The sequence below is a fragment of the Cibotium barometz genome, chromosome 49 (assembly GCF_041138505.1).
Source record: "Cibotium barometz isolate CiBa-2024 chromosome 49, ASM4113850v1, whole genome shotgun sequence".
Classification (NCBI taxonomy): Eukaryota; Viridiplantae; Streptophyta; class Polypodiopsida; order Cyatheales; family Cibotiaceae; genus Cibotium; species Cibotium barometz.
The window spans coordinates 46,162,376-46,234,464 of NC_141094.1; the positions used below are offsets into that span (position 1 = coordinate 46,162,376).

General features: G+C 39.5%; 1 protein-coding gene and 1 pseudogene across 1 annotated transcript; both read left to right on the forward strand.

The window, feature by feature from the left end:
* The first annotated feature begins 14,436 nt into the window (after positions 1–14,436).
* LOC147610650 (histone H4-like) lies at positions 14,437–14,856 on the forward strand. The gene has a single exon (XM_086786179.1). The coding sequence runs from the start codon at positions 14,520–14,522 to the stop codon at positions 14,808–14,810; it is 291 nt and encodes a 96-aa protein (XP_086642305.1). The 5' UTR covers positions 14,437–14,519; the 3' UTR covers positions 14,811–14,856.
* Positions 14,857–14,980: 124 nt separating this feature from the next.
* LOC147610651 (polyadenylate-binding protein 2 pseudogene) lies at positions 14,981–15,703 on the forward strand (annotated as a pseudogene).
* The last annotated feature ends 56,386 nt before the right edge of the window (positions 15,704–72,089 follow it).

The following is a 72,089-nucleotide window of genomic DNA, read 5'->3' on the forward strand; positions in this document are numbered from 1 at the left end:
ATGTTGTGTGTATGTGGGAAAGCACCCTAGAGGTGCAAGATATTGTGTGGCAAGATAAGAATGCCACATGTAATATTGTATGGTGTGTGAGTGTTGACCAAAAGGAGTGGAAAAGGGAGTGCCACATGGATGATGACATGTAAAGTGGGATAAGGCTAGAGGGCCTATATCATTGTATGGTTCATTTGTGAAATGTAATAGAATTGAGTGTTAAGTGTGCAATCTCTCTCTCTCTCTCTCTCTCTCTCTCTCTCTCTTATATGGAGTTCTTAGTGTGGTTTAATCCACCCTAATTATGTTGCTTAATCTATGTCTATCACCATGATCAATCCCATTTTAGGATTGTTTAACATGATAAAATATGTGTGGGAAAGTGCCCTTATCTTGATTACGGTTTTGACCAATTTTTGAATCCAATAATGAAGTTCTTTCGTGCATACTTACTTTCTTTCTTTCGTGCATACTTTCTTTCTTTATGAAATTGCAATGTGCAAAGCAACCCTTAGAGTTATTAAGGGTCATTTGTTACTATTTTTTTAAAAGAAGAAAAAAATCAAATCTTTCTCTGCTACATAACAGACGTGTATCTTTCTGCACTGCGCATCCTCCTTGCACGCAGTGCCATACATTGTATACCATGACGTGTATATTGCCAGCTTTTTTTTAGCGCTAAATGTGCTACTAGAGAGGGTCCTAGTAAGTGCTCCAATCTTATGAACACCACAATGGAACATTGTATTTCATGTTCACATAGATGCATCATCATTTGTCCACGAGCTCTTCTTCATCATCGTACATGTTGCACTTCAAGGCTTCTATCTTAAGGTGCAGATAGGGCATTGGATTAAGCCATTCTCATTGTGCAATCAGGGCATCTAACCACCTCATTAATCTCTGGGTTGACAACTTTTATGCTGCCATTGCATTCAAGGCATGGCATGAAGCAGGCTCCTTCGCACCTATCACAGGGCTTATTGGAGCCATGGTATTTAGGGAGACAGCTTCCAAGAGAGGCGCAAGTTGCTGTTCCTCGTGGAGCTGCAGTACCTCTTCCGCATCCCCTACATACCTGCCTTTGATAAACAGCCTCGGAACAGGCATTGGCTTGTTGCTCATCATCTCCCTTAGCTCATTTCTAAAGCCTTGATGCATGGCCATGTCCCTCTCATCAACGCTAATGCCAAAACTCTGCAGCACACCCCTTAGAGACTGTTGCAATCCTCAAAGGTTTTCCTTATCCCTGTCAAGATTTTTGTGTAACGCACCACACTCTTCTCACCACCAGGTTGAGGTTTCGAAGTGTGGCCATAAATATGGCTATTGTGAGGTCCTCGAGCTCCAAATTTCATGTCTTTTGCCATAGCATGCTTCACGAATGCATCGTTCTTGATGCACAAATCTTTACCTCTTCAACCTCTTTGACAAGCAAGCTTTCCATGCGGCTTCTCTCACAAGGAAACCACTCCAAGGGTGCCTTCAACTAGATTTCTCACAAGAAATCTCTAGGTGCCAAACATGTGAAAGCTATTAAGTGCTTCCACAATTGTTGCCCATCTTCCATGAGCAACTCTGTGAGCCATGCCCTTTCAACATGCTCCGACGTGAGCTATAAATCAGCCCATTATAGCTTGCCACCAAGTTGACCAGCTTGCACCTTCAAACTTGCTTTTTGCCACATGTAAAAGTTGTAGGAATCAAAGTCCTACCACACATAGCAACCCTTCACAAATACGAGCATTCTTCCATGCTCAAACATCAAATTAGAGGCAAAATAATCAAAATACCTTCACAAATATCCTTGGCAGCTTCTCCTTGATGACACCGAAGACTCCATAGCCTTTATACTTACAAAAATCTCTATTTTTAGCTTCTTTGATGATGAGCAGGCTCTCCATGTTGCACAACTCCCATTTGCAACTCTCTTGGTGGGCAGCTTTTATGCAACCTCATTGTTGCAAATCCAAATGATAATATGAGTGTGCATATTTTTTTTTTCATAATAACTGAAAATAATGCTTAATCAAAGAACTCATAACCAAGAAAAACTATACATAAATATTCACCATGACCAAGAGTCCACCCAAGCTCTGATACCATGTTAAACAATCCTAAAATGGGATTGATCATGGTGATAGACATAAAATGGGATTGATCATGGTGATAGACATAGATTAAGCAACATAATTAGGGTGGATTAAACTACACTAAGAACTCCATAAGAGAGAGAAAGAAAGAAAGAAAGAAAGCTGTATTAACGTCTACTAGAGGTCGAACTTGACCTATGAGACAAATCAATGTATAACTGTCAATGTCTTTTGGATGTCCAGAAAAAAAAGGACAAAATGAACATGAAATAAACTATGAAAGTACTGAGCTAGTGTGTGGGGGGGGTGATGGATGAAGCACTACTGCTAGAGGCTCACTATATACAACCTATATGCGTAGGGTATACAAGAATGCAATGCAGATCTGTCTAGCTCCAACCAGTACCATAATGAACACTTACCACTCAATTCTATTGCATATCACAAATGAACCATACAATGATATAGGCCCTCTAGCCTTATCCCACTTTACATGTCATCATCCATGTAGCACTCCATTTTTCACTTCTTTTGGTCAACACTCACACACCATACAATATTACATGTGGCATTCTTATCTTGCCACAATATCTTGCACCTCTAGGGTGCTTTCCCATATACACACAACATCGCGATTACATCTCTCAACATTTTTTAAAAAAGGTTGAATTTTCTTCTATCTTCTTCTTCTCTACTCAACCAACACATAACATAAAGATAAGAGTACACACTATATAGGTTAGTACTTAACTACTTGTTAAATTTGCAGCAATGTGATGAGCTATGGTGGATCAAATGCAAGAATCAACATAATTAGCAAGTGATTAGATGATGATTAAGATTAGATTAGTGAGAAATTAATCTAATAGCTTAATGATAATTAAGATGAGATTAGTGAGAAATTAATCTAATAGCTTAATGTAGGCATTGATACTCAAAAACTGACAATTTCTCATTAGGCCAATGCCTCAATTTATAGGTTGTACATCCACAAGATGCCAAACATCTAATCCCACTGACTTCTCCTTGATTTGTGCCACCTCCCCTAGGGGGTACCTTTTCCTAGAATCTTTCCACACCCCCTATATTCACTCATGTTACCCTTGATTCTCTCATCATCAGTAGATTCCTCTCACCTTTTCACTGCTACTACCCACTTAATTACAGACTCCCTTTTACAGTCTCTTTCTAAGGGCTTGTTCCCGTACACACCCATTCACTTGTATATTTCAACACCTCCCCTCAAGTGAATAACTGTAGCACACCTGGACCCTATACCAAGTTTTCCTCTTACTTGGTAGCCCGCGGCCAGTGCCTCAAGTCCCTAACTCATAGTCCTTGACACTCTCTCTCTATGTGTCCAAGGCTACTACACAAGTGCCCGTGACCTTGACTAAAGTGCTCACACATACATCTACCACATGACCTACATCATCGGTGGCTCAGAGGTGGTTTTACTCTATTGGGACAGGTTACATTGGGTTGTGGGGTTTCTCTCTCTTTCTTTCTCAAAAAAGATGTCCTAACTCCTCTTCTTTATTAGGAGTCTCCCCATGAAGTTTGCCGATGTCGATCCTTCTTCATTTGGTTTGCTGTAACAGTCTCTAGCCATGTGTCCTGGTTTCCTATAATTATGGCAAGTGAAGTTTCTTCCTCCTCCCCTACCTCTTCCTCATCCTCGTCCTCGTCCTTGTGCGAGCCCTCCTCAGGTGTAGAATGCTTTCTCCTCTCCAGTTGTTGGGTCCAACCCTTTGTTCTCTTTAACCTTGTTCTCTTTCTCTAGTAGAGCTCCTTCTATCTCATGCAGATTCAAATTTGGTACATTCTTAATTAATTTAAGGTTGCCACAATATTCTTATACTCTCCCTTGTGTCCACACTCTTTAGAAGCACTGCTAGTGCCTCGTCATCTTCTACCTTCTTACCAATGGCTGCCAGTTGTTGCTTAATACTTTTGCATTTGTTTGAATGTGTGGTTAGAGGTTCACTTTCCTTTATGTTAAGTTTGTAGAATTGCATTAGCAGATTTATCTTTGAACTTTTGCTTGAGTGCTAAATAATTTGTTAAGTTCATCCCATGCATCTTTAGCTCATTTTATCCCTACAATGTGGTGAATGATTTTATCATTTAAGCTAAGTGCAATGAGTTCTAATGCTTTCTCATTCCTGCTCTTCCATTCATTCTCCCCAATCTCCTCTGGACATTCATCTCTTCCCTCAACTAGCCCCCACAGATTCTTCCTCATGAGCAAATACATGGTCTTTGTTTGCCATGTATGAAACTGCTCCCTGTTAAATTTAGCTATTTCTTGTGCAGTTCTCATGATGATGTGAAGGGGGTCTTACTCGATCCAACTCAAGATTCAAGGGTAGTGTCTACCCTTTTACAACTCAAATCTGGTGTTAAATGATGATTACAACAGATTTACAAGCATGAATACACCAAAAATTGCATAAAACCAAGGGTAACTAATTTTTACTGAATGGTTGGGATATCAAATAATCTCTAAATTGCAATCTAAAGTAATAAAGATCTGTATCAGATACCCAATGGTAAATTTGAACCATCAATTGCACCAAAATGCAGTGATTAGTAATCACTAATTAATGAAATGATTCCCTATTTTGTGTGCAAAAAATAGAGTATACGGGGAGGCCAGATCTGGTGCCTTAGAGTTCAAATGAGCTCAAATCCTTTTAAGGGCATCAATAGCAGTTAGTCTCATAGAGGATCAAGCCAAGAAACAAAATATTTGACCAAACATTGAATGCTTAATCTCAATTTTACCAAAGTCATTTGTAGATTTGATGTAGAGCTTGATGCCACTTCTCCTTAAGGAATTGCTCAAATTTGAGATCACCAGCATGTTTAGAGCATCCAAAAATCCCTAGGGCTAAGAGGAATTAGATTGATTCACCTTGTGGGAGTGTAGGTCTCTAGGTTTTTCTTCTAGAAAAAGACACCTACAAATCGGCGATTCCCGGCTGCTCCTGGCGCGGTGATTTTACGAATTGAAGCAATGAGCTGAATCATGGGGAGTGTGCCTAGGTATGGCTAAGATCTTTTAGCCTAATGTTGAGGCTAGAGAGAGATCAAGCCCCTCCATTAGCTGGGGGTGCAGAAAGTTAGTTGAAAAGAGCTAAAAAAATGGATTAACTCTTAATTATGATTAGTAGAGTAATTATCAAGGTAATTAGGCTCAAAAATCAGATGAATCCTAAGCTTGGCTCTAATACCATGTTAAATTTGTAGCAATGTGATGAGCTATGGTGGTGGATCAAATGCAAGAATCAACATGATTAGAAAGTGATTAGATAATGATTAAGATGAGATTAGTGAGCAATTAATCTAATAGCTTAATGTAGGCATGGATACTCAAAAACCAGCAATTTCTCATCAGGCCAATGTCTCAATTTATAGGTTTTACATCCACAAGATGCCAAGCAGCTAATCCCACTAATTTCTCCTTGATTTGTGCCACCTCCCCTACATCTGGGGACACTTTTCCTAGAATCTTTCCACACCCCTATATTCACTCATGCTACCCTTGATTCTCTCATTAGTATATTCCTCTCACCTTTTCACGGCTACCCACTAAATTACAGACTCCCTTTTATAGTCTCTTGCTAAGGGCTTGTTCCTGCACACACCCATTCACTTGCATATTTCAACACTACTACAACATACAAGGGTCGGCGGTCCATAATGTGAACCTGAACAATCTCTAGTAATCCAAAATGGCTGTCACACAGCCTGTCATCCAACTGGCCACATATCACCCATAATCTCACCAACCATGCCAGTGGTGTAGATATGAAAGCTATCACCCAGGCGGGTCATCAATGTCCGTCGTAGCACTAGTTGAGCTCGATATCTCAACACTCCCCCTCGAGCTCAACTCCACACACTACCCTCTAAGTAAGCTCCTAAACCTGTGGATCTGCTTTGTGCCCAATGCCTTCGTGAAGATGTCAGCCACCTGATCCTTTGTGCTGACATATACCAGAGCTACATCTCCTGCTAGAACCTTCTCCCTCACAAAGTGATAATGCACCTCAATGTGCTTCGTTTTCTAGCATGATACATGGTTGCTGGCCAACTATATGCTGCTCATGTTGTCACATTATATGACAATTGCCCTATCCACGTGCTCTCCCATGTCACCAAGTAGCTTCTGAAACCAAGCTACCTCACAAGCTGCCATAGCAACACCCTTGTACTTTGCCTCTATACTCGACAAGGAAACTGTTGGCTGCATCTTACTGCTCCAACTCATAACAGCACTCCCAAATGAGAACATAAAACCACTGGTAGATCTCCTATCTGCAATACTACCAACCCAATCAGCATCTGTATATCCATGCAATTGTATCTTTGTACTAGCCTCATAGAAAAGTCCATAATCAACTGTGGACTTTTTGTACGTGAGGATCTATCTAGCCGCATCCAAGTGTGGCTTCCTAGGGGCCTGCATAAACTGACTCACAAGTCCAACAACATAGCTCAAGTCTGGCCTTGTAATGGTCATGTAGATGAAACTTGCGCCTGTATGTAGTGGGGTCCTCCAAAAGCTCACCTGTATTTGCAGAAAGCTTTGTGTCCTGCTCCAATGGCACTAAAATAGGCTTATAGCCTATCATACCATACTTGGACAACATGTCCAAGCCATATTGCCTCTGCAATAGCAAAATTCCATGAGGTTATCTCACCACCTCTATGTCGAAGAAATACCGTAGCTCACCCAAATCCTTCATCTCAAACTTCCGCTTCAAAAGCATCCTGACATCATGTATGTCTGTATCACTATCACCAGTGATAATCAAGTCATCCACATAGATGACTAATAGCATGATCCCTCTATGTGTCTTTTTCACATATAGTGAAAAATTTGCATTGGATATCTGAAATCCAATGGTAACAAGATACTCCTTGATCTTGTTTGACCATGCTTTGGGTGCCTGCTTCAAGCCATGTACAAGGCTTTGCGTAACCTGCACACAAAATCAGGATGTGCATCACTCTCATAACCTAGTGGCTGCATCATGTACACTTCTTCTTGCAAATCACCATGCAAGAAAGAATTCTTTTCATCCATTTGATGTAAAGACCAACCCTTCACTCTACAGCCATAGCAATGACAACTCTCACGGTTGCCATTCTTGCAACTGGGCTGAATGTCTCCTCATAGTCTATGCCATAAGTCTGCACATAGCCCTTGGTAACCAATCTTGCCTTGTACCTCACTGAACCATCAGCATTGTGCTTGACTTTATACACCCACTTACATCCAATTGCCTTCTTTTCCTTAGACAAAGGCACTAACTCTCCATGTTGCAAAATTCTCATTTTTAACTCTCTTGGGTAGCTTCTATGCAACCTCATTGTTGCAAATCCAAATGATAATATGAGTGTGCATAATCTTTTTCAATAATAACTAAAAAATAATGCTTAATCAAAGAACTCATAACCAAGAAAAACTATACATAAATATTCACCAGACTAAGAGCTCACCCAAGCTCTGATACCATGTTAAACAATCCTAAAATGGGATTGATCATGGTGATAGACATAGATTAAGCAACATAATTAGGGTAGATTAAACTACACTAAGAAATCCATAAGAGAGAGAAACAAATTGAACACTCAATTCTATTGCATATCACAAATGAACCATACAATGATATAGGCTCTCTAGCCTTATCCCACTTTACATGTCATCATCCATGTGGCAATCCCTTTTCCACTTTTTTTGGTCAACACTCACAAACCATACAATATTACATGTGGCATTCTTATCTTGCCACAATATCTTGCACCTCTAGGGTGCTTTTCTACATACACACAACACCGCGATTACATCTCTCAATATTTTTTTAAAAAAAGCTAAATTTTCTTCTATCTTCTTCTTCTCTACTCAACCAACATAATATAAAGATAGTACACACTATGTGGGTTAGTACTCAACTACTACAACATACAAGGGTCGGTTCATAATGTGAACCTGACTAAATGAGCTGACGCTATAACTATGCCAGTCTCTAGTAATCCAAAATGGCTGTCACACAGCCTGTTATCCCATTGGCCGCATATCACCCATAATATCCACCAACCATGCTAGTGGTGTAGATGCGGAAGTTATCCCCCAAGCGGGTCACATATTTTATCAGGGTTCACTGCCCGGCTTTGGCCAAATTGTTTTGTAATTGATTTTTCATCCAATGTATGATGATGGGTAACTGTACCCGAGCTTACGTGCTCAAAACACAAATATTTTGTAATCTCCCACATTGGTATGAGGGTTTCCCTTCCTGAGCTCACCATCGAGAAGCTCAAAATGGTTATCGTGATGTGTGCATGAGCGATGCACGTGTGAGGTGCATGCGTATGGGTTGGTTCCCACCCGCGAACTTCTATGTTCAAATCGGACTCAGTGGTTTCGCTGTGAGCGAGTCAACTCAAAATGGACTTGGTGTCTACGATGGTAGACATGTGCACACATGTTCATTTGATGGACACTCTAATGTATCATTGAGGGGGAGTGTTGAGAGGTAGCGACTGTGGTTGTGCAATGCTACATTAATATGGGTGATGGGTGAGTTGTGGAACACCTCGATTAAGAGGGGGTGTTGAGAGATGTAATAGCGGTGTTGTGTGTATGTGAGAAAGCACCCTAGATGTGCAAGATATTGTGGCAAGATAAGAATGCCACATGTAATATTGTATGGTGTGTGAGTGTTGACCAAAAGAAGTGGAAAAGGGAGTGCCACATGGATGATGACATGTAAAGTGGGATAAGGATAGAGGGCCTATATCATTGTATGGTTCATTTGTGATATGCAATAGAATTGAGTGTTGAGTGTGTAATCTCTCTCTCTCTCTCTCTCTCTCTCTCTCTTATGGAGTTCTTAGTGTGGTTTAATCCACTCTAATTATGTTGCTTAATCTATGTCTATCACTATGATCAATCCCATTTTAGGATTGTTTAACAATGACCAGCTAGACATGGCCATTTATTGTCTACACATGACTAATTCTAGTTGTCACACCGCACATGGCTACCGCCACCTGTCAACCATCACTAGACGAGCTTGCATTCTCAACACTCCTCCTCAAGCTCATCATGTCCATCTCATGAACTTCAAGTTTGTGTAAATGTCATGAACTCCAAGTCTGTGTAAATGTACTCATAATTATCTTTCCCAAGTGCTTTTGTAAAGATGTCGACCACTTGTTCATTCATCTTCACATATACCAAATCAATCTTACCATTCAAAATCTTTCTCTCAAAATGGTAATGCACCTCTATGTGTTTTGTTCGTGCATGATAAACCGGATTGCTTTGCAAATTGTATGCTGCTCATATTGTCACAATGTATGACAACTTTCCTATCACATTGCTATCCCAAATCTTCAAGTACCTTCTTTAACCATATCACTTCACATGTAGCCATTGCCGGATCCCTATACTTTGCTTCCATGCTAGACAAAGCAACTGTGGGTTACTTTTTGCTACTCCAACTTACCACTGCACTTCCTAATGTGAAAGCATACTAGTATATCTTTTTTTATAAGAACTACCTACCCAATCCGCGTTTGTATATCCATGAATATTCATAGCTTTTCCATAAACTACCTCACAAGCCCAACCGCATAGCATAACTCTGGTCTAGTGATAGTCATGTATATCAAACTACCAACCATCTTGTTAAACATTGTTACATCCTCCATCTCTTCACCATAATCAAACCTTAGCTTTACATTCTGATTGAACGGTGTGCTCATTGGTACAACCTGTCATGCCATATTTTGCTAGCATATTCAACGCATATTGTCTTTCAACAACCAAACCAATGCCTTAAAAAAAACCACTTCAATGCCAAGGAAGTATCTTAATTCTCCTAAGTCTTTCATGTCAAATTCACCACACAATGAAGCTTTCACATTAGCAATATCCTTACTTGAATCACCATTCTCATAACCAAGTCATCTACATAGATAGATGACAATCACCACAATACCATTTGCTGTCCTTTTTGCATATAGTAAAGAATCCGATGTTCCCACATGAAAACCAATGCTTATGAGATACCTGCTTATCTTTTCTGTCCAAGCACATGGTGCATGCTTCAACCCATACAAAGCCTTCTTCAACTTACATACATTTGTGGGATAATCGAGACACGCATAACCTTCTGGGCTGCTTCATAAACACATCTTTTTGGAATTCACCATTCAGAAATGCATTCTTTACATTCATTTGATGCATTTTTCAACCTTTTGATACATCAATGTAATCACAGATCTCACTGTTCCTATCTTAGCAACGGGACTAAATGTTTCATCTCATAATCCAAACCGTGTCTGTGCATATCCCTTTGTGACCAACCTTCCTGTATGCCTTTCTATTGATGCATTTGACTTACATTTCACTTTCTACACCCATTTACAGCTGCAAGATTCCTCCTCAGCCTGAATAGTGAAAAGCTTTTACCTCAATCTTGTGTAATCATTCCCTATTTCAAAATGCAAGAAAATATTTTTTTTCCTTGTTTTTGCTTAGAGAGAAGAAAAATTCTAGAGAGAGGTAATTCAATATTGAGATATTTTTAGATAATAAAATTCTCTTGTTAACCTATGACGGACATTGAGACGTACTACTTTTTATGTCATGTAATTAATGTAAGTATTCTGAGTCATGGGCAGGGCTTGTCGGCACCACATGTAAAGGATAAAGGGATTGGGTGATCGCCGATGAGAGGTGCACCTCGAATGTCATTAGGATAAGGGTTAGGATCGGTCGGCCATGTGTGAACGGCTAGGTCACCTATAAGAGTCAAATGTAACCCTAAAACCTCTGATTCTCAATGTGTTGAATACAAAGAGCGCTCTTGCCTTATCTTCTCGGTCCCCTTCTCCTGCGTGAGAGTGAGAGAGAGAGAGAGAGAGAGAGAGAGAGAGAGAGAGAGAGAGAGAGAGAGAGAGAGAGAGAGAGAGAGAGATCGAGCACTGTGTGGCGGCACGACGGTGGCGAGGCGGTAGAGCGATGACGGTGGCTCTTTCTTCACTACGACGTGAGAATCCTTCACGATGGTGGTCTGAGCGGTGAGTGACACACCTTTGCTCCCTGTTTGAGCTTGCTAGTTTCTGGTTGTATGCTTGTAGCCATTCGTGGCTCGCATACGGTGTTCGACGGCAAGTCCCCAGCTCCGACTCATGCGGTAAAAGTGCACATTTTTGGCGCTGCTGTGCCGGGGACATGCCCTGCACCAAGCTCCAGTTTGCAGCTCGGGCTTCTGCGTGAAGTGAAATTTAATACTGTAGGAAAGGCATAGAGAGGTGTGATGTGTGTATGGTGTTGACATTTTTTGTTTTCTGCAATTTGTTTTCTGTAGATCTGTTCTACCCAGTGTGTGTGTGTGTTTTATTTCCTGCGCTCTGTGTGTGTGTGTGTGTGTGTGTTTGTGCGCGAAAACGAAGCGCCTAACCTTAAAACATCCGCCCCAAAAACATAAAAAAAGAGAGAAATACAATAAAAAAATAAAAATAAAAAAAAAGGAAACTGAAACCCGCGTGGAGCGAAAAGAGGAGAAATTTTTTATTTGGAAAAAAATTTTGTGAAAAGAAAAAACCCCCAATTGACCCCGACTCCGGCCTCGGTCTCGGTCTTTTGATATATATATATAGGAGGTGAGCCTCCCAATTGACCCTGTGTGTGTGTGTTTTATTTCCTGCGCTGTGTGTGTGTGTGTGTGTATGTGTGCGCGAAAATGAAGCGCCTAACCCTAAAACATCCGCCCCAAAAACACAAACAAAAAAAAGGAAAATAAATTTTTTTTAAAAAAAAAGAAAACTGAAACCCGCGTGGAGCGGAAAGAGGAGAAATTTTTTATTTAGAAAAAATTTTTGAAAAGAAAAAACCCCCAATTGACCCCGACCCCGGTCTCGGTCTCGGTCTTTTGATATATATATATAGGAGGAGGTGAGCCTCCCAATTGACCCCGACCCCGGCCTCGGTCTCGGTCTTTTAATATATATATATAGGAGGTGAGCCTCCATAGCTTTCTTTCAAGTGAAAGCTTAAGGGAAGTGGAGCTCTATATGTAGTCCACCCCCCAAGGAGTGGAGTGAGCATGTGGGATAAAGCCTTCACCCTTCCCCCACAAGCAAATAGACTGTTCTGAGGACCACAGGAGCTCCGGATAGGCGAACACTGTTCAGAGCGTGTAGCTCTACTAAAGGTCTCTATTAGATGACTAAACATGCTAGATCCGGGTTGTGGAGCTAAAACTGGCATGTTTTGGCTTGCCTCCTCAGAGGGTTCTTGGTAGGGTGCCCTTCCATGGCTTCAGAGTCAGAGGACGAGTCACTAGCCGCTATTCGTGAATCTTGGGTTGCACTTCCTTGGGTTCCAACTGAAGGCCAAGATGCTAACGTGGAGGGATGGTGTGAGCATGCGTAAACTGAAATGCTTTCTAGTTGCTCAGACTCTAGCACCCGACCAGAGCATAGATCCATGTGACGTGGGTACCCTACGGGCGATGGTAACTACCCTTGAAGCCCACCCAAGTGGTTTCTTGGGTGTTTTGCACCCCCTTTTTACTTGTTTTTGTATTGTTTTCAACTTGTTTTTTACCCCCTTACTTATGGTCGAACCTGGACTAGGGCGTGTGATAGCTCGAGACGAGCATATTTGTTCAAGGGGTCCTAGCATGCTTTACAGCACAGTAAACAAAGGAGGAGGGGAAGTAGATTCGCCATTCACATCTCACGTAGACCCTGCCCTCCCAAAGAGTGTCCATGTGGATATTCTACCCACTTTGTTTAATGAAGGCCCTGCTGAGCTACCAAGCTTAACCTTGAGTGGGAAGGCTGGAGATTGGTATCGAACCTTAAGCGTTGAAGAGCATACTCACTATCTCACTCTCAAGAGATTGTTCTTGAAAGAATACATACGGGAGGGTGTGCTTTGGGGAGTAGCATCTCAATTCCAAAAAGCTGAACGCGAGGAAGGAGAGTCAGTGAGAGACTTTATTAGTCGATTAAAGCATCTAAATTCTCACTGTACTCCCGATGAGCACTTCAATAACAACCAACTGCTTGATAGATTCATCCGAGGATTGCGCCACGAGGACATATACAATGGCCTAGTCATTAGAGGTCTTACGACATGGGAAGCAGTCACTGCCAATGCAATCCAATTGGAAGACAAGTTGATGATTGCAGGTAAAAAGGTGTCTTCGGAGACAAAATCTGTTAGTTTGCAAGTATCTGGGCACGAGCCAATGACTGTAAAACCTATTACCAAGGAGCCCAAGATATCCGAAATGTCTATAAACTGACCTTACTAAGGCTTTCCAAGAATACTTTAGGGGTAATCGAGCTCCTCAAAATAGCCATATGTACCCAAGAAGAGAGCAACAATGGTGTTCGATTTGCTTAGGACCACATAGCACGAGTGAATGTCCCACATTCAGAGTCAAATTCAATGGGAATTGCAATGCATGTGGTAAGTATGGCCATCAATCTAAGGATTGTCTAGTACTTAAGCGTATGTTAGCAAATCAGGTACCACTAGCCTGGTCAAACACACCTCAAGTACCCGCACTCATGCCGGCACCACCTGTCGAGCAACCGTCACAACACATAGTTCCAAGGAACCCAAGTTTGGTCCAGTCTGTGCCGTTACCACCGCCAGTGTTAGGACTGCAACCTCCACATCCCAAGGATTACCCCTGTAAACTAGATGGGTTGTGAGTCACATATTGCGTGTGGAGATCATGAAGAGGATATAGACCCCACTGTTCCATATGGAATTGATACGTTTGAAATGACTCCCGCCAGTACTACATGGAGGATCATTTCGGGCAAGTCAAGCCTGTATATCATGCGGCTGCTTGATGACCCCTGGATCGGAGTCATTTTTAGCAATTTTTAGGGTTTAAATAGGGTCAATTATGGTCATTTTAGGTGCATTTTCATGGTATTTGAAAGCATATGTGTGTGGAATGTCATGGTATTTGCATGCATCATGATTGTCGATGTTGTCCATTGGTGGAAGCACATTGCATGGGAATGGTGACGATTAATATTGTTTTGTACATAAAGAGGAGGTTGTATGTAAGTGAGTAGAGAGAAGAGAGAGATCGAGGGGAAGAGGACGAGGGTTAGTATAGTTAGGTGGGAACACAAATTTGTAGACCTTAATGTGGTTATAGATGAAAAAATTCCAAATTAAAAAAATGGAGGGGTGGGTAGTTTTAGCAACCGTTGGTACCCTCTTGAGAGAATAGAAGAGAGAGAGAAAACGTTTCTTTTTCTCTGGCTGGCGTGGAGAACACGAGGAGGAGGAGGAGGAGGTAAGCCTGTTTTTTTTTTGTTTGTTTGTTGATTAATGTGTGTGTGTGTGTGTGTGGTGTGCTAAGGTGCAGAAAAATTATGTCTGGGCGAGGCAAGGGCGGGGCGAAGCGCCACCGCAAGGTTCTGCGGGACAACATCCAGGGCATCACGAAGCCGGCCATCCAGAGGCTGGCCAGGAGGGGGGGCGTGAAGCGCATCAGCGGCTTCATTTACGAAGAGACCAGGGGCGTCCTCAAGATCTTCCTGGAGAACGTCATCAGGGACGCCGTGACTTACACCGAGCACGCCCGCCGCAAGACGGTCATCGCCATGGACGTGGTGTACGCCCTCAAGAGGCAGGGCCGTACCCTCTACGGCTTCGGCGGCTAGAAGGCGTCTCTTCCCAATCTTACGGTGTTTCTCAACACCACCCTTCCTTCGGGGTGGTTCCGCTCATGTAGTCCATGTTTGAACGTAACGGCTATAGTGGGAACAGTGCTTGTTTTTCCCACATTATGCCTTATTTTCTGTGTGTGTGCGTGTGTGTGTTGCAGGGAGCGATGGCGCAGATGGTGCAGGCTCAACAGCAAGCTTTGGCTATCGTCATGCCTGCCTCCGTGGGGCCACCCAGTCTGTACGTCATGACCTCCCTCTACGTGGGGGACCTTGACCCCAGCATCGCAGAAACTCAGCTCTATGAGCTTTTCAACCAAGTCGGGCAAGTGGTTTCCATTAGGGTTTGCCGGGACCTGATGACCAAAAGATCTCTGGGATATGCCTATGTGAATTACAATAATGCGCAAGACGCATCTCATGCTATGGAGTTACTGAACTTCACCCCTGTGAATGGAAAGTCCATACGGATAATGTATTCTCATCGTGACCCGAGCATCCGCAAAAGTGGAGCAGCCAACATTGTTATCAAGAATTTAGACAAAGATATAGACAACAAGGCCTTACACGACACATTTTCTGTTTTTGGTCCCATCCTTTCATGTCGAGTAGCCTTGGATGAGTCAGGCAATTCCAAGGGCCATGGCTTTGTTCAGTTTGAACAAGATGAGTCTGCCCAAACTGCAATTGAGAAAGTCAATGGCATGCTTATAAATGAGAAACATGTTTTCGTTGGTCCATTTCTCAGTAGGCAGGAACGAGATCTGGCTGGTGCTGGATCAAAGTTTAATAATGTGTATGTCAAGAACCTTGCTGACGCCACCTCTGATGATGAACGCAAGAAGGTTTTTGAAGCCTTTGGACCCATCAGCCGTGCGGTGGTGGGGTAGGGAGCCGCCATGCATTTCATTGGAGAGACACCTTCATGGTGTGAGAGTTTCGCAAGGCCAATGGGGTACCTATGGTGGCTAGCCTATGTAGCTAGGTCGACCGTGAACTTTGCATGGAACAAGGTTGCCAAGGCTTAATGGACATAGCCTGGCCGTGAGGTCATGAAGAGGGGATTGGCTTGCAACGAAGGCAAAGGTACCGGGGTGCCAAGTTTCAAACGAGTCACTAACGTGATGGTGTCTTGGCTTAGAGAGGCCGCATGGCTCAGAGGACAGAGCCTAGGCCGCATCTTGGAGCCGACTGGCATACACATGGGCAAGGTACCATTATGGAGATCCTAACCACACTAAAGTGGGATGCTCATGAAGAGAGCAAGCACACACCTAGGAGCCACATGGGTGGCGGACTAGTCGTTTGGGCCGTTCAACATTGGAAGGTTATCACGATAGACAGTGAGAGAGAGAAAGAAATGTGTGTGAATGTGGGAGGTTTCCATGCTCTCATGGTAAAATGAGGAGAGAGAAGGTGGGGAACCATAGCCAGTAGAGGAGACATTGTGTGTGGGTAGAAGAAGAAGGAAAGAAGAGAGAGGGCAATATGACTACGCTATGTGTGTACATGCAAAATAGGAAAGAGAGAGAAAGAGATTTGATCACTTTGACATGGTGCATACTTAAAAGTAAAAGCATGAGAGTGTGAGAGAATGTATTAGATTGTGTGCATTATTCTTGTGTTTGTGTTTCAGGAGGAAGAAGAGAAAGAAAGAAGAGAAAGAAAAAAGAGAAAGAAAGAAGAGAAAGAAAGAAGAGAGAGAAAGAAGAAGAAGAAGAGAGTTCACAAGAATAATGAGTAGAGAGAGAGAAGAAAGAAAGAAAGAGTTTTGAAGTGTGAAAGAGAGAGAGTGAAGAGTGGAGTGAAGTGAAGATTAGCCAAATGTTGAATGCAGTGATGCTGTAGCAGATTGACTGAAACGTGAAAGTGTTGAAAATATCGGTTCTTTTTCATTAAACTATTGGAAACAATTTACACAACTATTTTGACATTAAATTTCTTTATTCAGTTTAGAATGGTGAAGTTATGTCTTGAAGATCTGTTGGGTCGTAGTAGTTTGTTCTTTTCCATTTGTGTGTCTGTGTGGGTGTGTGTGTGAATAAAACACTGTAAATTATTTCATACAAAAAGATGTCTTTTCGGTGTATGTTTCTAGGATTTAGGCTGTGTGTGGTTGTCATTTAGGACGCATTCACTGTTTTAGTGGGTATTTAGTGCATTGGACTAGAGAGTAGGAAGGCCAGTCAATCACTGCTCTCGCCAGAGGGCAAAACCTTAATACCTTGGCGAGGAGACCACCTCTTCAATGCTACGATTGTGGTAGACCGCATCGTGTAGCGGAGTGCCCTAATAGGCTACAGAAGATAGCTACTCAAATGCAACCAAATCAAGGGAGCACATCGGGAATGCCGGTACTTACATGTAATCATTGTGGCATAGATCATTTGATTGCTCAATGTCCACATAATCCTAGTGCACCCAAGATTATGCCATTGAATTTGGTTGAGGTCACCAATGAGGCACTAGGAACCACACCTGTTCTACCCGCGAATGTAGTCACACGGTCAATGCTTCAAAATCAAAACTACATTCTTGAAGAGAGGGATACTGCATCAATTTCTCGAGCAAAGAAAAAGAAAATGCGACGGAAGAGATCGCTTAATGCCACGAGCTCCAAGCCTAGTTCAAAGACTAACATAGGAACAGGAGACGACCCCGTGTATATGAATGATCCTGAAGACGATTCTGATTCAATAGAAACCATGGGGACCAAAGCCACTACCTTAAGGGAGGAACCCACTCGGGAGCTCAACGAAGGAGAATCAAGCGAATACATAAATCAGGGGAAACAAAAGGAAACTCCTCCAGCCCCACAACCAAGTCAGCTAGTGCCCTCTCGGCTACCCAGACTGACTGAGACTCCCAAAGACAAGCCAAGTGGGCCAAAAACCCTCAAGAAAAAGATTGGAACCTACCTACACCCAGTAGAGGAGATTGAACAAGTGCAACACTTAAGGGGTTTGGTGGAAGAAACACAAAGAGAACTGGAGCCAAACCCTAGAAAAATCCAAATTCCAGACATAGTGTTTCCTACACAAGTTCAGCCTCACAGGAACCATAAACCGTTAGCTATACCTAGTATCATTCGGGAAGAAAGTGAGGATAGGACATCAGGAAGTGGGCATACACCTTTCTTGCTTGAAAGAATGTTTAGTGAGGGAATGCCTGACCCCATCGAAGAGGAAGTGATTCCATCTTCCCCAGTCCCTAGTCAGGGGCCGACATCTCGAAAAGTACTGTTGAATGTGTCCAAACTAATGGATTTTATGTTCTCTGAAATCAGAACCACGATCATATCCAAGTTATACGGAGATCCTGAGCTATTCTTAGCTCTTTGGGCATTTCTCAATGGAGAACTGAAGGCGGGGTTACCACAATTTACAAATATGGATAGACCCGACACGCTTCAAGATGAAGGGAAACATTGGGATCTACAACCCAACCTAGATGAAGACTCTCGTTGAAATACCTGTTAACAAGTTGGGATAGTACTTTGAAGGTGACGAATCTAATGCAACCCTCCCCATTACTACCAAGGGATTAACTCTAAAGGGAATCCTTGATGGTGGTGCTGGAGTGAGCATTGTGACTAAAAATTGTTGCGAATCTATGGGAAGACCTCACCTCGAAGTCACAAACATAGTGGTTAAGATGGCAAACGGAACTATTGCTAAACCTATTGGAATGTTAAGGGACCTTAAGATTAAGGTTCTGGGATACAAGGTAAGACATACCTTCATTGTAATGGATTTCTCCAAGCATCCTATGTCATATCAAATGATCTTAGGACGTCCTTTCATGAGGGAAGCACAAATGGTGCATGACTGGTTGAAAAACCATGTCTACCTACAATTCCAGGACTCTTTCATTCGAGTTAATCTTGAGAATGGTCGCACACATCCTTTAGGAAGCAAGGTTATCATCGATAATCAATCGGATACCACTATCCACTTAGCCCCATTAAAGTATTGTTATACATGCAAAAAGAGACTGATGATGGGAAAGATTCTCCTTATATGGATGTCCTACCGGGTATGACTGAGTCGGATAACGTGGATTGGGTACACCTAGCGGCAACCATAGACACATGGGGAAATAGAGGCACAAGTTGGGTAACGCCTGAGGGGCAAGATATGCCACCATTAGTGCCAGTAAACATGATAGGTGTTATGCACTTGACTCCTGATGGCAAGAAAGTGGCAAACTCCCTTGACACTGAAAGTAGCGAAGACTCTGACCAATGCAACTCTGAGTTTGAATCTCAAGAAGAAACTGACTCTGAGCCTGATGGGGGGGATGAATCAAATATTCACCCAAGTGTATAGAAACAAAAATCAAAAACTTGGTAAGAAGAAAACGAGACATAAGCGACAATGCTATCGAGCTAATGTACGAACTACAATAAACAAAGAGAGTTCCACTGCAGAATGGCTTAGTTATGTAGGAGCTATTGACGCTCATCGGAAGTTAGCGGATAATTGGGGACAATATCTCCAAAGTGTCATGTGGTGTATTCCGCAACCTCATGACGTCGCCCAATTAGAAATCAAAGAGAAGCCGAAACTAAGTCGTACTGTGAGAAGGCGGCAAAACCAAGAGTTAGCTCAACAACAAAAGGATGCGGAATTAAAAGAGAAAAGCCTGGCACAACAAGAACCAGTAGACTTACACCCCGCACCCGAGCATTTCAAATCATTTACCACCGGGGAACATAAAGTCGTCTACACAAAAGCCCAACGAATGCCTACCAATGGGAGTAGCGGTGTCTACGATGGCCCGGTGGTCAGGGATTTCACTGACGTAAACGAGAACATGTGAACATGTTTATAAAATATTTTAATAACACAAAAAATCTTGTGATCACATGTTATATTCACAAAGCTTTCACAAGGGCCTAAAAAAATTATCTTTGTCGGGCATAAAAAATCTTCTTAGGTGGCCACTGACCTGCTATTATGTGAAGATGGTAACATGAGAATATGTGAATAGCTTATTCCCATGTGTAGCCAAGCTTTTAAGGGGTTCCCAAATGGCAAGTGACCTGTTATTTTGTGAATGGTAACATGAGAACATGTGAATAACTTGTTCACATGTGTTATTATCACAAAAAATCTTGTGATCACGTGAATATTAAATCCCTGAAATTTCCAATGATTAGCACTACTAAACCAGTCCAGCAACGCCCCTACCCAATGAATCCTAAGTATGCAAAGATTATACAAGAGGAAATTGAAAAGCTTATAAAATGTGGATTCATATACCCTATTGAGCACTCAGAATGGGTTTCTCCGATAGTCATCGTACCAAAGAAGAATGGGAAACTCAGAGTGTGCATTGATCTCAAAAAAAAGGTTAATGTAGCCACCAAAAGGGATCATTACTCCTTGCCGTATTCTGAACATGTGCTTGAAAGAGTTGCAGGCAAGGAGGCATATAGCTTTTTAGATAGGTACTCTGGTTATAATCAGATCACAATTACAGTAGAGGACCAAGCTAAAACAACATTTATCACGGAGTTTGGAGTGTTTGCCTTTCGCGTCATGGCCTTTGGCTTGACCAATTCACCTGCAACATTCCAACGCGATTGATAAACACAACCTTTAAGGAATATCTAAGGGACATTTTGTGAAGCTTTCTTAGATGATCTTTGTGTTCATTCCTCTTGGGACGAGCACTTGATGTGTTTATAAAAAATATTCGAGGTGTAGATTATATCGCATCTCATTGAATCCTTTCAAATGCCAATTCTGGGTTAAACACGGGGTTATTCTAGGGCACATAGTGTCCAAAAATGGGATTTTCACCGACGACAGTAAAATCAAGGTCATCCTGGAATTGCCCCCACCCACCAACTATAAGGGAGTCCAACACTTTAGGGGCCATGTTGGTTATTATTGAAGGTTTATTTTATTATTCGTTTGCTGAGATAGCTCGACCATTGTACAAGCTTCTCATTGAGCTTATTTGGACCGAAGATTGTGACCGTGCCTATGAGCTATTAAAGAAGGCCTTGGGTGGCGAGTGCTCCAATCTTGAGAATGCCTAACTGGGATTCAATCTTCCATGTGCATATTGATGCATCAAACTTTGCTATTGGGTGTGTACTAACTCAACCTGGAGAACATAAACTAGACTACCCCATTAGCTTTGCCAGTCGTCGTCGCTAGTTGAACGATGCTGAAATGAACTACACCACTACGGAGTGAGAAGGGTTGCCAATGATATATGCAGTAAAGAAATTTTGTTATTACCTTCTTGCCACCAAGTTTGTTTTCTATGTGGATCATCAAGCATTGTTGTATCTGGTAAACAAACCATGCTCTACAGGAAGAATCACACGATGGCTATTGATTCTTCTTGAGTTTGATTTCACTGTTGTTGTGAGACCTGGCAAAAAATATGTCATGGCTGATCATTTGTCTTGCATACCTAATGGTGAAGCCCAACGGGAGTTGATGATGACTTACCTGACACTTCCTTGTTCATGGTGGAGACAATGCCTGAATGAAGTGAGAAGATTGTTAATTTTTTGGTTAATGGCTTCCCACCTAAAAAGCTTCGTAAAGATCTAGCTCGAAACCTGATCAAGGAATGCGAACCCTATTGCTTGATGGCCGGGACTCTTTATAAAAGAGGAAAGGATGACGTTCTTAGACGTGCCCGAGAGGATGAGTTTCTATATATTTTGCAAGAGGCACATATGGGAGTAGTCGGTGGTCACTTCTTTGGAGACTTAATTGCATGAAAGGTCTTACAATCAGGGTATTGGTGGCCCACTATGTTCCAAGATGCATCACTTTTTGTGAAGGGTTGCGAACGCTACAAGAAATCCCAGCGGAAAGATCAGATGCCCCTACATCCAATTAAAGTAAACCAACCATTTGAAAAGTGGGGTTTAGACTTTGTAGGTCCAATTAGCCCAGTGGCCCGCAACACACAATCTCGCTATATTATTGTGGCCACTGACTATATGACCAAATGGGCTGAAGCGAAAGCGACCCGTAAGACAGATGTTAGGACAGCAGCCAAGTTCCTCTTTGAAAATATAATCACACGCTTTGGTTGTCCTTTTGAACTTGTGAGCGACAATGGTACGCATTTTATAAATGAAGTGATTAAGGAGCTCACAATAAATTTCATGATATCCCATTATAAATCTACTCCTGAATCTCTGTTCTGACAAAGACTGTTGAAGCTCATCGCACGGATTGGGATCTAAAGCTTACGACATCTTTATGGGCCTATCGTACTCCGTACAAAGTGGCTATTAATTACACACCATTCAAGATGGTATATGGCCAAGAAGCAGTCATGCCATGGGAATTTGTCATTCCTAGTCTTCATGTTGCTACTCAAGAGGGTTGGGATGGTAATCCTTTAGTAGAGTGTTTGTATATCCTTGAGCGGCTAAACGAAGAAAGACAATTGGCGGTGTACAATGCCCTTGTGGAGAAGGATAAAAGGAAGAAATGGTTTGATCACCACTTGAAAGACAAGGACATTAAAGTTGGGGATAAAGTCCTGATGTATGGAGTGCGTAACGAAAAGAAGAAGCTCAAATATGCTGGTAAGGGACCGTATAGAGTATGTGAAATTACCCCGCAAGGTACCATCTGAGTGGAGACTCTCGATGGAGTTGAAACTATTGGATTTCTCAATGGGATTAAATTCAAAAGATACTATGATCCCTTGATTCAAGAGGAGTTACATGCAATCCATCAGAAAAAGACAACCAAAGAACAAGCTGAGCTTAAGAAGATACAAGCAAGAGTTGAAGCCAAAGAACGTCAACAGCATGTTAGGCTCCAAGAGAAGCCAACTTGGGAATCACGCAAGTATTTTTCAAGGAGGCAGAGGAGGATTCACTAGAATCTGGCCCGCCTCTAAGATACCCAATTGAGCTACAGAGTCCTTACGGGGAGGTGCTGTATAATGCATTATTGGATACCGGAGCTCAACACAATTCGCTATCATATGGAGTATGGTGTTAACTTGGAAAACCACCTTTATCCAAGAGTGCTATCCAAGTTAAGGGTATCAATAAAAAGAAAACCCCTATCTCAGGAATTCTGCACACTCTTGTTGCCTATGACAAGGGGATCGTAATTCAAAGCTTTTTGGTTATGCCTACTGGTATCATGGAGGGGATCGTAAACTTAGGGCGCAAATGGATGTTAGCCACCAAGTGCAATATTGATTGGGCAACCAAGCGAGTTACAACACAAGAACGTGACCGCTCAAAATCCCGCACCTAAGTCATCAACTCTGGACAAAATGCTAGTAGATAACAAAAAATCACAGTCACGTGGTGGCAAAACCATCTTTGATTGTTTGCCACCCCTCTAACGCTTCAACGCCAAGAGTGGAAACAGGTAGTGTGGTCCCCAAGGCTCCGCTTACTATACCAAAGAGTATATACAAATGGGTCCCAAAAGCTTCATTAACAGCTACCTCCACTGCTCAATCTCGTTCAGACAAGAAGCCTCGTAGTATAAAAGCAGCTACCTGCCCGAGAAAAGGCAACGTAACATCACGTTGGATTCCTAAAAAATTATTAGTAGCCCAAGGGTACTACGAAGGGAATGACCAGATTTGGGTCCCTAAACATAAGCTGAATCCCTCTACATCACCTGTAAAACCTTGCAAACCAAATGTTGCCACCGTAACGACAATTCAAGACCGTGGTAAGGGAAAGGTAACAGAGTGCTTTGCACCACTTCTTCTAGAGCTAGTTTGGATTCCCAAACGATATCGATCAATACCACCTAGCTCAGGAAGGGGGGAGCCACATGAAGCTTCTAGCTCCTCATGCTAGGCACACGTTGAAATAGAAGTTTCTACATGCTCTACACCTACTCTTGTCAATACCCACCACGTAACCAATGAGTCTACGTCTCCCCTTGTAAAACAGTATCGTCGAAAACCATTTCCTCCGTTCATTCATGGGAGCGTACACTACCATCTCTGTAATTTGATGTAGCCACAAGGATCATAAAAAGCTATCTGACCACATCACCACTTATGACCTGCCCGCTGGACAAATTGGTTCCAAGAGGCTGCAACATCATTGCAAAAAATACGATATACCCAAGGAAGGGGGGAGCATGTACTCACGCTCGACATCTATTGCTTCCTCCCTAACCTTTTCCCCTGACCATGTAATTCCTAAATTCGAGGGGATGTATATATATAGCTTCATACACAAAAAAGAAAAGAAAAACAAAAAATAGTAAAAAGAGCAAGAGCACATTAAGAGTAGAAATATCCGCATACAATTAGGAACTAGATTGACCTGTCAAAACCTACTGATGCTATATCTGTGTTTGCAGATATGAAAATGCACGAGCATCACACACTTCATCCACTCCCTCTTTTGGTGAGAGGTATTATCTGTACCTTTCTCAGATATTTCACATGTGCTATCCTGTAATTAAAACCGAATTCGATCATATAGATGTACTAGCTAGAGAGGAAAATGTTGAGGAATTAGAATAAGACGGTAAAGGAAGTCAGAGGATTCCTAGGATTAACTGGATGGTATAGGATCTTTATACCCAGGTATGCTCAGATAGCATCCCCTTTAACTAACCTTCTCAAGAAGAAAACCCTATTTCAGTGGTCTGTTATGTGTCAGAGTGCCTTTGATAGGCTGAAGAGAGCCTTAGTAACCAACCCTATCCTTAAATTGCCAAATTTTACCAAACCTTTTGAGGTGCTAGTAGGTTTGCCTTAGGTGGTGCTCTTATGCGGAAGGTCATGCATTGGCCTATGAATCTAGAAAGCTTAGAACACATGACAGAAATTATGTCGTCCATGACTTGGAGTTACTCTTAGTAGTTTATGCTCTGGAGTTGTGGTCACATTACCTTTTGGGACAGAGGTTCACCTTGATGACAAATCACCAAAGTCTCAAGTGGATCTTCACCCAAAGGGATCTCAACATGCGTCAAAGGAGATGGATGCAGACCTTGCAGAAATTTGATTTTGAAATCAAGTATCGGCCAGGGAAAAAAAATGTGGTGGCAGATACGCTTAGCAGAAAAGCCTCCTTGCAATTACAGTGGTGTCAAATCCATTGATCAGTGAAGCAAGAGAGAGAATCATGCAGGACAACTTCTTTGCCCCTAGTGCTACCCTTCTAATGTAGGAAAGCAAGATTTCTCAGGAAATGAGTCAAGTTCTTGGGTATAAATTGGATGAAGGATGCATGTATTATAATAATCGACTATGTATTCCCAATAATGAGGGAATAAAGGGAAGGGTTCTGAGAGAAGCCCATGATAGCCTGATAGCTGGACATCCAAGGTTTATAAAAACCTATATGTCTGTGAAGAAAAGCTTCTTTTGGCTAGGACTCAAAAAGGATGTACTTGATCATGTGCGGCAATTCCTAATGTGTCAGAGAGTCAAGGCAGAGAGAGTCAAGATGCGAGGGAAACTGCAGCCTCTAGACATTCCATAGATGAAGTGGGAATGTATCAGTATGGACTTTGTCACTGGATTACCTTCAGTGCAATTAGGTTACAACTCCATTTTTGTGGTAGTTGACAGACTAACCAAAGTTGCCCATCTAATTCCAGTGAAAGAAACATACACTGTAGTGGATGTTGCCGAAGCTTTCCTTAAAGAGATCTCCAGATTGCATGGCTTACCCAGGAGGATAGTCAGTGTGACAGAGATCCCAAGTTCACATCGAAATTCTGGACTGCATTCTTTGAAGCAGTAGGAACTTTCTTGGATCTCAGTACAGCCTATCACCCTGAAACAGATGGTCAGACTGAAAGAGTGAATCAGGTAATAGAAGATATCCTTTGGTCATGCTGTGATGATGACAGGGAACCCAAGAAGTGGTTAAGCCATTTGCATCTGGTTGAATTTTTCTTCTACCTCCCCATCTTAAGGTACATAATGTATTCCATGTCAGTTTGCTTAAGAAATATGTACCCAGCCCGAGTCACATGCTTGATGATGAACAATTGATTTCTCTGACTCAAGGCCAGATGGTACTCCAACCTGAAGAAATCCTTAACGTTTGGGAGAAGGTTCTCAGGAGGAGCAAAGTCCTCAGAGAGTTTTTAGTCAAGTGGAAGTTCTTCCCTCTAGAAGACGCCACCTGGGAGAAAGAAGAAGAGATGAAAAAGATTACTCCCACTTTGCGAGATGAGGACATCTCGCGTTTTTTCAAGTGGGAGAGGATGTAAGATTCCTCCTCAGCCTGAATAATGAAAAGCTTTTACCATAATCCCCTGTAATCATTCCCTTTTTCAAAATGCAAGAAAATATTATTTTTCCTTCTTTTTACCTAGAGAGAAGAAAAATTCTAGAGAGAGATAATTTAATATTGAGATATTTTTAGATATAAAAATTCTCCTAATATCTAAAATATATTTCCTTGAAATAGAAGTTTAAAATAAATTCTCCAATGTGCATTAGGAATCAATTAAAAATGATATAAGGGACCTTAGCCTAAGGGTCTAGATTTTCAAAATTTTTTGGATTATGGTCTAATTAAGGTTCCTATGGGCCAATAGAATTAATCCAAGTGTTGGGATGAGATAAATCCAATGAATAAAAGAAAATACCCAAAAAAGAATAAATGCTCACATAAGATAAAGAGTTGACCGAGTACAAGGTTTATTTAGTTAAAAATTAAGAGATATTACTAAAAAAATGAGATATTTTAGAGAAATGATCAATTTTTGACACCTTTTGGTAAGGAGAGGGGGACCTTTGAGGTAGGCGCCTCCTTCACATACGGAAGGGTTTTTAATTCAAAACAATTGTGATATTTTTATCTCTCCTCTCTCCTGATCAAAAGGGGAGCCAAACTGGTCCAAATCTTGTCCAAATTCAGTCAAACTGAAGCTAGAAAATTCTAGAACCCAGTTGGACTCAGTTAGTGGCCTTCCTCACATAGAATAAGACCCTTATTCTTTTGTATTCTCAATTGTGAGCTATACCATGCCAGTATTACATTAAAATAATCATATTTTCTATTATCCATTAAAATTCCTCTACTTTTGGGGAGCTTGGAGCTTCTCTCTCTCTTCAACAGCTCTTGGAGTTTTCTTCTTCACTTGCTAAACCAATTGATTGGTTGGGGGCTTCACTTCTAGAAAAAGAAGCACCTAATCCTTGAGGTAAGAATGAATTTTATGGTTTTTTTTGTTAATTTTCTCAAATGGCTTCTCTTCTCAACCCCTCTCAAGCTTGAGAAGTTTTCTGATTGATTGTTTTAAATTTAAATCAAGCTTTCCCTAATAATTTTAATGTATAATCAAGAAAAAGTTAATCTTTATGCTTAATTAGAATGCTTTCTTATGTATATCTCTCTCTCAAAAAGAATAGTCATTCCTATGGCTAATTCTAAAAATGGAAATAGCTTAATCTAGTGGAATAATCATAATTAAGTTTATGATTATGGTTAAAATTATGATTTAAATTCATAGTTTAGATTTAAGCTTAAGAATAGATTTTCTATCATATTTGCATTACAATGTTTTTATTCTTTTAAGAAAATTAAAAATTATCAGTAATAGCAGCGAAGCTATGGTAAAATTTTTAAAAAAAATACATATCTTATTTTTATGCATAATGCTAAAAGAGGACTTCCTACCATATTCTAGTATTTAACATCCTATGCAAAAAGATGATTTTTATCATATTCATGTGAAATAAATTTTTAGTATTTATGCATTAATATTTAATTAAAAGAAAAGAGAAATTTTTGGTAAATTTATTTTTAAGCAAAAAAAGGAATTCCCATGATAATTGAGATCCAAGTTATCAAATAGCAAAAGAGAAATTTTTGGCATATTTAAAATAATGGATATTCTTATTTAATTTAAAAAAGAGAAATTTTAGATAAATTTATTTTATGCAAAAGAAATTTTTAAATGATTAAAGAGGAATTCCCATGACATTTGGAATTCAATCATTTAAATGCAAAAAGAGAGATTTTAAGCATATTAAAAAAATGGATATTTGTATTTAATTTAAAAGAAATTTTTTTATGGTATTTTAAGTAGAGAAAGGTTGAAATTAAATTTTGGTGACAAAAGAGGAATTTTCACCATAATTCTAGCTAGGAACTTAGGGTTGATAATTAAATTGGTAGAAAGAATATTCTTAGATATTTTAGGTGGATAAATCACCAAATTGATATTTACCCAAAATTAGATTAATGGAAGAAGAGTATTTTTATAAAAACCCGATATTCTTATATAGAACCAATTCTTAATCTATTATGGTTAGGAAGGAATGAAATTCATAAAGTTAGAATTTTCCTTACGGTTAGAAGTTTAGGAGATTTTTATCTAGAAAATCCTTAGGAATCAAAGTTAGAAGTAAACCGAATAATTTTGGTTAGACCCCACGAATGCGAGAGGGGCGGCCAGTAAACTACTTGCCCATCTCTCGAATATGAATCAAGCAAAAACCTCGTGACCAATTCCAATTCTTGACACAAAGAATAGACTACCGTTGAAATAGCATAGTTTTCTCCTTGTTCCACCATTTGTCTCAATAGATGCCAAACTCTTTGTAATAGATGGCACATACAACAACTCATATAGTTTTCACTTTGCCATCATGCATCCCCAATGGTACACTACCACCATGTGTAATAGGATGCTGAGTATCATCACCTATAGCAAAAGTTTGGGATTAAGCAAATGAAATATTGCTCTACCCCTATACTTGGAAGTTGATAATGTGCTTCATGTCTACCCTGCTTAGAAATTATATGCTACATCCAAAACATATCCTAGAGACATGATTCTAAAAAAATGTATGGTAAAATGAAAGTTTTATCTAGTAGAGAACACCTGGGATGAAATATGAGGACCTACTTAATTCCTATTTTTGTGATGAGGGTATCTCAAATTTTCAAGTGGGGAAGGATGTCTTAAGATCCCTTCTCAAAGCCTCTGCAAACTAGGAAGTTGAAGGCTTCCTATTTGTCTAATAAAAAGTTGGAGAGAGAAAATAAGTCTAGAGAAAGAAGATTCAATTTTGAGAATATATTTGCATGAAAAATTTGTGTTTAGTCCCAAGAGCTTATATATGAAAGCAAAACTTAATTTGGACCCCTATCAAGGGTTTTAAAGGTACGAGTTAGTTATAGATGGAACCAAAAAGTAAACTGCTTAGAGGATGTTCAATTGAGACCATAATTGGGTCATGTAACACATGCCACAATATCTTGCACCTCTAGGGTGCTTTCCCACATACACACAACACCGCGATTACATCTCTCAACACACCCCCCCTAAATAACCCCACACTTCCCATCGCCCAGAGCCCATAACTCTTTCTTCTATTCTTCTCCTAGACCACAATTACCATCACCCCAAAAAGAAGCCCACAACTTACAGAGCCCATCCACAATCTTGAAGTAGTTTCATCAATGAAGGACAACCATTAAGGGATGCTAGCCAGCATCCTTACAACAAAGGGGCAAGCTGCCAGCAGCAAAGAGAGAACCATTTTTCTCACCACATTGGAGATCAAGGCATGAAGTTTATGCAGTACTAAAATATCACATAAGGTTATTTGAACCTTACAAAAATACTTTCCCTAAGGTTTAAGCCTTGCAACTTATACCTTATCATTTAAGTATAGTTTCTTAAGGTTTAATACTTTGGATAATAACCTTAGGTTTGTCTAGTTTATACAAATAACTAAGGTCTCCATAGTTACCTAATTTCCTTATATTTTTCAATGATTTCTCATCTAAACTAGGTCACAACTCTTTATCCAATTTTTGGAGGATCACTGTTGGAGGGGTGTCAGAGGTGCGGAGCAAACCTTTTTGACTTATCATGGTATTTAATTCATATGAATCATTTAATATCTTAATAATAATCTTTGGCATCCTTCATGTGCATATGATGGTTCACGTGCCCCTAAAATAACTAAAGATTCCAATTACTTATGTGGATGATTTTTTGAGTTTGGGGGCCTGTAAACCAATTAGTATTCAAGTTTCCATGAATTTTTATCCCATACAAACTCCTCAGAACAACCCTTTTTGAATTAGGTAATATTACGTGGATGATTTTGGAGGCTTATTTATCTATTTCAATGCTTCTCAAAATATTTTGACCCATATGTCCAAGTTTACCACAATAATGACACTCAATGCCATGTATATTTTGCTGTTGTGGTTTCCAAAACACGACCTCTACCACGAGATCTAGATCTCCCTCTAGCATGAGGGTAAAAACCTCTACTATCATGTGCACCAAATGATGGTTGTGAATACTGTTGTTGTTATGGTGGCCTGTCATGCCAACCACATCCACCTGTATGTCCTCTCAAACTAGATATCCCCCTACCTCTAGCACCTCTATGAGTGTAGAATGCCTAGTCCCTTGCATGCCCACTAGTACTAGATGAAGTACCTAAACCAAGTTTCATCTCCTCCACAATAAGCAAAGGGACCAACTCATCAAAATCTGGGGGATCTCCACCTCTAACCCTAATAGAGGTTTCAAATGCCTTATATTCCTTTCCCAAACCATTTAATGTAATGGCAACCAAATCAACATATTCGATAGGGGCACCAATAGATGCAAGTGCATCTGCACATCCTTTAATCTCTTGCACATAGTCATTGATATTCCTATTGTTTTGAGTCACACTATGTATCTTTTGCTTTAATTGCATCTTCTTTGGTTGAGTAATTGTACCATAGAGGCACCAATAGATGCAACTGCATCTGCACATCCTTTAATCTCTTGCACATAGTCATTGATGTTCCTATTGTTTTGGTCACACTATGTATCTTTTTCTTTAACTGCATCTTCTTTGGTTGAGTAGTTGTATCATACAACTTCACCAAATTCCATGAAGCCTTGGGATTATCTGTATCCTGAATATGGCATAACATACCATAATCGAGAAATAATGTAGCACTTTGAATGCCCTCTCTGTCGAGTTCCTATGTGCTATAAGTTGAGCTGGAGTTGCATTAATAACTGGTGGAACCCTTGGCTCCATCTCCTCACCTATCACCAAATTCCAAAGTCCTTTTCCTTTCAAAAAGTTCATCATGCGATAGTTCCAAATCCGAAAGTTGTTTCTATCAAGCTTTTCCCCAACAATCGTATTTGGACATCACTCATCTTACTATGCACAATTTAACACATAAATGCCAACTTGCCTTTAAATACCCGCTTTACTAACACAAACTTATACCTGCACACAAATGAGCCTTGATCAGCTCAAACACAACTCTGACAATGTTCCAAACACTTCAATGCATCCACATGAGCTTAAGCTTGATGCTTAACACTTATTTGTTCACATACATCTGTCTGGTGAAACCAGTCCAATATAGCATGCAATGCTGCATAATACCAAGATTTTAAATGCGCTAAATCATTGGAAAATGATCCAATAAAGTGTATACCATATGCCTTCACATCCATACATGCTCCATGTCTCATATAAACATCATCTGAGGTCACCAAGTGCTAAATACATGCCAAACATAGCTCACTATTCTAACCAAAAACCTGTTATAAACAGTCATATATTGGCACTAATCTGCTTCCAAATCACTTAAATCACTTAAATCTCATCTAAATTTGGGGCCCAAGAATTTACTAGCTTTGTATCATGTTGCTCTAGCTCTGTATAGTCTTAATTTTACTAATGTTGACCAAATGAGTGAGTAATTAAGTGATTAGTGGCTCTATTTTGCTAATCATAGTTACTAGCTTTGTTAATCCTCTACTAACCAGCCTAAATCAGCTTGTTTTTACTTGTTGTGAGTTAGGTGAGCTTAGTAATCAGTAGAGGGACACCCAAATTCTTCAAATGCACCTAGCACATGGTTTTCCAAGCATCTAACATGAGATTTTTGATCTATGTAGCTTAAGGAATTGTTTTAACAAGTTTTCTGTGCAGGGAATTTTGCCGCCTACCTATAGTTGTTTTGAAGTGTGGCACACCTAAATAGCTCATCAAAAAACTTTTAGAGCTTGTGGACTTGATTGTAGGTAGTACAAGTGTTAGATTTTTGGTGTAGAACCTCTCCGATGAGCTCCTCTTTGATAGTGAATACTTCACTCAAGTGGGCACTTCAACCTGTTTGGGAAAACACAGAAATCTTTCCAAATCTTGAACCAAGTTGCTCATACATTTGCTAATACATTTCCAATGCCAGATACATTAAATATATTTCTAGATCTGCTAGTACAAGTACATTTCTAGATCTTCTAGTAAATGTACTTCTCTTGCTTCACAACTTCTATGGAAAGCTTACAAAAACCTATTTTTCACTTACTTTGGGCAGACCACTCTTTGCTCAAACTATGTCAAATCACCCTGCAATCCACTAAAGGGTGTTTAGCTATTCTTACCAGATAGGCCAAGCTCTTAGATCTGTTGTTTTGTGTGCTCCATAGCTTCTTCTTGCTCCATATAGCTTCAATGGAAACCTTCATAACTTTTTTCTTCTTTCACTTCTCTTCAGTGAGAAAACACTAATAAGAGCACTCCCAAGCTCTCGCACCATGATAAAAGAATAGAAGCAAGAGAGGAGCAACATATAGATGTAAACCCTAATATTCCATTATGCTAATAGCCATAGTCTTCTTCTCTCATATCCACACACTCTACATAATGATAAGTTCACACTAGTAATAGCCCTAATGCTAATGTCCACACACATGGCCAGCTGGGGACATGTCCATTTATTGTTCACACCTGACTAGTGGTAGTTGTCACATCACACAACATGGCTACCGCCACCTCTCAACCATCACTAAATGAGCTTGTAGTATAACAAAGCTTTGATAGCTCTCATGTGGAATAAGTTTGACTAGGTGACTTCACACTCTAGCATTACTCATTTCAACACCCCCCCTTGATGCTAGACTAGGTACATTTTTTAGGTTTTCACTCTTCCTCTCTCTCCCTTTGTGTTACTTTGGCATTATAGCTACTTTGGCTATGAATTTTAGCTTAAGTGCATCATAAATCATTAGAGGTTGATTACATCACACTTTTTGTAGAGACGAGGAGTGAAGAATTCAATGGTTCTTTCTCTAGAAGAGTGTGTCTTTTGTTGTTGGAGCGTCTTTGACCTTGATGTAGTTTGCCTGCTTCTTTTTGTGATATCAATCTTCTTCTTCTAGGTGACTGATTTTTCCACAGTAGTCACAAACAAGCTTTGGTTTATCTTTATTTCAACATTCATTCTTGGTATGACCAAGTTTTCCATAGTGATAGCATCTTGGAAGTTGAGATGTTAATTGAATTTTCCTTTGAAATCTCCCACCCTTTGTATAGAGTGCTTGCGAACTTGAATGTGATTTTAATGATTCTTTATCCTTGAATTTTAATCCATGTTCAAGAAAACATGATTCTATATCTTGAATTTTAGTGTTGGTCACATTTTTAAGTGTAGCAATAAGTGATTCATATGGTTCTTTATCAACAATTTTTAACAGCACAACAATAGATTCATCTTTTTCAATAACTTTCTTTAATGCACTAAGTTGTTGCTTGATACCTTTGAACTTGCTTATGTGTTATGCCATGGTCTTAGTGTCCTTCTTAGTAAAACTACATGAGAAGGTTGATATTTGAGCGTTTTGAGTCAATGTCGAAAATCTTCATAAGATCCTACTATACGAATTTAGCATCCTTGATGGCAACAATGTGACAAATCACATCATCACCTAGGTTTTGATCAATAAGGCCCAATGCTTTGTTTTCTTGAAGTGGTTCAAACTCTACTTGTTCATCCTCAATTAGGTGCCAAAGCCCCTTGTGCATAAGCAAGTACATGATCTTGCTTTGCTATGTGTAAAACCCATCACCATTAAATCTTGAGACAACTTCTACATGCTCCATTATGAGAGGGTCTTACCATGAGCTTGGACCAAGTCTGTATGGCAATGCTTTTACTCTCTTATAAATCGGTGATATAATGTTCGGTGAAGCTTGATGCGGTAAACCCTAAACCCTAAACCGGTTGGAAATTATTTTTATTCATTGAAAAGCTCAATTTTGGCCTTAATTAATCATGATTATTAGTACTAATTTTAGCCTAATAAGCTTAATTACTTTCTTAATATAGTGATTAAGAGGACTGAGAGATGGAGGACAAAATTGAGCTTATCAATGAATTTCTTTAAGGGGAATTTTTCTTAGCAATGTCATTGATGAGGCCAAGTGCCATTTGTAACAAGATTTAGCTCAAATATTCTAAAAACGGGCAAAATCATGCTTGCTCTATAGTGACTGGTTTTTCCTTGATTTCTCCGCATTCAGTTGATGAAACACCTTGAGATTCAAGATGTGGACTCCTTGTAGTAAGATCTGGGCACACCTAAGAGGTCTTACACCAATTTGGAGTGTAGGCGTTGGATGGAGCAAAAGACTAGTCGATGGTAGTCGTATGTCACATTCACTCCATAGAAGGTGAAATTGACAATTCCTCTGGTGTGATTGGTCATCTAGGGATGTAGAGTAAGTGTCTAAGAGATCTTGGCCAATGATCAAGAGGATGAGGAGAATAGAGCTCTGCAATCTTAGCCTCTCTCTTGAGTAGAAGATAAGGTTGGGGTTAAGTGAATGATATAGCTAATGATATGAGATAAGGTTGGGGTTAAGTGAATGATATAGCTAATGATATGAGATTAATGCAATGTGAGCTAATTGACATGGATGCTAAGATATAGAGAGCAAGAGACTGGCTCTAATACCATGTTAAAGATTATGGATCTAAGCTCCCATGGAGATGGTGATGATAAGAAAGACTTAATCTTATACTAATTAACAATGTGATTAGTGATAATCTAAGCTAGGGAGGATGATACCTAAACATAAACATGATGAATACCCTAAACTAATTAAGATTTAGACTCAAGCTAGGGAGGATGATACCTAAACATAAACATGATGAATACCCTAAACTAATTAAGATTTAGACTCAAGCACAATTAGGTTACAATATTAAGACTTGTAATCATAAAGAGGCTTGAAAGCTTTCTTGATTCCATTGATTGAAAATGACCCCATTTATATGAGGGAGGTACAACAAGGCTTTGATAACTCATGTGGGATATAACTTTGACTAGGTGCCTTGGCACTCTAGCATCACTCATTTTCAACAAGTCTAAGCACTAGTTTGTGAAGAAAAAAGTAATAACAGATAACTATCTTTATGTCTTGAATACTCTTATCAACAAGATGAGAGGATTAATTCTTCTAGGAATAATTTATCCCGTAAGGATCTGAGAAAATGAAAGAGTCATCAAAGAGGCCACTGTTGTTGTAAACACTGAAGTGATTAACACACATCTCATTGTTTTGTGTTGTCCATTAGGGGGAGAGGCCTTTATAAGGTACCAACATAGAAGTGAATAATTGAGGTGTGGATGTCATCGATCAAATGCCTCACACAAAGGGCAATCGTTCGAGATCCCGACCCCATCTCACATGAACATGGGTCTGAACTTGGATGTGTAATGTGTAATTCCCAAGAGATGTTATACCTTGGATGTGTAATTCCTAAGAGATGTTATAGCTTAGATGTGTAATTCCCAAGGGAAAATGAACTAGGATGTGTGATTCCTAGGAGATATTAAACCTTGGATGTGTAATTCCCAAGGAAAAATGATACCCTCAAATGTGTTAATCTTGTTAGTATCCCAATTATTGGATGTGTAATTCCTAGAAAGTGTTAATCGTGATGCCCTTAGATGTGAATGCTGAATGTGTAATTCTAAAAAAATGATACCCTTAGATGTGTAAATCCTATTGGTATCACAAATGTTGGGTGTGTTATTCTTGAAAGGTGATAGCGTTAGATGTGTTAATATTGAGCACCCTTAAATGTCAAGGTTAGATATATAATTCTTGAAACATGATACCCTTAGATATGTTGACCCTGTTGGTATCCCAAATGCTGGATGTGTAATTCCCAGAAATTGATGCTCTTAGATGTGTTAATCTTGAGCACCCTTGGATGAGTAATTCCTAAGAGATTTAAATGATGGATGCTAGTATATGTCTGGTATTGGTATCACATATGCTGTGAGACAAGTGATTTGTAGTACCTTGAAAGCAATAATTCTCAAGAAATATACAATAAACTGATTCTAGGCATTTGATGGTTTTGGGTTTTACATGCATGGTAGTTTAATGGTAAATGACAACGAAAGATTAAGTCTTAAATGGTTTTTTTAAATTTAGTCTCTTTTTTGTATAATCTTCTTGAATCTTTCTTATTAAATGAAAATAGATTGAGAAACAAAAGAAGGAAAAAGATATAAATTTTTAAAGGCCATATCTTGAAAGAGAAAGTGGCTCATATTTTTGATAAAAATCCTAAGTATTACGTTAACCAAGGGAAACTTGAAAGTTTACCCATTTATAATTTTGCTGAGATGACAATTTTGGAAAAACTATGACCAACCATGAAAGGATACTCCTCTAGGATTTTAGGAGGAGAAATCTATGAATTTTGGAGTTATCCTTAAAAGGGAAGACCCTAGAAGAATACCACCAAGATTTTTCCAAACTTCTCCCCAATTTTCCCCCACGATGGAGAAGATAACTCTTCTTCACTGATTTGTTAAAAAACTCAACCTACCTCTGGATAATCTAGTTAAGAATGTAAAGCCATATCCTCTATTTTAGAAGCAATAATTATGGCCAAAGAATACAAAAAAGTTTTTTTGCGCTTGGAAGGACTCAAATCCTTCCATTTTAACCAAGAAGAAGTTCCCCTATTTCAACAGGAATCTGCAGCCCCCACTCCTGGCTAAGAGGAACCATGAGACATAGAAAAGTCAAGGTTAGGAAACATGGATAACAGAACTAGAGAGCTAGACTCCGACTCATGAATAGCACATCAGGACTTTTCAATAAAGAAGAGGTTTTAGATGCTAACAACAAGGCTATCAAAGGGAAAATTTCCCCTTCTAGCTAGGATCGGATTAAGACCAATTTTTTAGAAATTAGGATAAAAAAGAAGAGCTCTCCCCAAAGTATCCATCAAGGATAAGCCTAGAAAACAATGCAACCATCTTTCCCATGAGAATAAAAGGCTTTATATATCGATAGCAAGGCCACATGAGGAAATATTACCCTATTTAACCAAGGATTATCTTCCAAACCATGGGGGGAGGGATAGGATGGATCCATATCTAGTTAGTTGATTTTGAGGTTGATATTTCTTTCAATAGGAAATCTAAGCTTTTATAGCCATATTCCTCCATTATATATAGAGAAGTGTTTCCCTAAAATAAACTGACATATGTACACTATTAATAATAAAGGGACATACCGTGTAAGTGACACCCACAAGGTGCAAAGAATGTCAACCAAGCCTTCTAACCTTTTGTAGTCCAAGTAGGCTAAAATGAATGGGCTATAATTAAACATCCAAAGGACAAAGCATAGAATATTTGAGCTATGATATGGTTTTCCGAGTTGTGATTGTTTTCAATTATCATACATTCATGGTGGATGCCTTGAGAATTGTTTACATAGGAGTATTTGATCTTGAACGTATCTAAGAAATGATTTTGAGTCATAACAGATGTGATTACTAGGACTCTTTACACATACAAGAGGGCATCCTGGTGGATACAAACCAAAAGGGACACCTTATTCTTAGGGGAGAACAAAGATTGTCTCTAAGATACTGTGAACCCTATGTAAGTAGTTTTTAAAAAGAAGCTAAGTCTTAAACCTTAGGAAACTATACTTAAATGATAAGGTATAAGTTACAAGGCTTAAACCTTAGGGAAAGGATTTTTGTAAGGTTCAAATAACCTTATTATATCCTAAAACAGAATATTCACCTATACACTATGATCATAAAGGCTATTGCTCCAAACAAAACAATTAGAGATACGCACATCCCAATTGGACACACCCCAATTAGACTAACACACACTGATGCAGTTTTTTTGGAAACCCTTTTTCTCTTTTAGATAGTATCTAAGAGCTGGCACAAACATAACATTTCACACCTTTGTGTCAATTGGGGAAGTGAGCATAGAAATTGGATAGGCATGTAAAGTCCATGTGCCTTCTTTATTAAAGGAACTCTATCCTCGAAGATGCATGTGGAAGATCCAAAAGAATGAAGGTAATGGGAAGAACAATTAGAGTCTGAAAACTGGCAACTATAGCATCAAATCCACTAAAAACACCCAGCCTAAGGGACTCAGCAGTCCTGCAAAACAGCTATCCTTTGAATCTCTGATACAATCTGACACCTAACCCACCTTAGCCCGAATCACTTGACCCACCAAAATTTCCTCCCAAGTCAAATCTGACTCTGATCTTCAGCCCTAACACCTCAGCTTACCTCCTCTGATCATGAGACTAATTTTGACACATGATTGAGTTTGGGTGATTTTTTCAGACTTCCAAGCATCTTCTTATCCTCCAGACTCCTAGATTCTCCTCTAGATCCAACAATCTTCAAATATCTTGCTCTAGAACCTTACTGAACGTGCTAGTTGACCTCTATTGGCTGCTTATGCTGATTCCTATCTGACTTAGGCATGACTAAGCTGACTCAATTAATTCAGATCTCCTCACCTCTGTGTCCTTTGACAATCAAAGACCTTCAAACACCTTAGATCTCACAAAAATTTAGATTTACAACCCCTAAGCTGACATCACTTGAATCCATTAGATATTATTCCACCCACAAAACTATCCGACTGACTTTGATTGACCTCTGACTGACTGACTTGACCCAAAATAGCTTCCTCTCAGCCTAAAAAGACTAATTCTATCCTTTAACACTCTCAACTGATTGATTTTGATACTTACCTGACCCTGTTTGACAGTGATAACTGTCACAGTTGATGTTTGTTTGACTTAGTTCTAACTCAACAGACTTCAGATCTTCAGTCCACAAGTGTATTTTTTCACTCACACTGATGACAGCAAATGTATGTCTGACTCAGTCCTGACTCAACAAACTTCAAATCTTCACTCACAAGTGTAGTTTTTCAACAATCTCAATCAAAACAACATAGCCTAAACATCATAGTGCAAAATGCATCAATCCTTTCATCAATCTCAATCTCAACATAGCCTAAACATCATAGTGAAAAATGCATCAATCCTTTCACAATTGATTAGACCAAATCACTTTGTCTTCTTTAATCTTGCAAAAACAAAGCCAGTCGCAACAACCCTGAGACACTGTTCTTAAACAAGAGTAAAAAGTATAAAAAACTAAGAAGTGTCAGAGTCAGTGCTAACTAAATCAATTGACTAAGATAGGATGAGGAGGGGAGCCGATTGAGGGTTGACTGAAATAGGATGAGTTAGGAGGGGAGCCGATTGAGGGTTGACTGGTGAGAATTCGAAGAAGTATCAGAATGAGGAGTTGTTCGAGTCAGAACCGTTAGCAGTAGTAAGTCCCTTAAGAGTTGTCTGAAGTAGAACTAGTCAAAGTTAGGCTGGTTAGAATAGGTGTTGAGTTAAGTTAGTGCTGACCATCTCAGTGGTGCAGATAGATACAGAGTTGATTAGAAGGGGAAGCATCTAAAAACAGTGCTGATAGGTTCATCAGTGCTGACTGAAGGAGGAAGCATCTGAATTAGTGCTGACAGGTTCAATGTTGACTAAAGGAGGAAGAGATAAGTCTAGTGCTGTGATGACTGATACAATGTTGACAAGTTCAGTGCTAACTGAAGGAAAAAGAGATAAATCTAGTGTTGTGACTGATATAGTGATGACTAATACAATCCTGACAAGTTCAATGCTGATTGAAGGAAAAAGAGATAGGTTCAATGTTGATAGAAACACTACTGTGACTGAAAGAAGAAGAGATTATACTACTGTGGGATTGAAGAGAAGTGTTGGAAGCAAAGAGTGTTAAAATTTGGAAACATTAGGGGTAGGATTAGATTGAGTCAAGGAAAGGGTCTAAAGGGGTTTAGGAGTAGATTGAATCAAGAAGATGTTTAGAATAGATGCTGTCTAAATCAAGAAAAAGGTCTGAAGAGTTGAAGGAGCTGTCTGAAACTGGCAGATGTCCAAAATGGGTTCCATCAAGATCAGAGGGTGCCCAAAGATGTTATTTAAGCAAAGCCCACTTAGATAAAGAGAGGCAAGCCAAGACCTTCAATTTGTGTGTTGTTTGTTTGGTGTTTGGGGGTGGTGTCTTATATACCTGATCTCATCTAGCCTTCCTCTAGTGCTAACTATTTGTGGGTAGTGTGGGATTTGAAAAGGCTCTTAACACATGCACTTACCAATTAGGCACACACACACCAATTCCACACACACACACACACCCACCCCAATGGACACCACAGACACCTGGAAATCGACACAACATGCACGAATTTGACACTTCACACACCAATTTGACACACACCCCAATTCAACACACACAAGATTTTTAGTGAATAATTATAGAGAAAAGACATTGCACTTTCACCATTTACCAATGATTACAAAAAGATGCATGGATTTGAAAAGCTGAACTTACAAAAAGAGATTACAAAAAGGTAGAAGTCTAGAAAAAGATGAGAACAAATGTTTTCACTATCCGACCTACTCTCTAAACTATGGCTTTATCAGATGTGGCAACGCTAGAATGAAATGGACCTCTTGTTCTTGAAGTGTTGGTGGCTGATGTATAATCATGTGCTCGTTTTGGTGTAATCCCAAGACACAAATATAGATAAAATACATGTGTTTGCATGCTAGAAATGGTTTCTTGGTCTCCTCTCTTTCTTAAAGCATGGCTCTGCTTTGATGTGCACTGCATAAGACCCATTTTTAACAAGGCAAAATATGACATGTCGATTTGCTGTAATAGTGGTATCCTCTAAAAGCACTAACCTTTTCTCCTCCATATCAATTTCTATGTTGATTTCTGTATACTTGACATGTCCTTGCTATGTACAATCTCCTCGCTTTGAAGCACATCCTCCTCTCCAAAGTGTGCTCACTCTCCTTCAAAATTGGTTTCCTTAGCCTTCCTCGAGGTTTGCATTGTCTTGACTCCATCACATAGCCTCGCTTATGCAAGCTAGCTACAATACTCTCCATTTTCTTTCCCTGAACCTTCTCTTTGTCTCCACAAAGGTTAGGCTCTTCATACATAGGAGTCTATGCAGCTACTGAGTGCATCACTTGAGAAACCATATCAAGCATTGGAGTTCTCCTTGCCGCCCCACTGACACTCGATGTAGAAATGTCTCCATATTGGGCCTTGTCCCAATGTATCATCCAATATCAAAACCAAGATACTTTTCACATTGCATGTAAGAACTTATAACATTGGTTACACAAACATCAAATATAGGGATATTTTTCTAGTGCCTCCTTCTCTAGCCAGCCAACTAGCATGCACACTCTCTCTACTACGAGATTTGTGTTGGGGGTTTTTGCTCTTTCCCATGGGCTCGTGGTAGCCTGTGCCATCCAAAGTGAAACTTACACATGTAAATAAATATTTCTACTTTCCAAGTTTAGAAAACCAATGACACAACTGTGGTTTCACTAACCTCATGTAGACTCCCCCAACGAGCAATTCTTTGATGCCACCATGAAAACCACCACCTCAAAAATTTAATATTTTCTTTTGGAACATTACCCTCAACCCACCAATTCTCAATTAGGGAGGCTTGCAGAGCTGTAGCCTCAGGCGTTTGAGAAAGCCTCCATGATTTGCACATGTGAAGATATGTTCTTTTATGTTTTACTAGCACCAAAATTTTGGTGTTTTTTTGTAGACTCTACTCCCAATGAAATAGATAAGAATGCTCCCTACCTTGCTGCATAAAGTATTGGGGCCTCAATTGGACACAATACGTATCACAATTTAATTAGCACTAGCCTCATTTGCCATAAATCATGCAAAATCAACTACTAGGAATCCTTGTTCAATCATCACATTGTTTAGATTCTCCCAAAATAGAATTCATGATTATGCATCTTCCTCATTTATCATTAATTCTTTCAAACTACTGTAAGAACAAACATATCATTGAAAATTAGAGTAGACACTAGGAACATACAAGACAAAACATCTAATTGCAAACCTTAGGTCATAGACAGAACATGACATTGTAGCTCAACATCTATTCTATGGGTGGTGTTAAAATACACCCAAGAATCATGCAAGTCACCATTGCCAAATCAACGCATATGATTCACAAGATCCACGTTGGAACCTACACCTTTGGTAGGCATTTTGAAAAGAAAGCACTTGTCCGAGGATTTGCCTTGACTTGAAAATTGACTACCAGGAAAAAAGGGAACATACAAACACCATATTGGGGAATATGGGAATTTCCCACAAGTTTGGGACACGTGGTCAAAAGTTTAGATTAACCATAACTTGAACACCACTAATCCAAAATGAGCGCTTTATAGCTCTTTAGATTCCATTTTTCAAGCGCTTTCCAACGATAGGTCATATGATAGGGTTTTGAGAAACTTACAAACATGTTATCCATGTCCCCTTTTTTAAGTATTCAAAAATGGGAATTGGGAAATTCCCAAATTCACTAATATGGTGTTTACACCTCTTTTTGACCTGTAGGATGTTGACATAACCGTCCCCTATAGTCGTAGACTCCGTTTTTTCACATGCAACAATGCTTTTGAACCTGTATATGATAATCTCTATTAATATTCATAGAACATATTTGGCTCGATGAATGAAATGCATTACAATGAGGGGAGAACTACAACCTTTGATTTTGTCCTAAATGTATCAACTCTTCGAGAAAGTTGTTTAGCTTTATATCCCTCACATTTTCCACACAATCAACAATGAGAGTGTCCATCTCAAAAGTTGTTGCAGAACCAACATCTGTTTTTTTCTTGGTCCAATACATTTGTTCACCTTGATGACAGTCCTAACTAGCTTCCTTAATCTCTCAATAGCAGCCCTTGATGTCTCAGGTTGGATCGAATGATTGTGTTCACCCTCGTGTATCATTAGATGTGTCATTGATGTCTCAGGTTGGATCGAATGATTGTGTTCACCCTCGTGTATCATTAGATGTGTCATGGCATTATCATTTGGAATGACATAATATACCAAACACTTGCAAGTATAAACACAATGCACAATCTTGTTATAGTAATGACATGCTATATGTGTCCTTTCTTGTGTTGGAAATCCGTTTGTTGACACCTTGTTTTCCAAGAAGGAAATATGTATCATTGAACCTCTTGTTATTTCTATAAAAAATACAAGAATTTCTTTGACACTGTAGAGACCCAAGATAATGATAGAGTTTGATTGTGCATTGCATCAACATATTGGTTTTCCTTGGCCTTAACCACAAATGAGCCTCATACTTTTGCTGCATCCCATCCATAGTTGAACCTTGCCCAAATGTTGGAGGTAACTCAAAGCAAATATTCCCATCATATTGTCTAGGTAGCTCTATGACTACAACTAGTCTGCTTGATTGTGCTATAAGAGACTTCATGCAATTACTTTTAGCATTTTGTAGAAGCCATGGCACCAAATGTTTGACTAAGCTATTAGCCCTCACATCATCACCATCTAAATCAACCTCATAGTTTTTGTCCAACTCCAAGTCAATGACCGTCGTGTAGTGAGAAAGCAGGATAGTTAATGACCTTGTGGATTGTTTGTCCTACAATGATTGCGGTTTGTTCTTTAATCTCACCTTCATCTTGTAGACTTTCTATTGACCTCCTTAGAGTGCTCTCTAAGTCTATCGCTCTGGTGTGAGCACTACCTTGCCCTCTCATTCTTAATTTTTATCTTCACATTCCACAACGTGCTACCCTCTCATTCTTCCCTTGATTCATTGGATTTCATTTTCATCTTCATTGTCTATAACATGATGGACTTCTTCACAATGCACAAGGCGGTACGCACTAGACAAAGATGAATCTACCATAAAAAGCTGATTTTCGTCAACATCCCATTGAGATGGCATCTCTACCTCTGTCTTGACAACACCATGATGCACAATAGCATGCATGACAACAAGTCTATATGCAGGTGGAACCATACTCTACAAGAAACAACGAATCACTTATAGTTTTCCATCCCTCAATTGGACTGGATAGGTAAGAGTTCTCTTGCCTACAGACTAAGAAATAGTAGCTTCATTCATCAGAGAAGCAAGGGATTTGAGAATGGGGTTGATAGAGCATCTTGAGGTCTCTTCTTATAAAGAGCAAAAAAAGTAATTCGAAAGCCCCTATGGACCATGTACAATATTCTTGCATTAAAACACATAATTAAATCTTGTAAGGAAAAATATTTGAAATAAATTGCCATATTTCAAAGAAATCATTTATTTTTGCCCTTTAGCAGCGAAATCAATGCTGATAATTTTTTAAAATGAAAAATTATAAAGAAAGCAAATAGTGAAAAGTAATGTAGTAGTTATTTATTTTAAGATATTAGAAAGATATCTTTATTCTTAAAATATTCAAATACCTAATATGCATTTTTTTTCTCGCATTCATCTTGAATTCATGTTTAGATTTTCCAACTCATTGCCTTGATTTACTTTTAAGACTCAACTATTTGATTTTAAAAAGAGATACCAAATAAATATACGTGATACACATCATTATCCTAGAAGCTATTTTCAACCTTTTTTCGATCGTTTTAATTAGACAAATATTCTAGCCGTCATATCTCTGGTATAAAATCTTGGAAATGCCAAAAAGTTACTTCTGACATTCTCTTTAATCTCCAATTGCACTCATTACCAAACCCCCTTCATAAAAGGTACTTTTGACATTCTCTTTAATCTCCTCAGGTGCCCTTCGATTTCCACTTCTGCTTCATCTTTGCAAGGAGCCTCCCAAAGAGCTTCCACTTCTCCATCATCTCCATTCCAAGCATGCTCTATCCCTTCTCGTCTACTATGTGTGTGTGTGTGTGTGTATGCAAGGTCGGTGTGTCTACATCATCCTGGTGAGGAGGGTGTGTTTACTTCATTGCAGTGAGGAGGGTTCTTGGCCCGCTCTATGGCACACACATGGTGTGTGTGTGTGCACACCATAGTCAAGCAATGCGCGTGCTGCTCGGCTGTGGTGCTAGAGCAGGCTCATTTCAAGCTCCTTCCCACACAGGGCTCCATGTCAGGACTATTAGGTTGACAAAGCTCCCATTCTAGCCCTTCTATCGAGAAATGGTGACCCTATCCTAGAGTGGGCACGCTGCATGACAATGGTGCTAGAGAAGGCTCATTTCGAGCTTTGTCTTCCAACTCAAGGCCCTTAGCAAGAAACATTCCCCCACAGGGCTTCGTGTCATGAGATGACGGGTGCTCTATGGCACACACATGGTGTGTGTGCACCTAAGCTATCTTTGATATGGTGCTAGAGCAAGCTCACTTTGAGCTTCTTCTTCCAGCTCAGGGCCCTTAGCAAGCAACATTCCCCCACAAGGCTCCATGTCAGGATGACGTGAGCTCTATAGCACACACATGGTGTGTGTGTGAGCCATAGCCAAACAACTCACATGGTTGTGGTGCTAGAGCAGGCTCATTTCAAGCTCCTTCTTCCAACTCAAGGAACTTAGCACATGCAACATTCCCCCACAGGGCTTCATGTCAGGATGGACTCTCTATGGCACCCACATGGTGTATGTTTGCCAGTTGTTGATGAATGAGAGATACCAAGCTTAATTTGCTTTGGCGGCAACACCTTAGTCAATATGTATGTCATGTGTTGCACTTGCAATATGGGATCTAATGGAGTCTAGAGTCAGAATCAGGAGATGAAATTCAGAGTCGATAGAGTTCCCATTCCGGCCCCCCTAACGAGAAATGGTGACCCTGCCATAGAGCGGGCGCATTGCTTGGCTTTGGTGCACACACACACACACACACACACACACACACACACACACACTATGTCTGTCCCATAGAGTGCCCTATGGCACACACTTGGTGTGTGTGTGCACCTCAGCCAAGCAGCACGTGTGCTACTTGTCAGCAGTGGTGCTAGAGTAGGCTCATTTCAAGCTCTTGCTTCCAACTCAACACCCTTAGCAGGCAACATTCCCCCAAAGGGCTCCATGTTACGAACGGGTGCTCTATGGTACACACATGGCATGTGTGTGCACTAAAGACGAGTAACAAATTCCCCCACAGGGCTCCATGTCAGGATGGCGCTCTATGGCACACACATGGTTGTGTGTGTGCACCATAACCAAGTAGCATGCACGCTGCTTGGTTGTGGTGCTTGAACAGGCTCATTTCCAGCTCCTTCTTCCAAATCAAGGCCCTTAGCAGGCAACATTCCCCCATAGGGCTCCATGTCTCAAGAGGAAGTCTAGAGTCGAAATCAGGAGATGAAATTCGAATTCAATATATGGGACGATCTAGAGTAGTGAATCGTCGAAGATACGGAGTTAGAATCTAGAGCCGGGGGGAGATCTGGAGAGAATAAAGGACTAATCAAACAAATTCTACTGGATATCAGAAACCACATAATTTTAGAAATGATTCGGACTTCAGACATATCTAAATTCATCCGAATACTCCCCAAATTCATATGAATACCTCGAATCTTGATTCTGAAACCATGAGAACTTCAGACACATCCAAATTCATATGAATACTCCCCAAATCTTGCTTTTCACTGTGCAACACAAGTTGTAAAAAATGATTTAATTATGGTATTGATTTGGCTTGCAGGGAAGCGTACTTTGCAAAAATGGAGCTAACTCCTTCTAAGAAGAAACCCGCTCCTACAAACAAAAAGTAAATTTTCTTTTCAAGTTGGCAAGTGGAGGGCATGTGTGTCATCGTTTTTCTTTTTCACCATATTAAATGTTTTTGTAGAGATTGCGTATGCCCTTTGGTTAGGTAATACTGGCCATAGAAGGGGTGCTTGTGAGTTTATGTTTTCTTCCAACATTGTTGGAAGAAGCAAGATCTCAAAGAAAGACCCGGTTCCCTCAGAGATTGGTAGCACTAAAAAGGAGGAGGTGGATGCCAAGATTGAGGAACAAGCAGAGGAGGAGGTGGATCTCGAGATTGAGGAACAAGAAGTGGAGGAGGTGGATCCTGAGATTGAGTAACAAGCAGAAGAGGAGGTTTAGGGTTTAGGGTTCATGGCTCAAGTTCAAGGGTTCACGGTTTACAATTTAGGGTTTAGGGGTTGGGGGTTCACGGTCCAGGGTCCAAGGTTAAGGGTTCAGGGTCCAGGGTGTAGGGTTCAGGGTGTAGGGTTTGGGATTCAGGGCTTAGGGTTTAGGGTTTAGGGCTGAGGGTTTAGGGTTTAGGGTTTTTTTGTTTAGGATTTAGGGTTTTAGGATTTTAGGTGTTTTGGGTTTTGGGTTTTAGGTTTTAGGGTTTTAGGGTCTAGGGTCTAGGGTCTAGGTCCCTAAACCCTAAACCCTAAACCCTAAACAGTCCTAACTAGCTTCCTTAATCTCTCAACAGCAGCCCTTGATGTCTCAGGTTGGATCGAATGATTGTCTTCACCCTCGTGTATCATTAGATGTGTCATGGCATTATCATTTGGAATGACATAATATACCAAACACTTGCAAGTATAAACACAATGCACAATCTTGTTATAGTAATGACATGCTATATGTGTCCTTTCTTGTGTTGGAAATCCGTTTGTTGACACCCTGTTTTCCAAGAAGGGAAATATGTATCATTGAACCTCTTGTTATTTCTATAAAAAATACAAGAATTTCTTTGACACTGTAGAGACCCAAGATAATGATTGATTTTGACCGTGCATTGCATCAACATATTGGTTTTCCTTGGCCTTAACCACAAATGAGCCTCATACTTTTGTTGCATCCCATCCATAGTTGAACCTTGCCCAAATGTTGGAGGTAACTCAAAGAAAATATTCCCATCATATTGTCTAGGTAGCTCTATGACAACTAGTCTGCTTGATTGTGTGATAAGAGACTTCATGCAATTACTTTTAGCATTTTGTAGAAGCCATGGCACCAAAAGTTTGACTAAGCTATTAGCCCTCACAACATCACCATCTAAATTAACCTCATAGTTTTTGTCCAACTCCAAGTCAATGACCTTGTGGATTAACTGTCGTGTAGTGAGACTGCAGGATAGTTAATGACCTTGTGGATTGTTTGTCCTACAATGATTGCGGTTTGTTCTTTAATCTCCCCTTCATCTTGTAGACTTTCTATTGACCTCCTTAGAGTGCTCTCTAAGTCTATCGCTTTGGTGTGAGCACTACCTTGCCCTCTCATTCTTAATTTTTATCTTCACATTCCACAACGTGCTACCCTCTCATTCTTCCCTTGATTCATTGGATTTCATTTTCATCTTCATTGTCTATAACATGATGGACTTCTTCACAATGCACAAGGCGGTACGCACTAGACAAAGATGAATCTACCATAAAAAGCTGATTTTCGTCAACATCCCATTGAGATGGCATCTCTACCTCTGTCTTGACAACACCATGATGCACAATAGCATGCATGACAACAAGTCTATATGCAGGTGGAACCATACTCTACAAGAAACAACGAATCACTTATAGTTTTCCATCCCTCAATTGGACTGGATAGGTAAGAGTTCTCTTGCCTACAGACTAAGAAATAGTAGCTTCATTCATCAGAGAAGCAAGGGATTTGAGAATGGGGTTGATAGAGCATCTTGAGGTCTCTTCTTATAAAGAGCAAAAAAAGTAATTCGAAAGCCCCTATGGACCATGTACAATATTCTTGCATTAAAACACATAATTAAATCTTGTAAAGGAAAAATATTTGAAATAAATTGCCATATTTCAAAGAAATCATTTATTTTTGCCTTAGCACTGCAATCAATGCTGATAATTTTTTAAAATGAAAAATTATAAAGAAAGCAAATAGTGAAAAGTAATGTAGTAGTTATTTATTTTAAGATATTAGAAAGATATCTTTATTCTTAAAATATTCAAATACCTAATATGCATTTTTTTTTCTCGCATTCATCTTGAATTCATGTTTAGATTTTCCAACTCATTGCCTTGATTTACTTTTAAGACTCAACTATTTGATTTTAAAAAGAGATACCAAATAAATATACGTGATACACATCATTATCCTAGAAGCTATTTTCAACCTTTTTCCAATCGTTTTAATTAGACGAATATTCTAGCCGTCATATCTCTGGTATAAAATCTTGGAAATGCCAAAAAGTTACTTCTGACATTCTCTTTAATCTCCAATTGCACTCATTACCAAACCCCCTTCATAAAAGGTACTTTTGACATTCTCTTTAATCTCCTCAGGTGCCCTTCGATTTCCACTTCTGCTTCATCTTTGCAAGGAGCCTCCCAAAGAGCTTCCACTTCTCCATCATCTCCATTCCAAGCATGCTCTATCCCTTCTCGTCTACTATGTGTGTGTGTGTGTGTATGCAAGGTCGGTGTGTCTACATCATCCTGGTGAGGAGGGTGTGTTTACTTCATTGCAGTGAGGAGGGTTCTTGGCCCGCTCTATGGCACACACATGGTGTGTGTGTGTGCACACCATAGTTAAGCAATGTGTGTGCTGCTCGGCTGTGGTGCTGGAGCAGGCTCATTTCAAGCTCCTTCCCACACAGGGCTCCATGTCAGGACTATTAGGTTGACAAAGCTCCCATTCTAGCCCTCCTATCGAGAAATGGTGACCCTATCCTAGAGTGGGCACGCTGCATGACAATGGTGCTAGAGAAGGCTCATTTCGAGCTTTGTCTTCCAACTCAAGGCCCTTAGCAAGAAACATTCCCCCACAGGGCTTCGTGTCATGAGATGAGACGGGTGCTCTATGGCACACACATGGTGTGTGTGCACCTAAGCTATCTTTGATATGGTGCTAGAGCAAGCTCATTTTGAGCTTCTTCTTCCAGCTCAGGGCCCTTAGCAAGCAACATTCCCCCACAAGGCTCCATGTCAGGACGACGTGAGCTCTATAGCACACACATGGTGTGTGTGTGAGCCATAGCCAAACAACACACGTGGTTGTGGTGCTAGAGCAGGCTCATTTCAAGCTCCTTCTTCCAACTCAAGGCCCTTAGCACATGCAACATTCCCCCACAAGGCTTCATGTCAGGATGGACTCTCTATGGCACCCACATGGTGTATGTTTGCCAGTTGTTGAGTGATGAATGAGAGATACCAAGCTTAATTTTCTTTGGTGGCAACACCTTAGTCAATATGTATGTTTGCTAGTTGTTGAGTGATGAATGAGAGATACCAAGCTTAATTTTCTTTGGTGGCAACACCTTAGTCAATATGTATGTCATGTGTTGCACTTGCAATATGGGATCTAATGGAGTCTAGAGTCAGAATCAGAAGATGAAATTCAGAGTCGATAGAGTTCCCATTCCGGCCCCCCTACCGAGAAATGAAAAATGGAGCTAACTCCTTCTAAGAAGAAACCCGCTCCTACAAACAAAAAGTAAATTTTCTTTTCAAGTTGGCAAGTGGAGGGCGTGTGTGTCATCGTTTTTCTTTTTCACCATATTAAATGTTTTTGTAGAGATTGTGTATGCCCTTTGGTTAGGTAATACTGGCCATAGAAGGGGTGCTTGTGAGTTTATGTTTTCTTCCAACATGGAAGAAGCAAGATCTCAAAGAAAGACCCGCTTCCCTCAGAGATTGGTAGCAATAAGAAGGAGGAGGTGGATGCCAAGATTGAGAAACAAGTAGAGGAGGTGGTGGATCTCGAGATTGAGGAACAAGAAGAGGAGGAGGTGGATCCTGAGATTGAGTAACAAGCAGAAGAGGAGGTTTAGGGTTTAGGGTTCATGGCTCAGGTTCAAGGTTCACGGTTTACAGTTTAGGGTTTAGGGGTTGGGGGTTCACAGTCCAGGGTCCAAGGTTAAGGGTTCAGGGTCTAGGGTTCGAGATTCAGGGTTTAGGGTTTAGGGTTTTTAGGGTTTATGGTTTAGGGTTTAGGATTTAGGGTTTAGGGTTTAGGGTTTAGGATTTAGGGTTTAGGGTTTAGGATTTAGGGTTTAAGGTTTAGGTTTAGGGTTCAGAGTTTAGGGTTCAGGGTTTAGGGTTTTAGGGTTTTAGGGTTTAGGGTTTAGGGTTTTAGGGGTTTTGGGTTTTGGGTTTTGGTTTCAGGGTTTTAGGGTCTAGGGTCTAGGGTCTAAGGTTTAGGGTTTAGTCTCTCTCTCTCTCTCTCTCTCTCTCTCATTTGTGTGTGTTTTCTTTCAAGGAACTCAAGCTTTCCCTCTCCCCCACATTCTGTTTACATTTGACCTTGTAAACCCATTTGCAATAACCAATCACATTCTTTCCATTTGGTAACTCAACCAAATCACATGCATCATTATGCACATCTTTCCTCAATTTATCCTCATCATCACAGATCTCATCCACTCGCATCTACCTACCATATCCACATGTCATCACATCACATTCATTCACATTCATTCACATTCATTCACATCTCATCCATTCAAACCACATCACATTCACTCACAACTCATCCATTCATTTTACCTCAGGGTTTAGGGTTTTAGGGTTTAGGGTTTAGGGTTTTAGGGTTTAGGGTTTAGGGTTTAAGGTTTAGGGTTTGCTGCGAAGATATAGGGAGCAAGAGATTGGCTCTAATACCATGTTAAAGATTGTGGATCTAAGCTCCCATGGAGATGGTGATGATAAGAAAGACTTAATCTTATACTAATTAACAATGTGATTAGTGATAATCTAAGCTAGGGAGGATGATACCTAAACACAAACATGATGAATACCCTAAACTAATTAAGATTTAGACTCAAGCACAATTAGGTTACAATATTAAGACTTGTAATCATAAAGAGGCTTGAGAGCTTTCTTGATTCCATTGATTGAAAATGACCCCATTTATATGAGGGAGGTACAACAAGGCTTTGATAACTCATGTGGGATATAACTTTGACTAGGTGCCTTGGCACTCTAGCATCACTCATTTTCAACAAGTCTAAGCACTAGTTTGTGGTGAAGAAAAAAGTAATAACAGATAACTATCTTTATGTCTTGAATACTCTTATCAACAAGATGAGAGGATTAATTTTTCTAGGAATAATTTATCCCGTAAGGATCTGAGAAACTGAAAGAGTCATCAAAGAGGCCACTGTTGTTGGAAACACTGAAGTGATTAAGACACATCTCATTGTTTTGTGTTGTCCATTAGGGGGAGAGGCCTTTATAAGGTACCAACATAGAATTGAATAATTGAGGTGTGCATGTCATCGATCAAATGCCTCACACAAAGGGTGATCGTTCGAGATCCCGACCCCATCTCAGATGAACATGGGTCTGAACTTGGATGTGTAATGTGTAATTCCCAAGAGATGTTATACCTTGGATGTGTAATTCCTAGGAGATGTTATAGCTTAGATGTGTAATTCCCAAGGGAAAATGAACTAGGATGTGTGATTCCTAGGAGATGCTAAACCTTGGATGTGTAATTCCCAAGGAAAAATGATACTCTCAAATGTGTTAATCTTGTTAGTATCCCAATTATTGGATGTGTAATTCCTAGAAAGTGTAATCAGGATGCCCTTAGATGTGAATGCTGAATGTGTAATTCTAAAAAAATGATACCCTTAGATTTGTAAATCCTATTGGTATCACAAATGTTGGGTGTGTTATTCTTGAAAGGTGATAGCGTTAGATGTGTTAATATTAAGCACCCTTAAATGTTAAGGTTAGATATAAAATTCTTGAAACATGATACCCTTAGATATGTTGACCCTGTTGGTATCCCAAATGCTGGATGTGTAATTCCCAGAAATTGATGCTCTTAGATGTGTTAATCTTGAGCACCCTTGGATGAGTAATTCCTAAGAGATTTAAATGATGGATGCTAATATATGTCTGGTATTGGTATCACATATGCTGTGAGACAAGTGATTTGCAGTACCTTGAAAGCAATAATTCTCAAGAAATATACAATAAACTATTCCAGGTATTTGATGGTTTTGGGTTTTACATGCATAGTAGTTTAATGGTAAATGACAAGGAAAGATTGTCTTAAATGGTTTTTTTATTCAATCTCTTTTTTGTATAATCTTCTTGAATCTTTCTTATTAAATGAAAATAGATTGAGAAACAAAAGAAGGAAAAAGATATAAATTTTTAAAGGCCATATCTTGAAAGAGAAAGTGGCTCATATTTTTGATAAAAATCCTAAGTATTACGTTAACCAAGGAAAACTTGAAAGTTTACCCATTTATAATTTTGCTGAGATGACAATTTTGGAAAAACTATGACCAAGGGTATAAGGCCACTAGACCTTGAAGACGATCAATCATTGATTTCCCTAGTCCATTACATGCAATGTAAGGGGAGTATTATTTCCCCCATAATAGTAAAATCTAAACCTTCTGAAGAGTTAGATAGTTAGATCATGAAAAAAGACTTACCAACCAGAATAATTCATGAAGCTACCATATTTATGTATAAAAACTGACCTACTAAATAAAGAACTTTTTCTTATTATCTTGAGAGAGAATCTGTTAGATAGAATTTTTTTAGGCAAGAGGAAATTTCTCACCAAGAAACCTTGGATAAAGATGTCAGCAAAGCCCTATATAAAACCCAACTGAAACCCTTCAAGGGAGAAGGAAAGAAATTGGGTGAAGAGGTAGAGGCTTAGATAGAGTCCATGGATAAGTATTTTGATGTAGTAAGATACAACAACAGAAGCAAGTATGCCCTCTGCCATCTAAAAATCATGGGGAACACTTGGGTGAGTTCAAAGAATCATTGTCAAATCAACCATGATTAGTTATCCTATGATTTCATGAAAGGATACTCCTCTAGGATTTTAGGAGGAGAAATCTATGAATTTTGGAGTTATCCTTAAAAGGGAAGACCCTAGAAGAATACCACCAAGATTTTTCCAAACTTCTCCTCAATTTTCCCCCACGATGGAGGAGATAACTCCTCACTGATTTGTTAAAAAACTCAACCTGCCCTCTGGATAATCTAGTTAAGAATGTAAAGCCATATCCTCTATTTTAGAAGCAATAATTATGGCCAAAGAATATGAAAAAGTTTTTCTATGCCTGGAAGGACACAAATCCTTCCATTTTAACCAAGAAGAAGTTCCCCTATTTCAAGAGGAATCTGCAGCCCCCACTCCTGGCTAAGAGGAACCATGAGACATAGAAAAGTCAAGGTTAGGAAACATGGATAACAAAACTAGAGAGCTAGACTCTGACTCGTGAATAGCACATCAAGACTCTTCAATAAAGAAGAGGTTTTAGATGCTAACAACAAAGCTATCAAAGGAAAAATTTCCCCTTCTAGCTAGGATCATCACTAGCCGGATTAGAAGGAAGACCAATCTTTTAGAAAATAGGATAAAAAAGAAGAGCTCTCCCCAAAGTATCCATCAAGGATAAGCTTAGAAAACAATGCAACCATCTTTCCCATGAGAATAAAAGGCTTTATATATCGTAGCAAGGCCACCTGAGGAAATATTACCCTATTTAACCAAGGATTATCTTCCAAACCATGGGGGGAGGGATAGGATGGATCCATATCTAGTTAGTTGATTTTGAGGTTGATATTTCTTTCAATAGGAAATCTAAGCTATTATAGCCATATTCCTCCATTATATATAGAGAAGTGTTTCCCTAAAATAAACTGACATATGTACCCTATTAATAATAAAGGGACATACCGTGTAAGTGACACCCACAAGGTGCAAAGAATGTCAACCAAGCCTTCTAACCTTTGGAGTCCAAGTAGGCTAAAATGAATGGGTTATAATTAAACATCGAAAGCACAAAGCCTAGAATATTTGAGCTATGATATGGTTGTCCGAGTTGTGATTGTTTTCAATTATCATACATTCATGGTGGATGCCTTGAGAATTGTTTACATAGGAGTATTTGATCTTGAACATATCTAAGAAATGATTTTGAGTCATAACAGATGTGATTACTAGGACTCTTTACACATACAAGAGGGCATCCTTGTGGATACAAACCAAAAGGGACACCTTATTCTTAGGGGAGTACAAAGATTGTCTCTAAGATACTGTGAACCCTATGTAAGTAGTTTTTAAAAAGAAGCTAAGTCTTAAACCTTAGGAAACTATACTTAAATGATAAGGTATAAGTTACAAGGCTTAAACCTTAGGGAAAGGATTTTTGTAAGGTTCAAATAACCTTATTATATTCTAAAACAGAATATTCACCTATACACTATGATCATAAAGGCTATTGCTCCAAACAAAACAATTAGAGATATGCACATCCCAATTGGACACACCCCAATTAGACTAACACACACTGATGCAATTTTTTTGGAAACCCTTTTTCTCTTTTAGATAGTATCTAAGAGCTGGCACAAATGTATCACTTCACACCTTTGTGTCAATTGGGGAAGTGAGCATAGAAATTGGATAGGCATGTAAAGTCCATGTGCCTTCTTTATTAAAGGGACTCTATCCTCGAAGGTGCATGTGGAAGATCCAAAATAATGAAGGTAATAATGAAGATCCAAAATAATGAAGGTAATGGGAAGAACAATTAGAGTCTGAAAACTGGCATCTATAGCATCAAATCCACTAAAAACACCCAGCCTAAGGGACTCAGCAGTCCTACAAAATAGCTATCCTTTGAATCTTTGCTGATACAATCTGACACCTAACCCACCTTAGCCTGAATCACTTGACCCACCAAAATTTCCTCCCAAGTCAAATATGACTCTGATCTTCAGCCCTAACACCTCAGCTCACCTCCTCTGATCATCTGCTGTGACTTAAAATGACCCTAGTGAGACTAATTTTGACACATGATTGAGTTTGGGTGTGTGAGATCCCTGTCCCCACCATGCGACGAATTCGGGGTACTAGCAGCGGAAGTAGCACTTCATGCGCGGGGCAGGGACCCACACTCGGGACCTCGTCCACGGATATCCGGACAAGAGACTAATCCGTTGGTTTTTCCAAAATCGAACCCGGAAAAACTTCCCTTACCCGGAAAGCACGGGCGATTCCACCAGGATAACTTTTTACTCTAACGTAGTCAAGATCATTACTGATCACGCTGATCCGACTGCACCTATAAAGATACTCGGTCGGATCAAGAAGAAACTTGCACTTGGATCATTGGGATCAACACTTTTTTCCCCATCAAGAGGCACAGCCGTTGATTCCTATCCATAGAACAATTACTATCCGAGATTTACTTTATCTATCGTAATAACAGAAATTGAGTCTCGATTTACGGATCCATCAGCCCAGCCTAACCCCATCCAGTCCCATGGGTTAGCCAACCGCCCAACCACTGTAGTGATGGGATCCAATTAAGAATTTGGTTAGGTTTTGTCCCGAGTACCAAGGAAAAGAGTTCCAAGGCCCCCTAGTCGGAAGTTCATGCAAACATAAAACTAGTCACACCACTTACACACCCAATATGAAATTACCTTTTTCTTAGCATCAGCTAACTTTAAAACAATCCTTTAATGAAACCATTATGTCACTGATGACAATCCTCAAAGTCTCTGGTTGAATCCTTATTTCCAGTCATTCATTCATCGGTATACTTATGGCATCATTGGCAACCAGAACGCTCACCACCTGTTCACTCAGGGGCCTTTTCCATAGTTCCTAGCTCATAGTAACCGGCAATATATTCATATAATAGAATGGAATCTCCGTGGAAGATCAGCAAGATCAACCCACAGATCCATATAAAAAAGCCATGGACTCATCCGTTGAGGACCAGCAAGGTCAATCAACCAGATCCATGCCCGGTTTCAGAAAACAACTCTTACTCCTTGTTCTAATATCTTCCACGACACACGTGTGGGTATCTTCGGCGACCCAGAGCCCGAGCACCGTATGGTCAGCACCCTCTAGGATCCTTCGCAGGTGACCTAGCGCTTCACTCATAGGCCGCTTCCTTGGTCCCTAATCCACCGTACCGGAAGCTCACCATTTAAATCGAACCGAGGCTGGTCAAGACCTCGGCCGACCTTGCTACGCGAGACGTCCTCCATTGACTCTCCATCAGCAGTTGCAACTTTATCAATTAGGTCTCCACGACCTTAATCACAAGACGGTCAAAATGCTTCCCCAGCATTCTTGACATAAAACAGCCATTTACAAACAACATTTACAAACAGTTTACAAATACAATTTCTATATTAACTCTCATTTTTCCACATTATCCCTCATTAATCCACATTACTTATTCCACATTCCATTTATATGTGTACTCATCCAATCACATCATTTTCCATCTCTTCACTTCAGATTCCTTCACATTACATATCATATATTCACATCCATATCCACATTTTCCATCTCTTCACTTCAGATTTCTTCACATTACATATCATATATTCACATCCATATCCACATCCATACATCCTCATCCACATCCACATTCACATCCATACATCCACATCTACATGCTTACCTCCATTTTCACATCTACATGCTTACCTCCATTTTCACATCCTCATTTATACATCCACATCCCATATCCACATTCATACATACACATCCATATCCATATCCATACATCCACATCTACATGCATACATCCACTATCACGTCCTTATTCATACATCCACATCCACATCCACATACATACACATACATCCACATCCACATCCACATACATACATACATCCACATCCACATCCACATCCACATTCCCATTCACATCTCTACATCCACATCTACATCCACATAACATACATACATCCACATCCACATTCCACATTCACATCTATACAGCCACATCTACATCCACATTCACATACATTCACATCCACATTCCCATTCACATCTATACATCCACATCTACATCCACATACATACATACATCCACATCCACATTCCACATTCACATCTATACAGCCACATCTACATCCACATTCACATCTATGCATATACATCTTTATGCATACATCCATTTTCACATTCATACATCCACACTCCCATCTCCACATCCACACATCCACATACATACATCCATTTCCACATTCCCATTCATATAACCCCATATGCCTTCACATATAATCTTTTACATCATATCCATTCTCACCCTATCACAACCCATATACATCTTATCCTATCACATACACTTCTTACCTCATCCCATACACATCTTATCACATCTTAATTCATCTTATCACCTCTTAACTTATTTCATAAGCATCTTATCACCTCTTATCACATCTGATACACCTCTTATCACATCCTATCACATCTCATATCTATTTATAGAATACAAGAGAATTCTTATATTTGGTATAAGATTTCTTTACACATTTATTTATGCATAAATTCCATTTAAGGAGATTAATACCTTCGAAGTAAAAATCAATCTTTTATGCATCTTCTTATGCATAATTTCATTTTAAATGAAAATGACACTTTTGAATTAAAATTCAATCTTTTATGCATCTTCCTATGCATAAATTCAATTTGGATGAGAATTGACATTTTTGAATTAAAAATCCATCTTTTATGCATCTTCCTATGCATAAATTCAATTTGGATGAGAATAAACGCTTTTGAATTGAAATCTTATTCTTTTATGCATCTTCTTGTGCATAAATTCAATTTAGATGAGAATGACACTTTGAATTAAAAATCAAACTTTTATGCATCTTCTTATGCATAAATTCAATTTGGTAGGAATTACACTTTTAGAATAAAAGAATTTCTCTTATGCATCTAAGTTATGCATAAAATCCATTTATGATGAAAATCACACTTTTAGTATAAAAAGAATATCTTTTATGCATACCTCTATGCATGAAATCCAATATGATAAAAGTAACACTCTTACAATAAAATAATCAACTTTTATGCATATCTCTATGCATGAAATTCAATTATGATAAAAGTCACACTTTTATAATAAAATAATAAACTTTTATGCATACCTCTATGCATGAAATTCAATATAATAAAAGACACACTTTTATAATAAAATAATCAACTTTTATGCATATCTCTATGCATGAAATTCAATTATGATAAAAGTCACACTTTTATAATAAAATAATAAACTTTTATGCATACCTCTATGCATGAAATTCAATATAATAAAAGACACACTTTTATAATAAAATAATCAACTTTTATGCATACCTTTATGCATGAAATTCAATTATGATAAAAGTCACACTTTTATAATAAAATAATCAACTTTTATGCATGAAATTCAATTATAATAAAAGTCACACTTTTATAATAAAATAATCAACTTTTATGCATACCTTTATGCATGAAATTCAAATATGATAAAACTAATATTTTTGATATAAAAATTTATCCATTATGCATACTTCTATGCATGAAATAAAAATGATAAAAGTAACACTTTTGATATAAAAATTTATCCTTTATGCATACTTCTATGCATGAAAATAAAAATGATAAAAATAACACTTTTGATATAAAAATTTATCCTTTATGCATACTTCTATGCATGAAAATAAAAATTGATAAAAGTAACACTTTTGATATAAAAATTTATCCATTATGCATACTTCTATGCATGAAAATAAAAATGGTAAAAATAACACTTTTGATATAAAAATTTATCCATTATGCATACTTCTATGCATGAAATAAAAATGGTAAAAATAACACTTTTGATATAAAAACTTATCCTTTATGCATAATATAAAAATTCAATTTCTCCATGATTATAATGAAATTCTTTCAATTAATCTAGGATGATAATTCCTAGAATATGGTAGGAAGTCCTCTTTTATGCTTTGAATGAAATTATTTTATGCATAATTTTTATAAAAATTTTGCCATAGCTCCGCTGCTATGACTGATAAATCTCAATTTTTCTAAGGAATAAAGCTTATCATTAAGGAAATAATTAAAATGATCTCTAATTGGATCATTAATCCATAATGGATTAAATCATCAATATACATAAACTAAAAGCATAGAAAAAAGCCATTAATTTGGCCTCAAGCATAGCTTAATCTTGGATTAAGGAAAAGCTTTATGAAAAGCTTCATTTGGATTGAGAATGGGTCATGAGTATGACCATTTCTTGAGTGAGAGAGAGAAATTACATAAAAACCATTAGAATTTAAACATAAATGAAAATTTATGTAATTCTTTACTATCATTAATCAATTACTTCAATAGCATTCATCAAATTATGTAACTCTTCACTACTATTCATCAATTAACTTCAATAGCATTTAAAAACCATACCAATTAAGCTTCTCAAGCTTGAGAGGGGTTGAGAAGAGAGAAACATTGAGAAATTATAGAAAAGATCAATATTCACTAATTACCTTACAAATTGCTTGATTCTTTGTTCACGGTAGAGGCCCCCAACCAATCAATTGGTTTAGTATGTTGATGGAGCCACCAATGGGGATTGAAGAAAGAGGGAAGTGCCAAAAACTAATGAATTATTAATGAATTCATAGTTCTTGGCTTAGGTGGAGTAGAGTAACAATGCATAAACACTATATATTTTTTTTCAACAAGGGGAGGCTTCTATTTATAGGAAAAATTGAGCTCCTAACCAAACAAACTGATTCTAGAATTTTCCAACTCAGTTTGGTCAATTTTTGACCATTTTTGAGCTAACTTTTTGTAACTAGACTTGAATTAGGAGAGAGGAGAAATGAAATATCTCAATTTTTATGAGTTTAAAACTCATTCAAGCATGTGAAATATGCACCTCCTTTAAAGAACTGCCTTTCCTTACATATGTGTCAAAATGGAATCATTATATCCAAAATATCTCATAATTTTAATATTGCTCATAGTTTTTTACTAATAAACCTTGTACATTTTCAACTCTTCATCTTGTGTGAGCATTTACTCATTTTTAGATACCCAAAATATCTCATATTTTTAATATTGCTCATAGTTTTTTACTAATAAACCTTGTATATTTTCAACTCTTCATCTTATGTGAAATATGCACCTCCTTTAAAGAACTCCCCTTCCTTACATATGTGTCAAAATGGGATCATTATACCCAAAATATCTCATATTTTTAATATTGCTCATAGTTTCTTACTAATAAACCTTGTACATAGTCAACTCTTCATCTTATGTGAGCATTTACTCATTTTTTGGTATCTTCTTTTACAAAATTGGATTTATCTCCTCCCTACACATAGATTGATGCTATTGGCCCATAGGAACCTTAATTGGACCATAATCCAAAAATTTCTGAAAATCTAGACCCTTAGACTAAGGTCCTTTATACCCATTTCCAATTAATTCCAATTGCACATTGGAAAGTTCTTTTTGAATTTCTGTTTCAGGGGAACTTATTTTAATAAGATGAGATAATTTTCTATCTAAAAATATTAAAAATTTGAATATTCTCTCTCTAGAATATTTTCTCTCTCTAGGTTAAAACAATTAGAAACAAGTCTTTTATATTTTTGAAGAGGGATTGATTACAGGGGAAGATGCTGGACATTTTGAGAGGCTGGGGAGGAATCTTACAAGGTGAATTTTTCAGACTTCCAAGCATCTTCTTGTCCTCCAGACTCCTAGATTCTCCTCTAGATCCAACAATCTTCAAATATCTTGCTCCAGAACCTTACTAAACGTGCTAGTTGACCTCTATTGGCTACTTATGCTGATTCCTATCGGCATGACTAAGCTGACTCATTAATTCAGATCTCCTCACCTCTGTGTCCTTTGACACTCAAAGACCTTCAAACACCTCAGATCTCACAAAGATTTAGCTTTACAACCCCTAAGCTGACATCACTTGAATCCATTAGATATTATTCAACCCACAAAATTATTCGACTGACTTTGATTGACCTCTGACTGACTCAGTTGACCAAAAATAGCTTCCTCTCAGCCTAAAAAGACTAATTCCATCCTTTAACACTCTCAACTGATTGATTTTGATACTTAGCTGACCCTGTTTGACATTGATAACTGTCACAGTTGATGTTTGTCTGACTTAGTTCTAACTCAACAGACTTCAGATCTTCAGTCCACAAGTGTATTTTTTCACTCACACTGAGCAAATGTATGTCTGACTCGGTCCTGACTCAACAAACTTCAAATCTTCACTCACAAGTGTAGTTTTTCAACAATCTCAATCAAAACAACATAGCCTAAACATCATAGTGCAAAATGCATCAATCCTTTCACAAATTGATTAGACCAAATCACTTTGTCTTCTTTAATCTTGCAAAAACAAAGCCTGTCTCAACAACCCTGAGACAATGTTCTTAAACAAGAGTAAAAAGTATAAAATCCTAAGAAGTGTCAGAGTCAGTGCTAAACTGAATCAATTGACTAAAATAGGATGAGTTAGGAGGGGAGGCGATTGAGGGTTGACTGAAATAGGATGAGTTAGGAGGGGAGCCGATTGAGGGTTGACTGAAATAGGATGAGTTAGTAGGAGGGGAGCCGATTGACTGGTGAGAATTCGAAGAAGTATCAGAATCAGGAGTTGTTCGGGTCAGAACCGTTAGCAGTAGTAAGTCCCTTAAGAGTTGTCTGAAGTAGAACTAGTCAAAGTTAGGCCGGTCAAAATAGGTGTTGAGTTAAGTTAGTTCTGACCATCTCAGTGGTGCAGATAGATACAGAGTTGATTAGAAGGGGAAGCATCTGAAAATAGTGCTGATAGGTTCAGTGCTGACTGAAGGAGGAAGCATCTGAATTAGTGCTGACAGGTTCAGTGTTGACTAAAGGAGGAAGAGATAAGTCTAGTGCTGTGATTGATACAATGTTGACATGTTCAGTGCTAACTGAAGGAAAAAGAGATAAATCCAGTGTTGTGACTGATATAGTGCTGACTGATACAATCCTGACAGGTTCAATGCTGGTTATGAAGGAAAAAGAGATAGGTTCAGTGTTGATAGAAACACTGCTAAACTGAAAGAAGAAGAGATTATACTACTGTGGGATTGAAGAGAAGTGTTTGAAGCAAAGAGTGTTAAAATCTGGAAACGTTAGGGGTAGGATCAGACTGAGTCAAGGAAAGGGTCTAAAGGGGATAAGGAGTAGATTGAATCAAGAAGATGTTTAGAATAGATGCTGTCTAAATCAAGAAAAAGGTCTGAAGAGTTGAAGGAGCTGTCTGAAAATGGCAAATGTCCAAAATGGGTTCTATCAAGATCAGAGGGTGCCCAAAGATGTTATTTAAGCAAAGCCCACTTAGATAAAGAGAGGCAAGCCAAGACGTTGAATTTGTGTGTTGTTTGTTTGGTGTTTGGGGTGGTGTCTTATATACGTGATCTCATCTGGCCTTCCTCTAGTGCTAGCTATTTGTGGGTAGTGTGGGAGTTGAAAAAGCTCTTAACACATGCACTTACCAATTCGGCACGCACACACACACACACACACACACACACACACACACACACACACACACACACACACACACACACACACACACACACACACACACACCCCAATGGACACCATAGACACCTGGAAATCGACACAACATGCACGAATTTGACACTTCACACACCAATTTGACACACACCCCAATTCAACACACACAAGATTTTTAGTGAATAATTATAGAGAAAAGACATTGCACTTTCACCATTTACCAATGATTACAAAAAGATGCATAGATTTGAAAAGCTGAACTTACAAAAAGAGATTACAAAAAGGTAGAAGTCTAGAAAAAGATGAGAACAAATGTTTTCACTATCTGACCTACTCTCTAAATTGTGGCTTTATCAGATGCGGCTATGCTAGAATGAAATGGACCTCTTGTTCTTGAAGTGTTGGTGGCTGATGTATAATCATGTGCTCGTTTTGGTGTAATCCCAAGACACAAATATAGATAAAATACACGTGTTTGCATGCTAGAAATGGTTTCTTGGTCTCCTCTCTTTTTTAAAGCATGGCTATGCTTTGATGTGCACTGCATAAGACCCATTTTTAACAAGGCAAAATATGACATGTCGATTTGCTGTAATAGTGGTATCCTCTAAAAGCACTACATACCTTTTCTCCTCCATATCAATTTCTATGTTGATTTCTGCAGACTTGACATGTCCTTGCTATGTACAATCTCCTCCCTTGACATGTCCTTGCTATGTACAATCTCCTCCCTTTGAAGCACATCCTCCTCTCCAAAGTGTGCTCACTCTCCTTCAAAATTGGTTTCCTTAGCCTTCCTCGAGGTTTGCGTTGTCTTGACTCCATCACATAGCCTGGCTTATGCAAGCTCGCTACAATACTCCCCATTTTCTTTCCTTGAACCTTCTCTTTGTCTCCACAAAGGTTAGGCTCTTCATACATAGGAGTCTGTGCAGCTGCTGAGTGCATCACTCGAGAAACCATATCAAGCATTGGAGTTCTCCCTGCCGTCCCACTGACACTCGATGTAGAAATGTCTCCATATCGGGCCTTGTCCCAATGTATCATCCAATATCAAAACTAAGATACTTTTCACATTACATGTAAGAACTTATAACATTGGTTACACAAACATCAAATATGGGGATATTTTTCTAGTGCCTCCTTCTCTAGCTAGCCAACTAGCATGCAGACTCTCTCTCTACGAGATTTGTGTTGGGGGTTTTTGCTCTTTCCCATGGGCTCGTGGTAGCCTGTGCCATCCAAAGTGAAACTTACACATGTAAATAAATATTTCTACTTTCCAAGTTTAGAAAGCCAATGACACAACTGTGGTTTCACTAACCTCATGTAGACTCCCCCAATGAGCAATTCTTTTGATGCCACCATGAAAACCAAAAATTTAATATTTTCTTTTGGAACATTACCCTCAACCCACCAATTCTCAATTAGGGAGGCTTGCAGAGCTGTAGCCTCAGGCCTTTGAGAAAGCCTCCATGATTCACACATGTGAAGATATGTTCTTTTATGTTCTACTTGCACCAAATTTTTGGTGTTTTTTTGTAGACTCTACTCCCAATGAAATATACAAGAATGCTCCCTACCTTGCATAAAGTATTGGGGCCTCAATTGGACACAATACGTATCGCAATTTAATTAGCACTAGCCTCATTTGCCATAAATCATGCAAAGTCAGTTACTAGGAATCCTTGTTCAAATCATCACATTATTTAGATTCTCCAAAATAGAATTTGTGATTATGCATCTTCCTCATTTATCATTAATTCTTTCAAACTACTGTAAGAACAAACATATCATTGAAGATTAGAGTAGACACTAGGAACATACAAGACAAAACATCTAATTGCAAACCTTAGGTCATAGACAGAACATGACATTGTAGCTCAACATCTATTCTATGGGTGTGGTTAAAATACACCCAAGAATCATGCAAGTCACCACTGCCAAATCGACGCATACGATTCACAAGATCCACGACGTGGGAACCTACACCTTTGGTAGGCATTTTGAAAAGAAAGCACTTGTCCGAGGATTTGCCTTGACTTGAAAATTGACTACCATGAAAAAACGGAACATACACCTCTTTTTGACCTGTAGGATGTTGACATAACTGTCCCCTATAGTCGTAGACTCCTTTTTTTCACATGCAACAATGCTTTTGAACCTGTATATGATAATCTCTAAGAACATATTTGGCTCGATGAATGAAATGCATTAAAATGAGGGGAGAACTACAACCTTTGATTTTGTCCTAAATGTATCAACTCTTTGAGAAAGTTGTTTAGCTTTATATCCCTCACATTTTCCACACAATCAACAATGAGAGTGTCCATCTCAAAAGTTGTTGCACCACCAACATCTGTTTTTTTCTTGGTCCAATACGTTTGTTCACCTTGATGACAGTCCTAACTAGCTTCCTTAATCTCTCAACAGCAGCCCTTGATGTCTGAGGTTGGATCGAATGATTGTGTTCACCCTCGCGTATCATTAGATGTGTCATGGCATTATCATTTGGAATGACATAATATACCAAACACTTGCAAGTATAAACACAATGCACAATCTTGTTACAGTAATGACATGCTATATGTGTCCTTTCTTCTTGTGTTGGAAATCCGTTTGTTGACACCCTGTTTTCCAAGAAGGAAAATATGTATCATTGAACCTCTTGTTATTTCTATAAAAAATACAGGAATTTCTTTGACACTGTAGAGACCCAAGATAATGATTGAGTTTGATTGTGCATTGCATCAACATATTGGTTTTCCTTGGCCTTAACCACAAATCAGCCTCATACTTTTGCTGCATCCCATCCATAGTTGAACCTTGCCCAAATGTTGGAGGTAACTCAAAGCAAATATTCCCATCATATTGTCTAGGTAGCTCTATGACTACAACTAGTCTGCTTGATTGTGCTATACGAGACTTCATGTAATTACTTTTAGCATTTTGTAGAAGCCATGGCACCAAATGTTTGACTAAGCTATTAGCCCTCACATCATCACCATCTAAATCAACCTCATAGTTTTTGTCCAACTCCAAGTCAATGACCTTGTGGATCGACTGTCGTGTAGTGAGACTGCATGATAGTTAATGACCTTGTGGATGTTTGTCCTACAATGATTGCGGTTTGTTCTTTAATCTCACCTTCATCTTGTAGACTTTCTATTGACCTTGTGGATTGTTTGTCCTACAATGATTGCGGTTTGTTCTTTAATCTCACCTTCATCTTGTAGACTTTCTATTGACCTCCTTAGAGTGCTCTCTAAGTCTATCGCTTTGGTGTGAGCACTACCTTGCCCTCTCATTCTTAATTTTTATCTTCACATTCCACAACGTGCTACCCTCTCATTCTTCCCTTGATTCATTGGATTTCATTTTCATCTTCATTGTCTATAACATGATGGACTTCTTCACAATGCACAAGGCGGTACTTACTAGACAAAGATGAATCTACCATGAAATGCTGATGTTCGTCAACATCCCATTGAGATGGCATCTCTACCTCTGTCTCGACAACACCATGATGCACAATAGCATGCATGACAACAAGTCTATATGCAGGTGGAACCATACTCTACAAGAAACAACGGATCACTTATAGTTTTCCATCCCTCAATTGGACTGGATAGGTAAGAGTTCTCTTGCCTACAAACTAAGAAATAGTAGCTTCATTCATCAGAGAAGCAAGGGATTTGAGAATGGGGTTGATAGAGCATCTTGAGGTCTCTTCTTAAAGAGCAAAAAAAGTAATTCGAAAGCCCCTATGGACCATGTACAATATTCTTGCATTAAAACACATAGTTAAATCTTGTAAGGAAAAATATTTGAAATAAATTGCCATACGCATTGTCAAGAAGCCTGTCAAGAAGTTCATCGATGCGAGGGATAGGATACTTATTCTTGACTGTGACTTGATTGAGCCCTCGATAATCTATGCAGAGGCGGAGAGTCCCGTCCTTCTTTTTTTGGAAAAGAACAGGTGCTCCCCAAGGAGAGCTACTTGTTCAATGAGTTGGGAAAGTTGCTCCTTAAGTTCAATGGCTTCAGGAAGGGACATTTTATAGGGAGTTTTTGAGACGGGTTGAGCCCCAGGTTGAGCCCCAGGGATCACCTCGATTTCATGGTTGACTTCTCGAGGAGGCGGTAACCCTATAAGCTCGTCAGGGAAGATGTCAGAGAATTCTTGGAGCCAAGAGGGTTCTGTCTCCATACTAGGTTCAATGACTTTGTTGAGTTTGACTAAGAAGACTTGCTGACCCTTACGTGTTCCCTTGAGAAGATGTTTTGCTTTGACTACCCTAGACTTAGGTTTTCCTGTGATCCCCTGAACAGATATTACTTGGCCATGCTCATTTTCAAAAGTGATACTCCCCTGGTTACAATGAATGCTAGCTTTGTTTGCAATTAACCAATCCATCCCAAGGATTCCATCATAAATTCCTAGTGGCAAGACTCTAAAGTGACCATGAGTTTGCTCATTACCCAGCTCAAGGTTTCCTATAGAGTGGCGAGATACTACTTCTTTCCCACTGGCTAACTCTACAATCATTTTTCTAGCTGTTTTTTGACTCAAGTTTAATTTTTGTAAGCACCTAGGAGAAAGAAATGAGTGGGTACTGCCACAATCAATCAAAAGCTGAAATGGCTTACCGTGATGAGTGGCGGGGGTTTGGATTACACCAAATTTTTTATTCAGACCTTGGTACGGTGGCGCGCTCTTCTTCAGCCGTTTCCAAGGTCGGTTCTTCACTTATAACACAGGCAGTTCTAGCAACTGTTCCTCCGTGGCCTCTGCCACCACGGCCATTGCCTCTTGCACCTTGGTGGGTAGGGGTTCCACGGCCTTGATTTCCTCTGTTACCTTGGGGAAATGATGTTGCCATCTTGGGACAGTTGGCTCTAAAGTGTCCTGGCTCATTGCACTCAAAACACAGAGGGCCTTCTCTGGAAAAAGCAGCATACGAGCGGGGGGCAAAAGAGTTGCCTTGTCGCCCTCTGTTGTAGTAGGGGAAATTCTGTTGAGGTTTCTTGTAGGGTTGATCTCTAAGGTTTGCCTCAGGGTAAGATCTCTTTTGATTCTTCGGTTTGCTAGCCTTCATTTCTTTCACAAGGGGCTTTGCTCGTATGAGAGCATCCTGTAATGTGCTTGGCCTCATTGCTTCAAGGCGGGAATCTAGGGGTTCATTTAGTCCTTGGCAGAAACGAGCCACTTGCTGGGAAGTAGTCATAGCTGGGGCATACTTCCGAAGGGTAATAAATTTGGAATAGTAGTCCTCAAGAGTTAAGCTGCACTGTCTAAGACTAAAAAACTCATTCATCTTTATGGATTCATGGGATGGAGGAAGATATCTTTCCTTCACTGCCTGCTTGATGTCTTCCCACGTTTGAGAATGCTCGGTGACTTCCTTGTCACGGCACCACTGTTTCCACCAGAGTTTAGCATCTCCAATGAGGCGAAACCGTGCGAGCATAGATTGATTTGCTACTCCAGTACACCGGCAGCAAAGAAATAATCGTCCATCGCCTCAATCCAGACTTCAGCATCCTTCTCAACCTTTGAACCTTCTCCTTTAAAGGAGGGAGGTTGCATTTGCTTGAGCAGGAGCTTCTTCTCCTGGGTATCGGTGCATTGGGAAGTGGAGGGTGGTCATCCTGGCCATCATTGTAAAAACAATTTTAAGATTATAAGATTCATATTTGCACAACGCTTAATTTTTGGAGAGTAAAACATTGAAATTATTTTATTTCCAAATATTTACAAGGACAAGTTTTATTACAAAGATCTGAGACTAATATAATTAGTCTTATTTGACATCAAGGGAAATTCCTAGGCTTGACTATGACATAAGGGTAGAGCGGTCCACATAGGTGAAATATGGGGGTTCCGCTGTAGTTTCTAAGACTCTAAAAACTGATGGTAAGGGTGGTAAACTCTGGATTGGGGTAGATCCCAACACCGCTACTCTATCAGCAGGTAAGACCTGCATCACTTTGTCATACACCCAACGATCCTGAGGTATGCGAACCCCATCTATAGTCACCGAGGTGTCGGCCTTGGGGGTACCGACGAACCAAAATAAGCGGATCATCTTCAGCTTCTCAATCCAATGAGTCCGCTTAAGGTCGGTGGTGAGGTTCCCAATCTGATCTGCTCGGATGAAGAAGTATCTCGGCCCACGACTCCAAAAATCTCTACCCCATCCTCTTTGAATACGAGAGAAATGAGGGAGGGATATCTTCTCTAATATCTGCACCATGGTGTCGCGGAACTCGAAATTCGAGAAGTGACTAGCAGTCTCGAAGATGCATTGGAAAACTAGAAACTTAGGCATCTTCCTCTTCCTACAATCATTCAAACATCAATTCAACTTATTTGTTTTAGTAGGATGTCTTTACTAATTAGCATTATGTTAGGTAAAACATTTATTACAAAACAGTCCTTAAACTGCAATTCCTAGGAGCCAAACTTGCTCTGATACCAATTGTAAGGTTCCTCCCTTCCAAGATGAGAGAAACACTTAAGATAGTCAGCTAAGTCTTATCTTGGGAAAAATTTCCTATTCACGACACCTTGACCCTGTAGAGATTCAAGGATACGATTTATAGGTATGACCTAGCTCTATCCCGCAGGGGGAGCGTGATTTTCTAAACATCAAATCACCCATAGGGTAATCGATCATAAATTGGGCAACTACTAGACTTGATTTCTAGGGACAATGCTTTTTTCCTCATCTTATGCAAGGCACAGCCGCTGGCCTAGTCTTCTAGAATAGAGTTGCCTAGGAACCTAACTATCTAGCGTAGGCTTTCACTTAATCTGTTGGAAAGCTACCCGACTAATCGGGTCCACCCGTCCGTAGGATGGTGCCGTCAGGGCATTCCATCCTCCCACTTTTCACCCTACTCACGCATCAATTTATTTTCTAATTAATCCTACCACACTGTTTGACATAAATAAACATATTCCTTAATTAAGGCCCTTTTTCACAAGATTCGTTAAAACAGCCTTCTTACACAATACAATCATACCAAAGACAAGATGTAATTATATAAAAAGTTTAGACATGAACCAATTTCCATACAAGCCAAACTGGCTCTCTTATTCTTATTCTGTCGATGATCTAGAATTCGGCCTTCCAGCCTCTACATGCTAGGCAAAACCCTACGGGACCATACACCTCATCGTCGGCCGCCGCCGCTGGCGAGGACTCAAGCCGGCCTGTCGCCCTCTCAGGCTCCATCGCTTGATCAAAATTTGTGTTTTTTTTAAAAATTTTGGCGACTACTAGAAGGGAGCAAAGTACTCCGTGAGGACCCCTCATATACTCTACAAAGCGAGGGCAAGGTAACTATCGGTTCAGCCGGGGATCGAACCTGGTACCTCCAGGTTACAAGCCACCCCTATCAACCGCTAGAATAAGATGAGAGAAACACTTAAGATAGTCCGCTAAGTCTTATCTTGGGAAAAATTTCCTATTCATCGACACCTTGACCCTGCAGAGATTCAAGGATACGATTTATAGGGATGACCTAGCTCTATCCTGCAGGGGGAGCGTGATTTTCTAAACATCAAATCACCCATAGGGTAATCGATCATAAATTGGGCAACTACTAGACTTGATTTCTAAGGACAACGCTTTTTTTCTCATCTTATGCAAGGCACAGCCGCTGGCCTAGTCTTCTAGAATAGAGTTGCCCAGGAACCTAACTATCTAGCGTAGGCTTTCACTTAATCTGTTGGAAAGCTACCCGACTAATCGGGTCCACCCGTCCGTAGGATGGTGCCGTCAGGGCATTCCATCCTCCCACTTTTCACCCTACTCACGTATTAATTTATTTTCTAATTAATCCTACCACAGTGTTTGACATAAATAAACATATTCCTTAATTAAGGCCCTTTTTCACAAGGTTCGTTAAAACAGCCTTCTTACACAATACAATCATACCAAAGACAAGATGTAATTATATAAAAAGTTTATACATGAACCAATTTCCATACAAGCCAAACTGGCTCTCTTATTCTTATTCTGCCGATGATCTAGAATTCGGCCTTCCAGCCTCTACATGCTGGGCAAAACCCTACGGGACCATACACCTCATCGTCGGCCGCTGGCGAGGACTCAAGCCGGCCTGTCGCCCTCTCAGGCTCCATCGCTTGATCCTCCCGCCCCTCAGAGGGATGTCTGCACACTAGGGTGGGCTTATTTACCGCACTAGCCTGGGCCCTCAGAACTAGGCAGCCTCATAATCTCTCGCCTCAATCGGCGATCCTTATTCTCCCAAAGGTATGAGGGATACCTTGGGCCATTCCCGGGCTTTGCTAACGACGCCGCACGGCTACACAAGCACGGAACGAGTTAGCGTTGAAGCCAAAAAAAAATCTTGAATTCTAAAGATAACATCTTCAATGCAATTTACTAAATATAGCATTCATAATTCATGAAGATAACAATTTCAATGCAATTTATCGAATACAACATCACATAATTCGTAACTTCATATAATTTTTATGTCGTCATTTTAAAAGAAAAAGACACCATTCATTAACACTAATTTAATGAAAATCTCTTCTTTTTAAAAATTAACCAAGCTAACCTGGCCACCGTTTCCTTGAGGGGCTTGGAAAGGGAGGACTAGAGCCGCGTTGGGCGCATCTTCCCCCATCTCGTTGTTACGTGCTCCTCTTGAGGTAATATTCTGTCGTCTCTGAGATGAGGCCATCTTAGGCGTCGCCTTGTAGAGCTCGCTGCTGCGATCAAAACGCTTCAGTCGGATCTGAATTCCGAGCTCATTTGCTCACCGTATGAGCAACAGAATATGGCACACGAACCCTCTCTTGAGTCAAAAAACCCTTATTAAAGTCTACGCAAATGGGGGGGGGATTGTGAGATGTCCTTAAGGGCAAAGGGCAAAAACGTGGAGAGGGCTGGGAGGGGTTGCTGCAAGCCTCTCTGTAAGTCTCTTCACACGGGGGGGGGGAGAAGAGTTAAGGACACTGGCTTCTAGCAAGTGTCCTT

What these genes read in the sequence shown, in the direction of transcription:
- LOC147610650 (XM_086786179.1), top strand. Translation starts at nt 14,520, where the DNA reads ATGTCTGGGCGAGGCAAGGGCGGGGCGAAGCGCCACCGCAAGGTTCTG.